This window comes from Papio anubis, chromosome 12 (genome assembly GCF_008728515.1).
Source record: "Papio anubis isolate 15944 chromosome 12, Panubis1.0, whole genome shotgun sequence".
NCBI lineage: Eukaryota > Metazoa > Chordata > Mammalia > Primates > Cercopithecidae > Papio > Papio anubis.
The window spans coordinates 118,804,275-118,873,407 of record NC_044987.1 but is presented as its reverse complement, the minus strand read 5'-3'; the positions used below and the strand labels follow the sequence as shown (position 1 = coordinate 118,873,407).

Genomic DNA, 69,133 nt, shown 5'->3' with positions numbered 1-69,133 from the left:
TTTTTTTTTTTGAGACAGGGTCTTGCTCTGTAACCTAGACTAGAGTGCAGGGGCGTGATCATTGCTCACTGCAGCCTTGACCCCCCAGCCTCAACCCATCCTCCCACCTCTAAGCCTCCCGAGTAGCTGGGCCTATAGGCGCCCACCTCCATGCCCTGCTAATTTTTGTACTTTTTGTAGAGATGGAATTTTACCATGTTGCCCAGGCTGGTCTCAAACTCCTGGATTCAAGTGATCCACCTGCTCTGGGTCTCCCAAAGTGCTGGGACTACAGGTGTAAGCTACTGTGCCTGGCCTTAAAGTACATTATATATTATATATGCTTATATATATAAAGGTATATTTTATATATACTTACATATACAGTGTGTACATCAGGAAGTATGTATAAAACATGCAAGAGATGCTCATGGGGAAGGTCACTGCTGGTGGCCACCAGGGACAGTCTGTAGCACAAATGTCCATGTGTACCCGTGTTCCCCGTCCACTGTGGATTGCTCAGAGCTGCCCGTTTTCTCTGCAGCTTCAGTACTCAGAGGAAGACTGTGCTTTCGAGGAGGAGATCCGCCCTGATGGCTACAATGTATACCGATCCCAGAAGCACCGCCTCCCGGTCTCCCTGAGCAGTGCCAAACAGCGGCAGCTGTACAAGAACAGAGGCTTTCTTCCGCTGTCTCATTTCCTGCCCATGCTGCCCATGGCCCCAGAGGAGCCTGAGGACCTCAGGGGCCCCTTGGAATCTGACATGTTCTCTTCGCCCCTGGAGACTGACAGCATGGACCCATTTGGGCTTGTCACCGGACTGGAGGCGGTGAGGAGTCCCAGCTTTGAGAAATAACTGAGGCCATGCCCGGGCCTCTTCACTGCTGCCAGGGGCTGTGGTACCTGCAGAGTGGAGGCCGTGCTTCTACAAGAGCAGTCCCGAGTCCACGTTCTGTTTAGCTTTAGGAAGAAACATCTAGAAGTTGTACATATTCAGAGTTTTCCATTGGCCGTGCCAGTTTCTAGCCAATAGACTTGTCTGATCATAACATTGTAAGCCTGTAGCTTGCCCAGCTGCTGCCCGGGCCCCCATTCTGCTCCCTCGAGGTTGCTGGACAAGCTGCTGTGCTGTCTCAGTCCGGCTTGAATACCTCCACTGATGGGGAACTCACTTCCTTTGGAAAAATTCTTATGTCAAGCTGAAATTCTCTAATTTTTTTCTCATCACTTCCCCAGGAGCAGCCGGAAGACAGGCAGTGGTTTAAATTTCAGGAACAGGTGATCCACTCTGTAAAACAGCACGTAAATTTCACTCAACCCCATGTGGGAATTGATCTATATCTCTATTTCCAGAGACCGTTTGCCCTTCCCAAATCCCTCCAGGCCACAACTGACTGAAGCAGGCATGGCCCACCAGGCTTCAGGAGTAGGGGAAGCCCAGAGCCCCATTCCAGCCCTGGGACATCTTGAGTATTCCCCCTGAGGCCAGTTCTGTCATGGATGCTGTCCTGAGAATAACTTGCTGTCTCTGGTGTCACCTGCTTCCATCCCCCAGCCCACCAGCCCTCTGCCCACCTCACATGTCTCCCCATGGATTGGGGCTTCCCAGGCCCCCCACCTTATGTCAACCTGCACTTCTCGTTCAAAAATCAGGAAAAGAAAAGATTTGAAGACCCCAAGTCTTGTCAATAACCTGCGGTGTGGAAGCAGCGGGGGAAGACTTAGAACCCTTTCCCCAGCACTTAGTTTTCCAACATGATATTTATGAGTAATTTATTTTGATATGTACATCTCTTATTTTCTTACATTATTTATGCCCCCAAATTATATTTATGTATGTAAGTGAGGTTTGTTTTGTACATTAAAATGGAGTTTGTTTGTATCAAAAGTTGCATTCTGTTATCCGCCTGGAATGTTAGGGAAAGTGGGGAAGGGGCTGGTGGGGAGCAGCGCCGCCCACGGGAGGAAACCCTCGGTGTGTTTGCCCTTGACACCAAAAGCTCGGGTGGGAAGTTCAACGGGTTTGGGCCAGCCAGCTCTAGCGGTGGAGGTTGGTTTGGGCCCTGCTGTCCTGCCCTTTCCTCATGTCTAGGGACTTGGCTTCCTCAGACCACCTTCTCTCTAGCAATCTCAGTGGTTAGGGTGGCCTCTCTGCCAGGAGTATTTTTGGTTGCAGGAAACAGAAACACCAAGGAACAGTGGCCTAAGTCAGGGCCCCTCACCCGCAGTACTCTTCACTGAGGGGAAGATGTTCCTGTGTTTCGCAGCCCCCACCCACTAGATGCCCATAGCAACCCCCAAGTTATGACAACCAAAGTACCACCAGAAGTTGTTGCATGTCCTTGGGGGGCAAAATCACCCTTGACGGAGGACCACTGACCTGAGCGAATAGGATTTCTTTTTGCCCAGCCGCAAATCCAGAGGGGCCCAATGGCCCAGCGACACCTGAGCTCTGCCCTCTGTGACTCCCTTGGTGTCCCTGTCATGCTGGGACCTTGTCTCGGCAGGGCTGCTGTGGCTTCAGCTGAGCGCTCTGTACTCAGCAAGAGGGAATCATTTTGGGCTGGGCCTCTCTCATCAAGAAAGCCAACACTTTCTTAGAACCTTTCAGCAAATTCCGGTTACATCCTATGAACCAGGTTTGCATCGCAGGACCAGGCCAGCCCCAGCTGCAAGGCAGGCTGGGAAGGCAAGAATTAGCGGTCAGGGTGACCAGGTGTGGGTCCACATCCTGAGTGCAAGGAGGAGCAGGTGCAACCGGACACCAACGTGTGCATGAAACCCAACTCCAAGTGAGTGTTTGCCAGCGATTAGGGATGGTGGAAGGAGTCGGGGAGGAGGGTTGGGTCGCTCAGGGCAGTAGTTCCCAGGTACTTACGTTGGCAGTGAGGGCGGTAATGTCATTGTTGAAGACTACAAAGGCTATTTCAGGTGAAGCCTCCCCGCTCTTCAGTAAAGGGGACCTCCACTTGTCATTCTCACTGATGACATGCCCCAGGACACCGAGAGTTGACCCTTGGGCCATTCCATGTCTCCGTTTGCCAATCAAGATGCCCTTCTCACTCTTTGGTGTCCTCGTCATGTAACCGTGCTGATTAGAGAGCTGGCAGGCAGGGCTGAATGATGCTTGTGGACACAACCTTCTCTACCTGTGGCAGGGCAAGGCAGGAAAGGCACTCATCTGGAGCCACATGGCCTGGAGGCAGCTCAGGGGCTGTGAGCAGGGCCCTTTGATTGCTGTGTGACCTTGAGTAAGTCACATCACCTCTCTGAGCCTGCATCCTTCTTTGGACATGAGGTTAACAGGGTCTGCATGGTAGGGCTATACAGGAATCCAGTGAAATAATGTCTGCGGGATGCCTGACACAGAGTCAGCTGCCTATCCACAGCAACCCTCACCAAGGATCAAACGATCTGTCCTGAGCTATTATGTCCACTGGTTCTCAAATTTGGCTGCACACTGGAAAAAGATGATAGCTGGAACCCACTCATGGAGATTCTGGGGTTTTTTGTTTTGTTTTGTTTTGTTTTGTTTTTTGTCTTTCTTTCTCTCTCGCTCTCTCTTTCTTCCTTAAGACAGTCTCACTCTGTCATCCAGGCTGGAGTACAGTGTGTAATCACCGATCACTGCAGTCTTCACCTCCTGGGCTCAAAGGATCCTGTTGCCTCAGCCTCTCAAGTAGCTGGGACGACAGACCCAGGCCCAGCTCATTTTTTAAAAATTTGTAGCAATGGGGTGTTGCTATGTTGCACAGGCTGGTCACGATCTCTTGGGCTCAAGTGGTCCTCCTGCCTTGACCTCCCAAAGTGCTGGGATTACAGGTATGAGCCACTGTGCCCAGCTGAGATTGTGATTTAATGGGGATGGGTGTGGTCTGGGAACTGGGATTTTTTTCAAAAGCTCCCCTGTGGTTCTTATGTGCAGGGAACCACAGGGAACCAGTTCAGATTCCATCCTTTGTGCTCTGAAGACCAGCACTTCAGGGAGAAAATGAAGAAAGAGGCTTATCAGCACCTCCCTCTCTGGAGTCTTCTTCCTTCTGTACAGGGAAGGAATAACAGTATATGGATGACAAGTAAATGTATGTAAACTAATTCACACTAGACTGTTGATGGTTAATATGTTTGCTCTCCAGGCCACATTTTTACTCACCTGGCAGCTGCAAAGCCCTGATGACAAACTGTGGGTGATGTGGGCATTCCGGCAGGAGATGGGGAAGTTTATTTTTCTGAGGCTGCCTCTTAGCACCCACCCTACCCCGACTCTTCCCCTGGTCCTCATTAAGAGGTAGCCTTGCCCTCTTCCTGCATCCCCTGTCCCTGCTTTAGATAGCGTTGCCAAGTACATAAAAAGACAGCATCCAGAGCTACATTTGAATTTCAGATGAGCAATGCATTTCTTTAGTAGGAATGTGTCTCATGCAATATTTGGAACATATGTACACTAAAAAGTTATTCATTGTCGATCTCAAATTCAAATTGAACCGGGTGTCCTGTGTTTTGTCTGGCAAGCCTAGCTTTAGGCCCACACCACTGACATGGAGTTAAAAATGACAGAGGGCCGGGGCAAAAAAACTGTTTCTGTTGAACAAGACTCTCTGCTGGTGAGAGTCCAAAATGGAATTCAAAAGATCCCTTGGGCAGGGGAGGCCTTGAGTGAATCCCGGTCTTTCTTCGGGCCGTTTCTGCATCTGTAAAGTGAGATCCTTTTCATCGCCTCAAGGCCTGTTGACTCCTGGGGATTCTGGCAAAGTGCCCAGGGGCTGGGAAAGGCATCTCATCCAAGAAGGAGGCTAGAACCCAACACTCCAGCATTAGGACTCTCGTGGTTGCAGGTGACAGAAAACACAACTCAAACTGACTTGAGGTAGGAAAAACAAGGGAACTTATTGGCTCACCTTACTGAGAAGGCCAGGCGGTGCCGCGCTTCAGGCATGCAGGATCTGGGAACCGGCACCACACTAGGCATCGTCTGTCTGTCCGTTTTCAAGCATCTTTTCCCTTTGCAGTGACAAGATGGCCCCAGCAGCCTCAGCTAAGATGATGGGCAATTCTCTTCTCTTACCAACAACTCCAGTAAGAGCCCCGGATTGGGTCCGTCCCAGGGATCCTTCCTGTGTCCCTTGTTCATCCTAGCTGGGCACAGGAGGCTCTGACCAACTGGGCTGTGTCCTCTTCTATAGAATCAGCCCTCGTGGGATGCTAGGACTAAGAAGGGGAGAGACACTTCCCCAGAGGAAAACCCAGGGCACAGATATTCCCCCAAGTTCCTACAATTCACCATCCACTGGGCAAGCTTCCCTCTTCGGATTGGGAAATGACAGCCAAAAATGTTTTACAAGACCAAAGAGGAGAGGGAGTGGGTGGGGACAGGGCCACCCAGATGCAGAAATTGTCCACTCAGCCATGGAGGACGTGAGACAGCATCCTTCCTGCCCTAGTCTCAGACTCCCTTCCCCACTCTCAAGGTGAGCAAAAAGGAACCTCAATTAGGGGAGTGGGGAGAGAAGGTATACCTTTTGCCACTAGAGGCAAAGAAAGAGAGCGTGCGTGTGCGAGGGAGAGATAGACAGACACACAGACACTGGGTATTACAATAGAGCCGTGCACCCCATAGTGATGGTTCAGTTAATGTCGGACCACATATACAATGATGGTACCATAACGTTACAACCCCATATTTTTACTATGCCTTTTCTGTTTTTAGATATGTACAAGTGCTTACCGTTGTGCAACCTTTGCCTACAGTGTTCAGAGCAGTACCGTGCTGTGCAGGTGTGTAGCCTAGAAGCAATCAGCTGTACCACATAGCCCAGGTGTGCAGCAGGCGACACCATCTAGGGTTGTGTGAATATACTCTATAATGTTCACACAATGGCGAAATCGCCCAGTTGATGCGTTTCTGAGGACGTATCCCCATCGTTCACACTGCATGGTTGCATACTTACATGACTGCATCACGTACCATGGTCTGAGGCTATCAGCTCAGCATTTTGAGTGAAATGCAAGAACATTACCCACATGACCTTTACTTAGGTCTCTTTCTCTCCCCACTTTTAAATTTTCATTAGGTCTTTCCTCTACATATATTGAGCACCACATCAAATGCCATGATTTTTGGTGTCAGGCATCAAAGATGATTTTTAAAATGCATAAGAAGGATAATCTCATATTTTTACTCCTATTTTTAATCAGTCTGATATTCCTCTTTCCTTTCTGAACTTCAAAGCCTATTTAGAGAACTTCCTTTGACCATTTTCTTTTTTTTTTTTTTTTTTTTTGAGACGGAGTCTTGCTCTGTCGCCCAGGCTGGAGTGCAGTGGCCGGATCTCAGCTCACTGCAAGCTCCGCCTCCCGGGTTTACGCCATTCTCCTGCCTCAGCCTCCCGAGTAGCTGGGACTACAGGCGCCCGCCACGTCGCCCGGCTAGTTTTTTTGTATTTTTTAGTAGAGACGGGGTTTCACCATGTTAGCCAGGATGGTCTCGATCTCCCGACCTCGTGATCCGCCCGTCTCGGCCTCCCAAAGTGCTGGGATTACAGGCTTGAGCCACCGCGCCCGGCCGACCATTTTCTTTTCTTTCTTTTTTTTTTTTTTTAAAGACAGAGTCTCACTGTGTCACCCAGGCTGGAGTGTAGTGGCACAGTCTCAGCTCACTGCAGCCTCTGCATTCCTGGGCTAAAGACATCCTCCCACCTCAGCCTCCAGAGTAGCTGGGGCCACAAGCACACACTACCATGCCTGGCTAATTTTGTTCATTTTTTGTACAGATGAGGTCTCCCTATGTTTCCCAGGCTGGTCTTGAACTCCTGGAATCAAGCGATCCTTCCACCTTGACCTCCCAAAGTGCTGGGATTGCAGGCATGAGCCACCGTGCCCAAACCTTCAGGCTGGAGTGCAATGGTGTGATCTCATTTCACCGCAACCTCCACCCCCTGGGTTCAAGTGATTCTCCTGCCTCAGCCTCCCGAGTAGCTGGGATTACAGGCGCCTGCCACAGTGCCTGGCTAATTTTTGTATTTTTTAGTACAGACGAGGTTTCACTATATTGGCCAGGATGGTCTTGATCTCCTGACCTTGTGATCCACCCACCTCAGCCTCCCAAAGTGCTGGGATTACAGGCGTGAGCCACCACACCCGGCTGTATTTTTCAATCCCATATTCTCCATTTGGTTCTTTTCCATAACTTCCATTTCTTTGCTGTGTCAAAGTCCGGTAAAACATAGAGACAAATCTCTGAAATTAAAACATTTTATTTGGGAAGAAAGAATTGCAATTTAGGGCACACATACAGACTAGGGAGTCTTCAATATATCCAGAAAACAAAGGGAAGGTTAAAAGTTTTGTAAAAAGGAGAAATATTACCTATTGCTCTTCAAGAAAGTTCATCGGCATGAAGGAGGTTTTGGGGAGCTGGCAAGCTCTGATTGGTGAGTGAGGGCAGTGAGTAAACCTAGTCTTAGGGTTGCAGCAGGTTGTGTCAGCAGCTATTGCATAAAACTCATTTCAGGTTACAGCAGGCAGTTTCAGCAGCCAGGCTTGCAGAGAATTACATTTTTGGAGTACTGTTATGAATGGGGAGTACTTTTATCCCCCTGGCTTCTTGACTTTGTTTAGTCAGGTATGACAAGAATAATCCAATTTGTAAGATCAGTTTTCACAGCTAAGATTTTTTTATTTTTTTATTTTTAGTTTTTGAGACAGGGCCTAGCTCTGTCGCCCAGGCTGGAGTGCAGTGGCTGATCACAGCTCACTGCAACCTCTGCCTCCTGGGCTCAAGTTATCCTCACACCTCAGCCTCTCTAGTACAAGTAGCTGGAACTACAGGCACATGCCACTACACCTGGCTAATTTTTGTAGTTTTTGTAGAGACAGGGTCTCACTATTCTGCCCAGGCTGATCTCGGACTCCTGAGCTCAAGTGATCCAACTGCCTCAGCCCCACAAAGTGCTGGGATTACGGGTGTGAGCCACCGTGCCCGGCTGACAGCTGAGATTTTTAATGCATTCATTTGTTTCAAGGGAATTCATAATTGCTGTTGAAGCATTTTTATGATGGCTGCTTTAAAATCCTTGTCCAACAATGTATTAATCATTCTGTCATCTCATTCATCTCCGCATTTGTAGATTGTTTATTCATATTGAAGTTGGAATTTTCCTTGTTCTTGATATGATGTGTGAATTTTGATACCTGCCTTCTACCCCGTCCCGCCCACTCTCCCTCCCACCTTCCCTTCCTCCCTGGTCCTTCCTTTCTTTCTTCCATCTTCTTCTTCTTCACTTTCCTGCTAACGTCAAGGCTGCCTGCTTGCTCTCCCTTGCCTTTATTTACGGCTTAAGGCAAAGCATCACCCACTTTCATTCTTCCCTGTAAACCTCCTGCGGTTCAGGTTTCCCCTTCGTGTCCTCTCTGCGCCACTCTCCTCCTGTGCAGTCTCATCACTGAAGTCGAAAATAAAGAGACCCAGCAGACACAGCCAACAACTCAATGCATAGGCCTTGTTTGGTTTTCAGTTCAACAAAATAGGTGTAAAACCTTTTGTCTTAGTTGTAACCCTTTTCTTCAGTATGAGTTTCTTTTTTCAAAAACCATATATATGTGTCTGTGTGTGTGTATAGGTGTGTATACACACACATATATGACTGAATTGGGTCCCCAAAACTCATATGTTAAAAACTTAGCCAGGCGTGGTGGCTCACGCCTATAATCCCAGCACTTTGGGAGGCCAAGGTGGGTGGATCACCTGAGGTCAGGAGTTCGAGACCACCCTGACTAACATGGTGAAAGCCCGTCTCTACTAAATACAAAAAAATTAGCCCGGCGTAATGGCGCATGCCTGTAATCCCAGCTACTTGGGAGGCTGAGGCAGGAGAACCACTTGAACCAAGGAGGTGGAGGTTGCGGTGAGCTAAAATCCCGCCATTGCACTCCAGCCTGGGCAACAAGAGTGAAACTCCATCTCAAAAACAAAAACAAACAAACAAACAAAAAACAAAACTTAACCTCCAGTACACCTCAATGTTGACTGTACTTGGAGATATGACCTTTGAAGAGTTGATTAAGGTTAAATGAAGTCATATGAGTGAGGCTGTTAAAACTTTAAAAAGACAGTTTTTAACTATTGAAATAAATGGAAATGGTCTGGGTGCTGAATTATACTGTTAATTTGCTAGGGGGATCAAGCATTACAGTTATGTAAAAAATCTCTATCTGTTAGATACGCACTGCAGTATCTGCAGGTGAAATGATTCAGCAAGAAAAGGTGGGGGTGGGGAATGAGGTCATTGTTGGAACAAGAACAGTGAAATATTGATCCTTGCTGAGGCTGGGTATTGGTATATGGGGGTCTGTTCACACTACCTACACGTGGGTATGTTTGAAATGTCTATGTAAAAAGGAAACCAAAGACTAAATGTGAATTCTTCACACTCTCTCTTTCTCTACCAAGCCACTTAGAAGAGGTTGCAATGACTGTGTCACAACCTGGTGAATCTTCTAGGCCTGGATCCCTGTGTGACCATGTGGAGCAGAACCCCCAGTGACCTGTGCTGGACTTGGAGGAGAACAGTGGATAAATAAATCTTTGTTATATTGAGTCTTGGCAGTTTCACAGTTGGTTTGTTATTGAAGGTATATTGTGGAGTAGAAGAAGTAAATTCAGGACACTGTCTAGGGTATAATATAATTTGTCATTTAAAAGGGCATGTACCATTTGGGGAAGCTGAGGTGGGAGGATCACTTGAGGCCAGGAGTTTGAGACTAGCCTGGGCAATATAGCGAGATGTCATCCCTACAAAAAATGTAAACATCAGCCAGGTGTGGTGACACATGCCTGTAGTTCTAGCTTCTTGGGAATTGAAGTGGGAGGATTCTTTGAGTCCAGGAGTTCAAGCCTGCAGTAAGCTATGATTGTGCCACTGCATTCCAGTCTGGGTGACAGAGTGAGGCCCCGTCACAAAAAAAAAAAAGAAAAAATAAGGCATATATATATGTATGCTTATATGTGCAGAGAACCTCTCTGGAAGGAAGTATAGAAAATGATGAAACTATGGGTGCTTCTGGGGACAGGAATTAGAGGACTGGAGAGATGGTAGGAAGGAGAACTTTTACTATAACCTTCTTCTTCAGTTGAGTTTGTTTTTTCCAAAACCGTGTGTGTGTGTATACATGTATACGTGTGTGTATACACACACGTGACTGAATTGTGTCGCCAAAACTCACGTTAAAAACTTGACCTCTAGTACCCCTCAGAGTATGACTGTGCTTGAAGATATGACCTTTGAAAGGTGATTAAAGTTAAATGAAGTCATATGAGTGAGGCTGTTAAAAAAAAAAAAAACACTTTAAAAAGACAGTTTTTAACTGTTGAAATAAATGGAAATGGTCTGGAAACTGAATTATATTGTTAATTGACTAGGTGAGATCATGCATTACGCTTGCGTAAAACAACCTCTGTATCTGTTAGATATGCACTGAAGTATCTGCAGGTGAAATGATTCAGCAAGAAAAGGTGGGGGTGGGGAATGAGGTCATTGTTGGAACAAGAACAGTGAAATATTGCTCCTTGCTGAGGCTGGGTATTGGTATATTGGGGTCTGTTTACACTACCTACACTTGGGTATGTTTGAAATGTCTACGTAAAAAGGAAACCAAAAACCAAATGTGAATTCTTCACACTCTCTCTTTCTCTACCAAGTCACTTGGAAGAAGCTGCAATGACTATGTCACAACCTGGTGAACCTTCTAGGCCTGGATCCCTGTGTGACCATGTGGAGCAGAACCCCCAGTGACCTGTGCTGGACTTGGAGGAGAACAGTGGATAAATAAACCTTTGTTATATTGAGTCTTGGCAATTTCACACTTGGTTTGTTATTGAAGGTATATTGTGGAGTAGAAGTAAATTCAGGACCCTGTCTATAGTACAATATAATTTGTCATTTAAAAGAGCGTGTACCACTTTGGAAGGCCGAGGTGGGAGGATCACTTGAGGCCAGGAGTTTGAGACCAGCCTGGGCAATACAGCGAGATGTCATCCCTGCAAAAAATGTAAACATCAGCTAGGTGTGGTGATGCATGCCTGTAGTTCTAGCTTCTTGGGAAGTGAAGTGGGAGGATTCCTTGAGTCCAGGAGTTCAAGGCTGCAGTGAGCTATGATAGTGCCACTGCATTCCAGTCTGCGTGACAGAGTGAGGCCCTGTCTCAAAATAAAAAGAAAAGGCTTATATATGCAGAGAACTTCTCTGGGAAGAAGTATACGCAACAATAAAACTGTGGGTCGTTCTGGGGATAGGAATTAGAGGGCTGGGGACAGGATAGGAAGGAAAACTTTTACTATAACCCTTTTCTTCAGTTTGAGTTTCTTTTTTTCAAAAACTGTTTGTGTGTGTATATATATGTGTGTATATATAGATGTCTATATACACACTCATATGTGAATGAATTGTGCCCCTAAAATTTATATTATAAAAACTTAGGCCGGGCGCAGTGGCTCACGCCTGTAATCCCAGCACTTTGGGAGGCCGAGGCGGGCGAATCACGAGGTCAGGAGATCGAGACCATCCTGGCTAACACGGTGAAACCCTGTCTCTACTAAAACCAAAAAAAAAATTAACCGGGTGTGGTGGCAGGCGCCTGTAGTCCCAGCTACTCGGGATGCTGAGTCAGGAGAATGGCGTGAACCCGGGAGGCGGAGCTTGCAGTGAGCCGAGATTGCACCACTGCACTCCAGCCTGGGCAACAGAGCCAGACTCCGTCTCAAAAAAAAAAAAAAACTTAACCTCTAGTGCACCTCAAAGTATAACTATACTTAAAGATGACCTTTGAAGAGGTGATTAAGGTTAAATGAAGTCATGTGGGTGAGGCTGTTTAAAAAAATTTTTTTTAAGGGTTTTTTTTTTTTTTTTGAGACAAAGTCTCACTCTGTGGCCCAGGCTGGAGGGCAATGGTGCAATCTTGGCTCACTGCAACCTCTGCCCCCTGGGTTCAAGTGATTCTCCTGCCTCAGCCTCCCAAGTAGCTGGGATTACAGGCGTCCACCACCATGCCCTGCTAATTTTTGTATTTTTGCTAGAGATGGGTTTTTACCATGTTGATCAGGCTGGTCTCAAACTCCTGACCTCAAGTGATCTGCCCTCCTTAGCCTCCCAAAGTGCTGGTATTATAGGCACGAGCCACCGTGCCCAGCCGACAGTTTTTAACTGTTGAAATAAATGGAAATGATTCTGGGTATTGAATTTTATTGTTAATTTGCTAGTAGGATAATGTATCATGGTTATGTGAAGAAGCTGTATCTGTTAGCTATGTACTGAAGTATTTACAGGTGAAATGATTCAGCAAACAAAAAAAGGTGGGGGTACGGAATGAGGTCATTGTTGCAATGAGAACAGCAGAATCTTGATCACTGCTGAGGCTGGGTGTTGGTATAGGGAGGTCCGATTACAATACCTACACTTGGGTATGTTTGAAATGTCTGTAATAGAAACCAAAAAGGAAACCAAAAACCAAATGTAGATTCTTCACACTCCTCCTTTCTCTACCAAGCCACGTGGAAGAGGTTGCAATGACTGCGACACAGATTGATGGACCTTCCAGGCCTGGGTCCTTGCATGACCACGTGGAGCAGAACCCCCAGTGACCTGTGCTGGACTCGGAGGAGAACAGTGGAGAGATAAACTTTTGTTATTCTGAGTCTTGCCCAGTTCACAGTTGGTTTGTTATCCAAAGTATATTGTGTAGTAGAATTAAATTCAGGACACCATCTATAGTATGACATAATTTGTCATTTAAAAGGACATGTACCATTTTGGGAGGCTGAGGTGGGAGGATCACTTGAGGCCAGGAGTTTCAGACTAGCCTAGGCAATATAGTGAGATCCCATCTCAGCAAAAAATGTAAACATCAGCCAGGTGTGGTGGCACATGCCTGTTGTCCTAGCTTCTGGCCACAAATTGAAGGCTGCACTGTCGGCTTCCCTACTTTTGAGGTTTAGGGACTGGGACTGATCCACCACTGGCTTCCTTGCTCCTCAACTGGCAGACAGGCTATCATGGGACTTGACCTTGTGATTACGAGTCAATTCTCCTGAGTAAACTCCCTTTCATATGTACATCCTATTAGTTCTGTCCCTCTGGAGAACCCTGACGAATACACACATTCATCCCTATACACTCTGTTAAGAATGAAAAATAAACGAGAAAATGCAACCTGTGTTTATCCCATCTCTCCTAGAACGCTAGCTGCACAGGCAGCTTTTAACGCTCCATTTCCTGGTGGACTCCAGCCCACCCTCCTTCTGCTCCAGGCCCTCTGGGATCCTTGCTGTGCCTCCAACCTGACCACTCATTTTTAGGGTCTTTCATTGCCTCTGCCTAGAAAGTTCTTTCCCTAAATGTTGCGCAACTTTCTCTCTTTATTCCAGTCTTTCTTTCCTGATCACACCAACTAAAACATCCCCACCTTGGCCAGCACCGGTTCCAAGCCACAGATGGGCAAGCGGTGAGCACACGGGTCGCTGCCAACCACACTCTGGAAATGTCCTTGAGTATAACTTACTGTGCACATGGGCAAGGATTTTTCTAGGCTGCTGTGTGTATTTCCTTGGCTGCCATACAAATATCACAGACTGGGAGGCTGAGAGCAACAGGCATTGACACTCCCACAGTTCTGGAACCCAGAACTCCAAAACCAAGGGGTCAGCAGGCTCATGCTCCCTTGGAAAGGCCTGGGGTAGGGTCCTTCCTGCCTCTTCCAGCTTCTAGTAGCCCCAGGCATTCGTTGGCTGTGCCCACATCACCCCAGTTTCCTCTGCCTCCGTCATCACGTGGTCCTCTCTGCTCTGTCTCTCCTCTTCTTATAAACTTGTCATTGCATTCAGCGCCTACTGGAGCAATCCAGGATAGTCTCATCCCAAGATCCTTTCCTTAGTTACATCGGCAAAGACACTCTTTTCAAATAACGTTACATTCTCACGTTCCCAGGGTTAGGACTTGAACATGTCTTTTTGGGGGACACCATTCCACCACTGCAGTGGAAAGGCATAAGTGAATTGCACGCACCTCTAAAATATCCGCAGAGCCTGCCAAATTACACTCTCTATTTTTCCCCAGGGAAATTTTAATACACACTTGGGCCTGGAGTCTGGCTCATCGGCACCACGTATACTCACCTGACTTTTGGGAAAACTGAGAACGATGGTGACGGTGACAGGCCCTGAGTTTTCCCCGACATCGACACCTACCGGGGCTGGGATACCTGTCTCAGAGAGTCCTGCCCTCCCCAGACACTGGGGCTGGTGGGGTCCTCACCAGACATGGGAGGCTCAAAGCAGGCTCGGGGTGAAGTGGGGGCCCCCTTCCTTGTCAGCTGTTCTGCCCTGTGGCTCTTGGGGTCCCAGATGGAGTGACTGATGCCTGAGTGGCCAGTGGGGAGTCTAGACCTGGCTGAAGCCTGGGCCCCAATGCCAGCCCAGATAAGGAGCCTGAGACTCAGGGGACAGCCCAGACCCAAGCAGGCTGACGAACATAAGCACCCAGAACAGGCAGGGCTCCATGACCTCGTTTTTCCCATCAAAGCCGGGTAACCTGTCACTGGGCCCGTGTCTCCTTTTCCCCATGAGCTGTGTGGGGCCTGAGCAGGGACCCAGGCAGTGGGCCAGGGCCCCTCTGATCATCCTCAGCCTAATGGGGTGGAGGAAGCAGGGGCGGGTCTGGTGGGGACTGAAGTGGGAGGGGCAGCCTGGTGTGGCCCGGCCTTGACACCTGCCCCTAGGAGCTGTGTCTCCCAGAGCGCAGGGCCTTCCCCGGTGAGACCCATCACGACGTCCATCTCCAAAGCAAACCGTTAGGATCTTCAAGTGAGGATCTAAGAAAACAGCCCGGGCAGGGCGCGGTGGCTCATGCCTGTAATCCCAGCACTTTGGGAGGCCGAGAAGGGCGGATCACCTGAAGTTAGGAGTTCCAGACCAGATGGCCAACATCGTGAAACTCCATGTCTACTAAAAATACAAAATTAGCTGGGCGTGGTGGCGCATGCCTGTAATTCCAGCTACTCGGGAGGCTGAGGCAGGAGAATCGCTTGAACCCGGGAGGTGGAGGTTGCAGTGAGCCAAGATCGCGCCACTGCACTCCAGCCTGGGCGACAAGAGCAAAACTCCGTCTCGGAAAAAAAAAAAAAAAAGAAAGAAAGAAAAAAAGAAAAAGTAAACGGTCCGATCTCCCGTAGGTCTGATTATCAGGATGACATCTGGCCGGGGAAGTGGAGATTCAGAAGAGAGTTCTAGAGGCAGCAGGGACACTGTCCCAGAGCGGCGAAGCGCGGGCCCGGGAGGGAGCAGGTCTGCGGCTCCCCGGAGGAGCAGGGCCGTCCGCGGCGCAATGGCGGCCCCCGGTGGCGGTGGCTGCAATGGGACCTGCGCAAGGCCGAGGATCAGGGTGTGCAGGGTGCGGTCTGCAAATTGCCCTCGGTGCCCCTTTACCCGCGCGAGGCCGGGAACTCGGAAGCCGCGAGGTTGCCCCGAGCGCACCCAGCAGCTGCGCGCTCACGCTCGCCCCTCTCACAGTCTGATCTGGTGGTTGACCAGCTGCCCTCCACCCCGTCCCCTGCAACTTTTGCAGACAAGCCCCCAGGAAGCAAAAGAACATCGGATATACATAAGCATCGACAAAGCCCCTACTGTGTGTGCCTGGACCTCAGCAAAGGGCAAGAGAGAGGCAGGCTACATCACCTCCACAACTTCCTGTTCATGTATTAGGAATTTATTATGTTCACAATATTTATCTATCAATATATTTATTCTGTTTCCTACGTGCAAGTGTTCATCCTCATGTTGATTCTGAAAAGGAGGTGCCAGTATCACTCCCATTTTACGGATGAGCAAACTGAGGTGCAGGAACGTGAATTTCACTAACGTTGTCGAGAAACGTTTGGAATTTGGCAGGGCGCAGTGGCTCATGCCTGTAGCCCTAGCACTTTGGGAGGCCAAGGTGGGTGCATCACTTGAGCCCAGGAGTTTGAAACCCCATCTCTACCAAAAAATATATAAATTATCCAGGTGTGATGGCATGTACCTGTAGTCCAAGATACTTGGGAGGCTGAGGTGGGAGGATCGCTTGAGCCTAGGAGGCAGAGGTTGCAGTGAGCCGTGATCATGCCACTGCCCTCCAGCCTGGGCAACAGAACGTAACTCTGTCTCAAAACAAACCAGAAACCAAAAAAACATGTGGAGTGGGGGAGACTGCATCTCAGAAGCCAAAAATCCCTGGCTTCCTGGACCAGCACAGCCCACTGACCAGAGGAGGACATGGGAAGGCGGGTAATGAGAACAGCTTACCCTTTATTGCACCAGACTTCATGCTGGAGACTCCATACTGGGCATAGCTAGGGGCACCAAGGTTTAGAAGGAGTCACAGTCCTGCGTCTGGGATGCTGCTGTCCAGTTGGGAAGGGCGAACGGCCAGTGCAGAAGAAAGAAGATGGAAGCAGCAAGGCCACTCCTCACAGCCCTCCTGGTGTGGGGGAAGGAGCCCAGCAAGAATTTCTGCTCCACCAAAGGCGGAAAGGAAGAAGCTCCCCTAGGCTGCGGGGATGAGAGGGAACACGTGGAGGAGGAGGGGCTGCAGCCTTGGGAGGTGGAGGGCAGAGGAGAGGAGAAGCCAGCCCGAGGCCAGATGAAGGCCACAGCCCTTGGAAGATAGACACTGGAGCCCCAGGGCTAGGGCCTTCTTCTTTCTTCTTCTTTCTTCTTCTTTCTTCTTCTTTCTTCTTCTTTCTTCTTCTTTCTTCTTCTTTCTTCTTCTTTCTTCTCCTTTCTCCTTTCTCCTTTCTCCTTTCTCCTTTCTCCTTCTTCCTTCTTCCTTCTTCCTTCTTCCTTCTTCCTTCTTCCTTCTCCTTCTTCTTCTTCTTCTTCTTAGACTTTTGCTCTGTCACCCAGGCTGGAGTGCAATGGCGCAATCTTGGCTCACTGCAACCTCCGCCACCTGAGTTCAAGTGATTCTCCTGCCTCAACCTCCTGAGCAGCTGGGAACTACAAGTGCCCGCTACCACACCCAGCTAATTTTTGTATTTTTGGCAGAGACGGGGTTTCATCATGTTGGCCCCAGGCTGGTCTTGAACTCCTGACCTCAGGTGATCCACCTGCCTTGGCGTCCCAAAGTGCTGGGATTATAGGTGTGAGCCATCACGCCCAGCCAGGCTAGGGCCTTCTAAGAAATCAGGGGTATCGGTCAAATGGGGGACTCTCTTAGAGCCTCCCTGGGGGGTGCATGAGTCCTACACACTCCCACCTAGAAGGACAGTGAGTCAGGCCATGGCAGGGCTGGGTCCCCCACAGCCACTATGCGTCCTCAGCTGCCTCACTTCCCTCTCCAGGGTTTTGCCATGTTGGCCAGGCTGGTCTCAAACTCTTGACCTCAGGTGAGCCACCCGCCTCGGCCTCCCAAGGTGCTGGGATTACAGGCATGAGCCACCACATCCAGCAGGTGGCAGCCCCAAGCCCAGGTTGGATCCCTCATTTCCCCTTTCCTCGATACAAACAGGGAAATACAGCTAGCCCTAAAGGGCTGGGCCCAGTTTTGGTAAACGGTCTTTGAGCTCTGGAAAGAGTCGTTTATCCAGGCACCCTCTCTACTGAGATGACCTGAAAGCCATGGGCAAACATCACGGCAAACACGGCCTGTCCCCCTCCCATGGCTCAGAAGGGCCTTCTCTGCCAGCTGCCACACCCTGCATTCTCACATATTCACTCAACAACCATTTACTGAGCACCCGTTATGTGCTAAACCCTGTGCAAAGTAAGATCTACATGTTTGGTATCTGCTAAGATTCAAACTTGCATCATTTATTTTAAGTCTGTTTACTTCAGGAACCACAGTTTTGGAGACATTGCTATTATTTTCAGTAAAATGTGGATATGACATATCTCTTTGACAGCATCTATTGTGTTTTGCATTTTGTTCAATTGGGTGAGGAGAGGTGATTGATATATTCCACCTGTTACATACATAGAATATATAACATAATATATAATATGCCCATTAGATAACAACTCTCCCTTTTCGCTTTTCTTTCTTTTTACGTTGGAGAAGCCATATATTTACAGGGTTCAAAACAAATCCTAACAGCACTAAAGCACTGTGGCAGAGACAGAGTTGACCAAACGTCCGTGGGCTCTTCTCCGTTTCCCAGGCTCCCCTGCAGTTTGGTCAGGGCTTTGGGATTGGTTCTGGCCAATGGAATGGAAATAAAATGTTCTCCTGGGACAAGGCAGCTAGGAGCTAGTCTGCTTCCTCTGTCTCTCTCTTCCTCTACTGGGGCAATCAGGGGGCCTTGGTTCCTGCAAGTTGGAGAAGAGCTGCCCCACCCGTAGTGGACTTAGTGGAAATGGGAAATAGCCCTTCCTAGTTAAGCCACTGAGGTGTCAGGGCTTATTTCTTATTGCAGCACAGCCTGGCCTAACCTGACTAATGCAAGTTAGACAGTGAAAAGTAGACCCCCCTCTCAGACTTTCAGTCCACTCCCAGTAGAGGTACTGTTGCCAGATCTTTGTGTCACATTCCCAAAATGTTATCTCTTCTCTAGAAGCCTGAATAATGTGTGTGGCGAGCCACCCAGGTGCCGAGGCAAGAGATCAAGGGCATGAGCTGTTCCAGTATAATAAAATATATAAAATAAGAATAGTTATACTAGATATAGATCATAGATACGATTATATATGAATATCATTAATCTTTAGTTTGTAGCAATTACTCTTTACTCCAATATTATAATAATCCTTGCTGTACAATCATACCCTAGGAAAAACCAGGCCATACAGAGATAGGAGCTGAGGGGACATAGTGAGAAGTGACCAGAAGACAAGTGTGAGCCTTCTGCTATGCCTGGGAAGGGCCACCAGAGGGCGCCTTGGTCTAGCAGTAACGCCAGTGTCTGGGAAGACGCCCGTTGCCAAGTGGACCGCGGTCTAGCAGTAGCGTCAGTGTCAAGGAAAAGCACCTGCTACTTAGCAGACGGGGAAAGGGAGTTCAGAGGAGTTCAGAGAAGACTCTACTCCTCCACCTCTTGTGGAGGGCCTGACATCAGTCAGGCCTGCCCGCAGTTATCCGGAGGCCTGACCGTCTCCCTGCGATGCTGTGCTTCAGCGGTCACGCTCTTAGTCCGCCTTCATGTTCCATCCTGTACACCTGGCTCTGCCTTCTAGATAGCAGTAGCAAATTAGTGAAAGTACTAACAGCCTCTGATATGAAGAAATAATGGCGTAGGCTGTGTCCTCTCTCTCTCTCTCTGTCTCTCCACCTCGGCTGCCAAACAGGGAAGGGTCCCCTGTCCAGTGGACACGTGACTCACATGACCTTGTCAATCACTGGAGATGACTCACACTCCTTACCCTGCCCCTTTGTCTTGTATCCAATAAATATCAGCGCAGCCTGGCATTTGGGGCCACTACCAGTCTCCGCCTCTCGGTGGTAGTGGTCCCCCGGGCCTGGCTGTCTTTTATTTTATCTCTTTGTCTTGTGTCTTTATTTCGACAATCTCTCCGCACATGGGGAGAAAAACCACCGACCCAGTGGGGCTGGGCCTTTCAGAAGAAGGCTCCCCTGGGAGCCTTAAGGATGGGCAGAGGCTGAACCCTGCTGGCCGGAGACCTTCAGCAGCCAGGTGGGTGCCCAGAGGAGCCCTGTTCTCAGTTACTGTTCACAGCCCCAGACCCCTACCCCAACCCAGGTCTCCTGCACTATGACCACCAGGGAAGCAGGTAGAAAATGGCATTTGACAGGCTCCCAAACCCAAGCACACCTATTAGGGAAGGAACAGAGAGGAGGCTCGGCTGGAAAGATTCAGTGTGGCTCAGGGCTCAGATTCTCCTCCCCCTGCCCCATGGGGTCAAACTTGGATTTGAGGCCTGCCTGCAACTTGCCTCCTTTTCCAAATGCGTTATTTATTTATGATGAATAGAGCATGAGATGAAACTTTATTCCTTGAACTGTCATTTAATGACTTCCTTTTCAGAATTTAAAACCGCTTCTTTTACTTCCAGATTGTGAAAGCCGCACTTGCTTCATTTTTTTTTTTTTTTTTTTTTTTTAACAGGGTCTCGCTCTGTCACCCAGGCTGGAGTGCAGTGGTGCGATCATGACTCACTGCAGCCTGGACCTCCTGGGCACAAGTGATCCTCCCATGTCAGCCTCCTGAGTAGCTGGGACTACAGGCACCCGCCACCATGCCTGGCTAAGTTTTGTATTGTTTGTAGAGATGGGGTTTCACCATGTTGGCCAGGCTGGTCTCAAACTCTTGACCTCAGGTGATCCACTCGCCTCGGCCTTCCAAGGTGCTGGGATTACAGGCATGAGCCACCGCATCCAGCAGCTTCGTGCTGTAAAAAAAATAATAAACCTGAATCACAAAATACAGAAACAAAGGAATATAATTAAGAAGACACATAATCCATCACCCAAACATGACCACTGCAACCTCAGGGGTGCGGTCCTTGCACATTATTATATACATAGATAAAAACCTGTTGCTATGCTCAAGGACTTTTTTCTTGAGCCAAAATAAGAACAAATGATAATTTGCCCTTAACTTGTTTGTTTTTTCTTCTCTAATAAAATGAGTATGTTTCCAGGTTAACAACTGTAGATCTACATTGTCAGGTTTGGTTTGGTTTGGTTTGAAAACTACCTAGTATTTTGCTGCTAGAAGAAAGTCTACCAAAATGTTAATGGACACTATCTCTAGATTTTGGAATTGCCATAATTTTTTTAATGTCCTCTTTTTTTTTTCTTTTTGAGCATGGGACTACAGGTTAAAAATGTAAATATAAAATTTTAAAAAATGTATTCTTGTAAGTAAATACAGTTTAATATTAAACTTCGATGAATTTGTTTTTCACTTTAGTTATGTTGACCTGGTTTTTCTTTGAACTCTCACAAGAATGTAAGCAATATTTCTATTTATTTACTTATTTATTTATGTATTTATTTATTTGAGATACAGTTTTGCTCTTGTTACCCAGGCTAAAGTGCAATGGCAAAGTCTTGGCTCACTGCAACCTCTACCTCCTGGGTTCAAGTGATCCTCCTGCTTTAGCCTCCCAAATTGCTGGGATTACAGGCGCCCACCACCACGCCTGGGTAATTTTTGTATTTTTAGTAGAGACGGAGTTTCACCATGTTGGCCAGGCTGGTCTCGAACTCGTGACCTCAAGTAATCTGCCTGCCTTGGCCTCCCAAAGTGCTGGGATTACAGGCGTGAGCCACCGTGCCCCGCCAACATTTCTATTTTAAAAATGTTTTTTTTCTTAATGTGGTAGATTCCTGGCAGGTTATTATATTATCTTCTTTATACCTTTTGTTATAAGTTAAATATTTACTAATAGTGTTTCTAAACCACTGAAATAAATACAATTAGTGAACCACCACACCCAGTCAAGGGAAGATATTAATTTAGATTCTTCCTACCCTTTTTATGTGCTCAGTTGCTAAAGCATAAAATTTGCAACTTATTTAAGGATGTTGATGTAAATATTTGGACTTTAAAACTGCCTTTTTCTACTTTCAAAGGCATGTGTGTATGCGCGTGCGTGTGTGTGCATGTGTGTGTGTTGGTGTGTGTCTGTGTGTGCGTGTGTGTGTGTGCATATGTGTATGTGTCAGTGTGTGTATGTCTGTGTGTGTGTCTGTGTGTGTGCATGTGTTTTTAAGCAGACAGCATCTCCCCTTTGTTGCTCGGGCTAGAGTGCAGTGGCACAATCACAGCTCAATGCAACCTCAGCCTCCCAAGTAGCTAAGACTGCAGGTGTGAGCCACTATACCCAGCTAATTTTTAAATGTTTTGCAGAGATGGGGGTCTCACTATGTTGCCCAGGCTGTTCTCAAATTCCTAGCCTCAAGCAATCCTCCTGCCTCGGCTTCCCAAAGTGCCGGAATTACAAAAGTGTGCCACTGCATGCAGCCCCAAAGGCCCTATTCTAACCATTTGGTCCTTATTTGAAAATAAAGCAATTTGTAAATAGACTATTGAAAATCCAGGATAATGGAATCAGGCTCTTTGCCTTTATTTTTTATTTTATTTATTTTTTATTTGAGATGGAGTTTCACTCTTGTTGCCCAGGCTAGAGTGTAATGGCACGATCTTGGCTCACTACAACCTCCACCTCCCAGGTTTAAGCGATTTTCCTGCCTCAGCCTCCTAACTAGCTGGGATTACAGGCATGAGCCACCAAGCCCGGCTAATTTTGTGTTTTTAGTAGAGACAGGGTTTCACCATGTTGGCCAGGCTGGTTTCAAAATCCTGACCTCAGATGATCCACCCACCTCGGCCTCCCAAAGTGCTGGGATTACAGGTGTGAGCCACCGCACCTGGCCCTTCTTTGTCTTTAATGCTAAGATAGTCTGACTTCAAAATAAATATTTTAGGAACAAAACCGATGAACAAATTGATGATTGGGGACGGAAAATCTCTCCAAAGCTTTATTTCAGATCAATAGTTTGAATCAATAGTGTTGATTTTTGTAGCACATATAATTGTTTGATGCTTTGCAAATTTTTTTAAAGTTAGAAATTAAAACCTACGCTCTTCTGTATGAGCCTCCATGTCCACGGGCTTTATTCTGTAAGTGGTCCTTTATTTTCCTCACCACGTTATCTATTTTCCTATGCCAAAAGATATATTTATTTTATTTTATTTCAGCTAACGAAATGGATGCTCAAAAAGGTGTTTTTTTCTTTTCTTTTTTTTTTTTTTTGAGACGGAGTCTCGCTCTGTTGCCCAGGCTGGAGTGCAGTGGCTGGATCTCAGCTCACTGCAAGCTCTGCCTCCCGGGTTCACGCCATTCTCCTGCCTCAGCCTCCCGAGTAGCCTGGACTACAGGTGCCGCCACCGCGCCCGGCTAGTTTTTTGTATTTTTTAGTAGAGACGGGGTTTCACCGTGTTAGCCAGGATGGTCTCGATCTCCTGACCTCGTGATCCGCCCGTCTCGGCCTCCCAAAGTGCTGGGATTACAGGCTTGAGCCACCGCGCCCGGCCAAAAAGGTGTTTTAAATACGTACTGATAAGAGAACAGTTCCCTTATTCGGGAGATGTTTGTAATCTCATGCTAAGTGGGCAGGGAGAAGGATATTACATTGTTTATATATTAAATTATGTTCATATGAAAATTCAAGGGAAAAATAACAAAATTAGCAAAAATCAGTTGGTGGACAGGGCGAACTTTTTTTTTTTTGCTTGCTGTCTTTCCCTTTTTCCTACATTCCGAGTGTTTTGTGATTTCATTTGCTTATTTAAAAAACCTAAAAATTAAAGACATCTTCAGAACAAAATAATACAAAGTGCATTTAATTTCATCCACCAAAAACATTTTTGTTTATTTATGTTTATAACATAATTTATGTTCATTGTGCAAACAAACATGAGATGTTCCAAAAAATATAAATGAGGACATTAAAAATTACTGTAATTCTAAAATCTAGCTATATTCTCTATTAACATTTTGGTGTACTTGCTTTCACTCTTTTTTCTCTTTTCCTTTTTTCTTCTGTCTTTTTGTTTGTTCTTTTGTTTCGTTTGAGATACGGTCTCGTTCTGTCGCCCAGGCTGGAGTGCAGTGGCACTCCAGCACGATTACGGTTCACGGCAGGCTCAACTTCCTGAGAACAAGCAATCATCTTGCCTCAGCCTCCCGAGTAGCTGGGGCGACAGGTGCGCACTCCCGCACCTGGCTATTTTTTTTTTTTCTATTTTTTGGAGAGATGGGGTCTCACTGTTACCTAGCTTGGTCTTGAGCTCTGGGCTCAAGCAGTCCTTCCACCTTGGCCTCCCAAAGTGTTGGATTATACGTGTGAGTCACCTCACCTGGCTACTTTCATTCTTTTAAAGTGGTGTTTCGTGTGATTGGAATTCTAGTATACGTAGAGTTATTTTTTTTTTCTTTTTCTTTCTTGTTATGTTTTTGAGATGAGATTTCACTCTGTTGCCCTGGCCTAGCCGCCGTGAAGTGGCATGATCATATGAGCCTCAGATAGAGGGCTTCTTTTTTCTTTTTCTTGAAATATCATGAGCGTTTTACATGATGTGACGTTTGTTGAAATATTATTTGTAATGGTTGCTTAGGAGTCTTCAACATAAATATCCTACAATACATGTCATAATTCTACCATTTTGTCAATGTAAGCTGCTTTCCTTGCCTTGACTTTTACAAATCGTGTTGCACTGAACACCACTGTACATAATATTTTTACTTGTCTTTGATTATTTCCTAGAGATGAAGTCTTAGAAGTGAAATGACTCGGTCAAGGGGCAAAAAACTTTTATTTTATTTTATTTTTGAGACAGAGTCTCGTTCTGTCGCCCAGTGTGGAGTGCAGTGGCACGATCTCGGCTCACTGCAACCTCCACCTCCCAGGTTCAAGCAATTCTCCTGCCTCAGCCTCCAAAATAGCTGGGATTACAGGTGCGTACCACTACACCCGGCTAATTTTTGTTTTTTGAAGTTTCACTGTTTGGCCAGGCCGATCTGCAACTCGTGACCACAGGTGATCCATCTGCTTTGACTTCCCAAAGTGCTGGGATTACAGGAGTGACCCACCACGCCCAGCTAGTAAAAACAAACAACAACAACAACAAAAAACCTATATATATATCTATAGAAATGCCCTTCCTGTGTTTTGAACTGCCTGACCAAGAGGTGTCTTAAATTTATGCACCTATGCTCAATAAAAGTATCTTTTAATTCTAAAAAAAGGGGAAAAAGAACTTAAACTATTTTAAAAGGTAAGAAATGCATCTCATTATTCTTTCTGAGCATTGTTTTGGTTACTAGTAAGGCTGCATCTGCTTTTCCTGATAAGCCAGCCATTGTTCTTTCTGTGAATAATGTTTCAAGTATTTTTTTTTCCCCATTAGGATGTATTTATTTCTTATCCATCTAAATAAACTCTTTACCGGAAATATTATTTCTTTAGTTACAATATTTATGACAAATATTTCCCCATATTGTTCTTTAACTTTAAATTGTGTTTATTATCACTTTTGGTACACACAAGTTTGCATTTTCACATAGTAAAATGTTGGTTTTGCTTGCTGAGAATTCCTTCATGACTTTTATGTGTTAAAAGAGCATCTTCATACTTGTCTGAATGTTCCACCTAGATTTTTTTAATGTATTTTATTTTATTATTTATTTATTTATTTATTTAGAGATGGAGTCTCGCTCTGTCGCCCAGGCTGGAGTGCAGTAGTGCAATCTCAGCTCACTGTAAGCCCCACCTCCCGGGTTCACGCCATTCTCCTGCCCCAGCCTCCCCAGTAACTGGGACTACAGGCGTGCATCACCACGGATGGCTAATTTTTTTTTTTTTTTGTATTTTTTAGTAGAGATGGGGTTTCAACATGTCAGCCAGGGATAGTCTCAATCTCATGACCTCGTGATCCGCCCACCTCGGCTTCCCAAAGTGCTGGGATTACAGGCACAATGTGCTTTATTTATTTATTTATTTATTTAGAGACAGTGTTTCGCTCTTGTTCCCTAGGCTGGGGTGCACTGGAGCGATCTCTGCTCACTGCAACCTCTGTCTCCCGGGTTCTCCTGCCTCAGCCTCCCAAGTAGCTGGGACTACAGTCATGTGCCACCACACCCAGCTAATTTGTATTTTTAGTAGAGACGGGGTTTCTCCATGTTGGTCATGCTGGACTCCAACTCCCGACCTCTGGTGATCCGCCTGCCTCGGCCTCACAAAGTGCTGGGATTACAGGCGTGCGCCACCATGCCCGGCCAATGTGCTTCATTTTTTTAAGTTAACTCTTTAACTCATCTGGAATTATTTTGATGAATGATGTGAGGCATACATGGAACCAAGGTTTTCCCAAACAACCAATTTTCCATTATAGTTATTACTTAATACTCCCTTTCCCCGATTCATTTGTGATTCTTCTTTTTATCACATGAGAAGGCTTTACATCTATGAGAGTCCATTGTCTGGGCCATTCACTTTATTTCACTGGTCTGTCTCTTCTTGAAGCAACATACCACAATATTTATATTGTCACTTTATCTTTTCATATCTCATGTGAAAATCATTCTTTTTCTTCAAAAACATCTCAGTTGTTTTTATTAGTTTATTCATACAGATGAAAAAGTTTAGGATTTTGACACATTTTACCAAATCTCATGGAATTTTCTTTGGTACTGCACTTGTCCAGTTTTCCAATCCTCAGTCAAGGTAAAGCTGTAGTTTTCTTTATATGGGTCCTGCTCAAATTGTTAGAAATTCCGATTTCTAAGAAATATATTATGACTATCATAAGGCGATTTTCCCATCATCATCCCTGCTCAGGTTACTACCAATTTTTGTTGGAATAACAGAAACTGATTTTTTCCCTATTCATCATACACATAGCTACTTGCTGCGATTATGGATTCTAAGAATGTCTTAGGTAACTATTTGGGTTTTCTAGGTGGGCCATGACATCTGCAAACAGTAGTATTTCTGCCTTTTTTTTTTTTTTTGGTATTTGCACTTCTTGCTTCATGTTTTACTGCATTGGCCACGGCTGGTAGAAAGATGTTCAGTGGTCACGTGAGGTTTTACTACTTACTTTATTAGGAATGCTTTTGGTGTTTCTCATCTGAATTCCGTGATTGCTTAGAGTTTGAAATCGCTTTTTAAAAATCGTGTTCAGAAAGTACATCTCATGGAAATGACAAATATGAGAACTAAAACCGACAAATTTCCCCCCAAAATCCCACATGCAAAGCCTCCTGGCCCGGAGCCTCTTGAGGCGTCGGTTGTTTGATGACTTCCTATTTCTTTTCCTTTTTTTCTTTTTTTTTTTTTTTTTGACGTTGTCTCTCTCTGTCGCCAGGCTGCAGTGCAGTGGCGCGATCTCGGCTCACTGCAACCTTCGCCTCCCGGGTTCAAGCGATTCTCCTGCCTCAGCCTCCCGAGTAGCTGGAATTACAGGCGCCGCCCACCATGCACAGCTAATTTTTGTATATTTAGTAAAGACGAGGTTTCACCATGTTGGCCAGGCTGGTCTGGAACTCCCGACCTCAGGTGATCCGCCCGCCTCGGCCTCCCAAAGTTCTGGGATTACAGGCGTGAGCCACCGCGCCCAGCTGATGACTCTCCATTTCTTCCTTGGTTCTTTCGGAGTCACTTTGGGAAATTCGGTTCCATCTGCGGTGGTAAAATACAGGCTCTCCCCGCACGCGGCCAATGGACGCTCCCAGCGCGGACAGACAGGCCCATTGCGGGAGCGGGGCAGGGCGGAGGGACCCCAGGGCGGGGCTTCATTCGAGCCCAGCCCCGCCCACCGCCGCAGCCGCGCATGCGCCGTGTGCGGGCCGCTTTGGACCCTCCCGCGTGCCGTTCTTACCCGGCCTGCCCCGCGCTGCCGCTTCCGGAAGTGGATTTTGTCTCCTCCCAAGCGGAGCGTTTGTGCCTGAACCTGCCGGGACTGCGACGGCATCGCAGTGCTGCAGAATCCCGGGGGCCAAGGGCGGGCTGCTTGCCGCTATGGCTGGCAGTCAGGATATATTCGATTCCATCGTGATGGCGGATGAGAGGTGGGTGGCGAGGCCAGGCCCGTACCCCGCCCTGTCTGGTCCTCTCCCAGCGGATTCGCCGCCGGCTGAGGCCCAGGGCGGCTGCTGGAGCCTGGCGTCCCTTGGGCGTGCGCATTGGGGAGCGCCTGGTGGTCGTGGACGCAGGACAAGTGTGGGCCTGAGGCTCTGGTCCTTCTCTCCTCGCCCTCTCCGGCGAGGCACGTGCCCAGCTGCTCTTCCAGACCCGCCTTCCCTGTCAGGGCTGCCCCAAGCATCTGCTCAGCCTGGTGGTTCCCCTCCTCCGAGGCCGCCCCGTCCTCTGGGAGGACAGACTTTGCCATCTGGGAGCTGCCTCTTTTTCTGGTTCCTTAACCATAGGACATACGGCAGTATTCATGGATGTGCTGATAGATGTGCCCGACCACACCCCTTTCCCTCCAGCGCCCCTGGGGAGCCCCTCGTGTTGCGACAGTGGGGGAACTGTGAGTTGCCTCCTGGCTGACTTCCAGTGCCCGGCCCACAGGACACGTCCATAGATGTTAGTTAAGAAAGCGACCGAACATTTAGCAGTCAGTTGCTGACGTTTGTTTAGCTCTCGCTGTGAGTCAGACGCTGAGCTAAACGTTCCACCCTGGTTATCTACTTCAGCCCTACTTAGTAAGTGGATCCAATTATTCTTCGGAATTTACAGACTAGGAGGCACAGTCACTTTCCAGGGTCACATAACTGATAAGTGGGGAGCTGTGCAGTCTGCTTCATGGAGTGCTGCAGCCCACTCCTTGCGTCTTTGGTGACTGCAGGTTAAGATAGTGCCAGTTCCACTGTTGGGCCTCACGGTCAGTGCTACTCCAGGTACCAGTGGGAGTACATTTTGTGGTGATCTGATGCCATTTCTCTCTGTTGTCCTACCAATGTGATGTCAAACCCTGTGTATGTTGCAGTTTTTTGGAAGCAGTTGACTTGGGCTAGTGCTACTTGAACACTCACAGAACTTTGGCCCCCTAACTCTGGCTGCAAACCAGACTTACCTAGGAGACTTCGAAAAGTAGACTCCGGGCCAGGTGCGGTGGCTCACACCTGTAATCCCAGCACTTTGGGATGCTGAGGCGGGCAGATCACCCGAGGTCAGGAGTTTGAGACTAGCCTGACCAACATGGAGAAACCCGCCTCTACTAAAAATACAAAATTAGCCGGGCGTGGTGGCGCATGCCTGCACTGTAATCCCAGCTACTCGAAAGGCTGAGGCAGGAGAATTGTTTGAACCTGGGAGGTGAAGGTTGCCATGAGCTGAGATCATACCATTGCACTCCAGCCTGGGCAGCAAGAGTGAAACGCCATCTCAAAAAAAAAAAAAGGCCGGGCGCGGTGGCTCATACCTGTAATCCCAGCACTTTGGGAGGCTGAGGCAGGCGGATCACGAGGTCAGGAGATCGAGACCATCCTGGCTAACATGGTGAAACCCCGTCCCTACTAAAAATACAAAAAATTAGGCGGGCGTGGTGGCAGGCGCCTGTAGTCCCAGTTACTTGGGAGGCTGAGGCAGGAGAGCCTGAACCTGGGAGGCGGAGCTTGCAGTGAGCCTAGATTGCACCACTGCACTACAGCCTGGGCCACAGAGCAAGACTCCATCTCAAAAAAAAAAAAAAAAGTAGATTCTGGGCCAGGTGTGGTGGCTCACACTTGCAATCCCAAGACTTTGAGAGGCCAAAGCTGGAGAATCGCTTGAGCCCAGGAGTTTGAGGCTATAGTGAGCTGTGATTGTACCACTGTACTCCAGGCAGGGCAACAGAGACCCTGTCTCAAAATTAAAAAAAAAAAAAAAAACGAAGGAAGAAAGAAAAGTAGATTCCAGGGCCTTGCTCCAGACTTACCGAATCTCTGGGGGTGAGGCTTTTGAGTTAATATCTTTGAATTTTCGTTGTGTGTCTCTAGTACTCTTATCAGGTTTGGGAATCACTGATTTAGCCCTTTGTTGTAGATGAAGAAACTGGGCTACAAGAGGTACAGTGACTTCCAGAGGAGACTAGGAAGTGGTATATCTGGGAGCGGAATCTGTGTCTTCTAACTTGAATTTTAGGCTTTTCCTTCTTACTCTGGCTTGTCTTACTGGGTCCGGGTAATATAAGAGAGAAAAATTTTTCTGGAAAAAGTATTCTTTCTTCTGTTGATTTGATGAAGCATGTTTCTTCTTCACAGGTTTCATGGGGAAGGGTATCGGGAAGGCTACGAAGAAGGCAGTAGTTTGGGTGTGATGGAAGGAAGGCAACATGGCACGCTGCATGGAGCCAAAATCGGGTCTGAGGTAAGTGGGAACCCCCATCTGGAGATGAAACCTTTTCATTTACAGTTTATAATTTATTTGGATATTCAGTGTGATGGAGTAAGAATGTCAGGCCTTTTAAAATCAACAGTGCCTTGGCGTGGCGGCAGGCGCCTGTAGACCCAACTACTCCGGATGCTGAGGCAGGAGAATGGCATGAACCCGAGAGGCGGAGCTTGCAGTGAGCCGAGATTGCACCACTGTAGTCCAGCCTGGGTGACAGAGCGAGACTTCGTCTCCAAAAAAAAAAAAAAAAAAAAAGTCACAGTGCTGGATGGGCACAGTGACTCACACCTGTAATCCCAGCACTTTGGGAGACTGAGGTGGGCGGATCACCTTGAGGTCAGGAGTTGGAGACCAGCCTGACCAACATGGTGAAACCCCGTCTCTACTAAAAATACAGAATTAGCTGGGCTTGGTGGCGCATGCCTGTAATCCCAGCCACTTGGGAGGCTGAGGTATGAGACTTGCTTGAACCCGGGAGGCGGAGGTTGCAGTGAGCCAGGATTCGTGCCATTGCACTGCAGCCTGGACAAGAAGAGTGAAACTCCGTGTCCAAAAAACAAACAAACAAAAATCACAGTGCCTTTGTGTGGGAGTTAATGGACTAGATGGACTGTTGCTAGAGAAATACTCTTAGTACAGAACCGAGAGCGCATTTTGCTGTGGGTAGGTATAATTAAGTTATGCAGGCTGGATAAGATAAAACAAGTCCCTGGTCTCCTCAGTTTATTTTGGAGTGTCGTGGTGCTGGCTCATGTACTAAGCCAGCTGAATCATTGTCCAAAGCATGGGTGCCCTCTGTCATGTGAAAATATTACATTTATGTTTACGTTGAAATTTCATTAACTTTATGGGTTTTTTTTCTCCTCTTGCCCTTTGTCCTAGATTGACCCTTACTTACAGATAAGTGGCCCTTAGTGGCAAAGTCTGAGTTGAGGCAGTTATGACTATATTGGATGTTTGATGCTTCGAAACAGATCACCACAAAATGCATGGGGATTAACACAGCAAATATTGATGGTCTCACATGTTTCTGAGGGTTGGGAACTCAGGAGCAGCTTTGCTGGGTGGTCCTGGCTCAGGGTGTCAGCCGGAGCCATGTCACCTGACGGCTTGACTGGGGTTGGAGGATCTGCCTCCAAGGTGGTGCTGTCACCTGACTGTGGGCATGGACGTCTCCATGAGGCTGCTTGTGTGTCCTTGTGACATTCAAGAGTGAGTGGTCCAAGAGAGCTGGTGAGGCAGGTGGCATTGGCGTTTATCCCTAGACTCAGGAGCTTTGTGCTGGTCCTCCACATTCTGTTGGTTACGAAAGCCACCCTGATGGAGTGTCGAGGGACCTGCATAGGGCATGGGTACCAGGAGATGAGGACTGGGGCATCTGGGAGACTGGCTGCCCCACCGATGACCTAATCTCCTAATTTCCATTGCCTAATGCCCAATGGGTACTTCCAGAACAATAGTGTAAGAAGCACCGCTGCCCTTTGCCCCCACCTGTTGTTTTGAGAGATCTTGGTAATGAAAGTGTAGCTAGTTGGCTTATTAATTTCACTCTTACATATTTTTCACATTCACAGATCGGGTGCTACCAGGGTTTTGCTTTTGCATGGAAATGTCTACTGCACAGTTGCACCACTGAGAAGGACAGGTAAAGATGGAGGTGTCTTTCTTTCTTAGTGTAGGAACCAGGAGTTCTAGTTCCATGGGTTACCGACATGCCCTTGAGTAATCAGTCTGTCTGTTCCTCATCTGTAAAATGGAGAAAATAATCAGTGTCAAGCTTGAGCGTTGTTAGGAGATTTAACGAAAATACTAAACAGAAAGCGCCAGGCACGTTTTAGGTGTTTGATGAACACTGGCTGTTGTTGCTTCTCACGAGTTCTATGCTCCTGCCTTTTACCTGGAGTCATTAGGGAACCACGTGGCTTTTAGATACCCTACCAATAAAATAATGTTGACATTGATTGTATTTTCTCGTTCACCTTTCCCCTGAGCTTCTAATAAACAAATTATAACAGTTTTGTATGACTTGGGCCCAGAAATGAGGATGCCATTGTCATCAGTTTTTTAATGTAGCCAACTAAGTCTGTTAACAAGAAAATGCATTTATATGTGTTTAACTCCTTTCTGGAACTTGTCAACAGTCAATAAGTGTTAGCTGTCATTTGAATTGTTTTTAGCTGTTAAAAACTCTTCTCCGCTGGGTGCAGTGGCTTACGCTTATGGTCCCAGCACTTTGGGAGGCCAAGGTGGGCAGATCACCAGATCAGGAGTTCGAGACTGGCCTGGCCAGTATAGTGAAACCCTGTCTCTACTAAAAATACAAAAATTAGCCAGGTGTGGTACTGTGTGCCTGTAGTCCCAGCTACTCGCGAGGCTGAGGCTGAAGAATTGCTTGAACCCGGGAGGCGGAGGTTGCAGTGAGCCGAGATCACACCACTGCACTCCAGCCTGGGCGACAGAGCGAGACTCCTTCTCAAAAACAAACAAATAAAAACTCTTCTTCCGGCCGGGCGCGGTGGCTCAAGCCTGTAATCCCAGCACTTTGGGAGGCCGAGACGGGCAGATCACGAGGTGGCCGAGATCGAGACCATCTCATAACACGGTGAAACCCCATCTCTATTAAGAAATACAAAACTAGGCCGGGCGAGGTGGCGGGCGCCTGTAGTCCCAGCTACTCGAGGCTGAGGCCGGGAGAATGGCGCAACCCGGAGGCGTGAGCTTGCAGTAAGCTGAGATCCGCCACTGCCCTCCAGCCTGGCGACAGAGCCGAGACTCTGTCTCAAAAAAACAAAACCAAAAAAAACTCTTCTTCCTGCATTGTACTTACTGAGGCCCCACGTGGCCCTGCTTTATCTAGCTTCATTCTGGAGCTGGAAATGAACCCTCAAGTAAACGGCAGAGATGGTTTGGATACTCTGCCGTTCATGGGCGGCAGCAAGCGCGAGACCTTAGCTGGTGCTCTGGGTCGTTCTGACACCTCGCGGCCTCGCCTAGCATGGGGGGCACAGGGAGAGTGGATAACACTCGCCCTGACCACGTGCCTTGTGCTTTTATTTGAAATATCTGGAATTTCTAGAAATACCTTGAATATCTTGAATACTCAAATGTTTAAGAATGAGGATGCTTGCAGCTGATTCGGTGGTTCTTTCTGCTGCATTTGTAGCAGCGGCTGGGAGTTGATGGGATTCTGGGTTAGTAGAGAGGCACCTGAGGACATTTTCCTCTTGGTTCTCTGGCGGTGGCGGGCAGCTGGGGACCCCAGGGAAGTCGTTGTTGGCAGCCTGTGCCGCCACTGGGTGGCAGTCAAAGCTGAGCTTGGCTCTCGACTCCAGGCCACAAAAGGATGTGTGTGCTTGGCGTTCTCCACCCGTCTCCTGTCTCCCACCGCGGCAGAATCTGCCGGCTCCCGGAGAAGTGCTCCGCTGTGTGTCCATGGTCCCATCCCAGGAGGCTGCCAGCCCTTACCCCAGAGCAGGGGTTTGCTGACGTCTTAACGCAGCACACCCAGTCTAACTAACAGAGAAGAACCGCTTTGGTTGACGAGGGGCTGGTGGAAGCCCGGCCAGACCCCCCTCGCAGCCACCCTCGCCCCGTCCAGTAGTACCCAGAGGTCTCTTTGGAACCTAAGGCTTTATTGTAGAGCAGTGGGTCACGGATGTTTGGATCTTATATGTCAGGTTTTGTTTATTTTTTTTAAATGAAGAAGGGCTGATGTTGCATGTTTTACCTGTAAATGTTGCCAAATAAGGATGTCAAGAGAAAAACACCTGCCACTTGCATTGTCATTCAGCAAAATGCTGGGCATGGTAACACCAAAGAAACCATGGAGAGCGGCATCTCGGGCCAAAAGATGGTGCTTTCTGTTGAGTAACTAGCTTTCCAGTAAACTGCGTGGCGCTTCTGTCCCCGGCTTTAGCAGTCTGGTGAAACCCTTCTGCAGAGCAGCGCGTGCCGGGGCTGAGCGTGGGGGCTCTGGTGCCATCACTTTTGTTTCGTTAGCCCTGAGCTGCTCACACCTGCCTGATGTGTGCTGCCTCTGACGGTGCGCCCGGCTGGGTGTGTCTGAGCAGCATCGCTGAGCACCGAGGGTGGTCCTCTCCACTGGGTAGCATACAGCCACCTCCCACGTTTTGGCGTCTCCCTTTGGTTTCCCTGGAAACCAGGTGCTTTGTTGCTAAAACTGACTTGCTTTGACCTTTCTCAGTTTTGTATTTTCTCAGAGAGGTAGCCGTCGTTAGCTCTTGTAAACTGGATGCAGCTGGCGAACTTGCTCGTCTGTGTGTCCAGGAGCACCAGCTGTTTGCACACACACAGGAGTCTTGGTTGCTTTGAATTGCTGTTGATCCATCCTCACCGTCAGTTCTTTAAAATTCCCGGTAATCGAGAATCTTGCCTACTCTGGCCACTCACATGGTCCGTCAGTTCTTTAAAATTCCCGGTAATCGAGAATCTTGCCTACTCTGGCCACTCACATGGCCCAGTGTGGCACAGGGGCCGCGTGCTTCTGTGGTTCATTGGAAGGACCTGGCCCCACCAGATGTACACATGTGTGGATTATTTTTAAACCCCTGCAGGTGAGAGCCCTGGTCTCTAGGATCCAGAGGAAACCAAGAGACTGACATTTATTGAGCACCTACTCTGTGCTGGAGTCCAAGCTTCATGTCTTTTTTTTTTTTTTTTTTTTTTTGAGATGGAGTCTCGCTCTGTCCCCTAGGCTGGAGTACAGTGGTGTAATCTCAGCTCACTGCAACCTCCACCTCCTGGGTTCCAGAAATTCTCCTGTCTCAGCTTCCCGAGTAGCTGGGACTACAGGCGCACACCATCACACCCAGCTAATTTTTGTATTTTTAGTGGAGATGGGGTTTCACCATATTGGTCAGGCTGGTCTTGAACTCCTGACCTCAGGTGATCCACCCGCCTTGGCCTCCCAAAGTGCTGGGATTCCAGGCATGAGCCACCAGGCCCAGCCCATGTCAGTTATTTAATACTCTTGGAAGTCTATGAGGTTGCTGTTACTCTCCCCATTTTAAAAAAGATAAACAACAGAAATGAATTTCTTACCATCTGGAGACTGGGATGCCCCCCATTTTACAGACGAGGCCAGCAGGGCTGAGAGCGGGTAGGTCGGTGTTGGGGAGCAGTCATGCCCAGGGCTGCTGTCTCCTGAGTGCACACCCTTTCTGCAGAACCTCCTTGCCTCCCTAGCAAAGCTCTGTCCTTCCTGGGGAGGGGACAGTACTGATTTCTGCTCTTTTGAGAGAGGGGTTTGCTGGTTTACTTGCAGCTGAACTCCGGAAGGCTTTGAGCACAAAGATTCCAAATCCAGGAAAATCCCCAGACCCAGAGCAGGCTGCTTGTGCCCAGCCCCAGTCCCTCTTGTCCAGTTCTGTCTGTTTTTGCGTGTGCGACCTCGAGAGTCAGTGGGGCTTCAGGCTGCCTCAGCCACTCAGCCCCATGGTCCGGATGGAGGCATGTCTAAGCTAGGCACACACTTGCTGTTGAGGTGCTGGGTGTGGGCCTAAGCACGTTGCTAGGTAAATAAATATGATTTCGTATAATGAGAAAATGATCATCCAGCTTTTGAACGAAGGCATTCTTAGCGCACCTGCTGGGTTTCAGTAAGCAAGTAGCATAGCTGTTGCGTAAGTTGAACCTGGTGTGTGCACATGACTGAGAGTCTGTATTTCTGTGCTTTACAGCCGAAAGATGAAGGTCTTAGAATCATTGATTGGAATGATCCAGAAATTCCCTTACGATGACCCTACTTATGATAAACTCCATGAAGACTTAGACAAAATCAGGGGAAAATTTAAACAGGTGCGTGCACTGTGTGTTTCCTCCTGCTGGGAGCGCCTGACTGTGCCTTTCCCAGGCGGGGCGGCGCACTCCAGGGCCACTGCGGCGATGGCTTGGGGCTGCGTGCGCCGTGGAACTGTCCGTAGAGGCGCCTCGTCCTTGAGTCGCACTGCGGGAAAACCGAAGATGGTCCAGAAAATAGGAGTTAGAACTCACTTATGGGCTGGCCACGTAGACAGGAAAAGCTATAGGTAGAGTTATCTTCTCGTTTTTCAGTAAAAATACACAAATTAAAAATACCATCCCTTTTCTTTTGTGTTTTCAGTTTTGTTCATTACTCAACATTCAGCCAGACTTTAAAATTAGTGCAGAAGGTTCCGGACTTTCATTTTGAGAACGATGGATGAACAGAGACCGAACATCGAGGAACAGATGTGTGTGTGACATGTTTAGAAATGCGGCAAAGGGCCAGACGGTGCTGGGAAGGCCGTCGTTCAGTGGGAGGGTGAGGCTTCCGGTTCGGCCGCGGGAGGGCCTCCTTCCCCGGGGTTTTTTGCCTGTGTCATCTCGGTGCCCGCCGTGGGGCCTCTTCACACATGCCCTTTGTTGGGCTGAAGCCATCCCTAGCAGAGCCCTCGCGCGGCTGCTCCCTGCTGGGCCCACGTGCATTGGCCTGACGACCTCTTCGGCAGCACAGGCCTGGCTGGCTCTGGCCTGGGGTTGGCTCTGGATAGGGTCAGTCCCCAGGCCTGGACTCAAGGCAGGTTTTTAAATTTTTTTTTGCAATGAGAGAGACAGTTGGCCCTCAACGAGGCTCATGGGAGGTCTGGACGGGTGCTGTGCCGCATGTCGAAGCCGATTGTGCGCCAGGCCCTGCAGGACGTACGTCTCGTGTTTTATTTAATCCCTTCAGGAGCCCACGGGGTGGGTGTTACTCCCATTTTACAGAGGAAGAAGGTGAGACAAGAAGGGGTTGCCTGGTCTGAGGGCAGCCAGCAGCAGAGCTAGGACTTCCGCCCCCAGGCCGTGCCTCACCGCCACCAGGCACAGCCGCCTCTGGAATGCACAGGCCAGCACCTCAGCCCTGGGAGTCCCTGCCCTCCCTCCCAGGCCGCATGGGTCCTGCTGAGCCTCGCGGAGCACGGGGGAGTCCGTGGTGGCCAGTTTGCCTGGCCATCTGGCTGAGAGGAAGAAAGGCCAGCCCGATCCTGAGGGGACCCGGACATATCCTTCACACTGTCCCCAGAGGGTACATTAAAAAATGGTGAAGGGGGGAAATATTTTGAACCAAAGACCAAATGTTAGGCGGCCGTTATATTTGCAGAAACTGAGAACCGTGTGTACAGGCTCCTGCATTCTCCCCTCTCCTAGGCGCTCTTTTGTCTCTGTCGGTCCTTACAGAGACAGTGGACTGGGCACAGATGAGCGGAGTGGATGGTTCGGTGGGTCCCCACGAGGTGAGTGGTCATATGCGATGACATGTGTTTGCGCACCCTCCTGTGTGCACCTCAGGGTCACCGAAGTCTCCACACGCTGGCTCTCCCCACCCCTCCTGTTCCAGAAAGCATGTCTGAAAGCAGTCCACGGGATTATTAAGGAGTCACCATGAATCCACTTCGGTTTTAAAACCATTCCCGAATGTCCTAGTGGATTGTGCTGTGCTGCCTAAGCTGCTGGCTGCAAGAGCCAGAGCAGGGACTCCCTCAGGAGCAGCGGCAGGCGGGCCTCTACGGCGGCAGGGGGACCTCCACGGCGGGCCTCCACGGCGGCGGGGGGACCTCCACGGCGGCGGGCGGACCTCCACGGCGGCTCGGGAGGAGAGAGAGCGCTGCTTTGTTTTTGTTTCAGTTTTTCGTTTGAGACAGAGTCTCACTCTTTCACCCAGGCTGGGATGTAGTGGCGCGATCTGGGCTCACTGTAACCTCCACCTCCTGAATTCAGGCGATTCTCCTGCCTCAGCCTCCCTGGTAGCTGGGATTACAGGTGCCCGCCACCACGCCCAAGTAACTTTTATATTTTTAGTAGAGATGGGGTTTTGCCATGTTGGCTAGGCTGGTCTTGAACTCCTAGCCTGAAATGATCCACCCACCTCCACCTATCAAAGTGCTGGAATTGCAGGCATGAGCCTCCACTCCCAGCCTGCTTTTTCTTTTTGAAGACAAGACTTAGGTCTCCTCCTCCTAAACTGTAAACCTGTGTGTGTGGCTGTGTACCCCTCCTTTGTGGCCTCACCTCAGGTCTGGGGAAGTCTGCGTTGGGCATCGCCCTGTTGTTTCTTCATCAGAGCTGCTGCCTCCGGGCAGAAAGATTTCCATTCTTTCTAGATGGCAGGATCAGGGGCCTTTGTTGTGTTTCCCTTGGTGGATTTTTGTGTTTTGTAAGTTGTCTATTTTGATAATGTATTATTTTTATAATTGGAAAAAAGTAAATAGCATATTTTAAAGTGAAAGTTTGTCTGGGCCCGTTTATAACAGCATCGTTCATAACACAGCATCGTGTATAACAGCATCGTTTATAACACAGCGTCACCTGTAACAGTGTCATTTATAACACAGTGTCACGTATGACACAGCATCATTTATAGCACAACATCCAGCCAGTTTGTTTCTTCCTCCAGGGCAGTTCGGATCTGGATATGAAGGAAGACATGTGCCCTAGATTTCTGCCAGCTCGTCTCCTTAACCCAGCGTAGACACAGCCGCTGCGAGAGTGGTTCCGTTGTGTTGGGGACTGGTCAGCTCCTGCTCACCTGGCCCAGCTCTTACTCATCTCCCCTCTCCGAGACACCTCTATCCCCGCTGTCCCCGACCTTCTCTCCCCTCTTTTTTTTTTTTCTTCTCCCATCTCTGTCTCCTGTTCTCTCTCCCTACTCCCTGTCTGCCTCTTTGGTACAGCTGGCTGAGCAGCAGACTGCCACTTCCTCCTCTGGTTTGCCTCACAGGGAGCCAGGATTGCCTCATCTTCAAGATTCTCACACACTGTGCTGACCTGTGCCTGCCTGGCCCCTTTCTAGAGGACGAGACCCAGTTTCCAGGATCCCTTGGTCACCCCCGACATTGTGGTACAGACAGAGCCCACTGTAACAGGTGCTTCCATCCTATCCAGGCAACGCCATCCTCAGCCTCTACCCTGGGAATGAGCATGTCTGTGTCTTCTCTTCTGCTAATGAGGTGTTAGTAGAGGGTCCGACCAGTCCCCAGCACAGTGGGCCCACTCTTAGAATGACTGTGTGTCTGTGCTGGGTTAAGGAGATGAGTTGGCAGAAGGTCCTGCGGGGGCTTCTGGGAAAGGTTACGTCATTCCAAAGAAAAGGTGCTGGTGCTATTTTGAACATCATCCTGTTGGGATGTGACAGCTAGAACTGCTTCAGTCATCTTGCAAGCTGGCTACAGCTGAAGCCACCCCGAGCCTGGCAGAGCGAAGAGCTAGGAAGAACCTGCGTTCCTCGATACCACCGTGTGCTGTTCCCAGCAGCCCTGAGCCACCTTGCTCGCACCTGTAAGCACTACCCATCCCAGTCATGGAAGGCTGTGGCCCTGGGTTTCCGTTGTTTGCGGACAAAGTCTGCTTGTTGCCTTCCCCATCCCCGTCAGGCCCATCCCGTCCCGCTAATTCTGGATGTCAGCCTTTGTCCAGAGTGGCCTTGAGTTTGGAAGCTCCTGGGGTTGGATTGCATCCCTTGTGGTTGGTTTCCCAAGGCTTTGGCCTGCCCCTTCCTTCCTGTCAGAAGCCCCCAGCATGTTGGCTGCCGCTGTCTCAGCTCGGGCTGCCACCACAGCACCACCGATGGGTGACTTCAACAGCGGTCCACCTTCCCTTCGTTCTGGAGGCTGGAGTCCGAGATCAAGGCGTCACAGGGCTGCTCCCTCCTGAGGCCTCTCTCCTTGCCTTGCAGACAACTGCCTTCCCTTCCCACCATGTCCTCACGTGGTCGTTCCTCTGTGTGTGTCCTCATCTCTTATAAGGACCCCAGTCAGATTGCATTCGGGCCCACCCTTCCAGCCTCATCTGAACTTAGTTACGTGTTAAAGACCTCACTCTTCAAACAGTCACATTCTGAGGCACTGGGGGTTAAGGCTTCCATGTGAGTTTTGTGGGGACACAGTTTAGTCCCTAACAGGACCCGGCTGTGGCTGCTGGATAGACTGTTGAATTGGGACTCGGGAGGAAATAAAGCCATTTCATGTAAAAGTTGAAGTTACTTCAGTTAGTTTTTCTAGAATGTTAGCTAGGCACAAGCAAGAGTAGTCAGTCCTCCACTGAACTCTGCACTTTGGAATCACCTGTCAGAGTCACTGGATGGCCAAAGGGAACTGCCCAAGGGCCACTCAGCGGTCCTAAAACACGACCACCTTTCACTTTATTTTACATTCACCCCTTGACATTTTTTCTCTAACCAGTGGCAAGAAAAGAATGAGGAGATACGGAAGAAGGGACGAGAGGCCTATTTGCCCGGTGGCTGCTGCTGGCCCGCCCTTTACCGGGATTATCCACCAGTGCTGGAGGCAGGGCTACCACCCTCGCTTTGCAGAGATACTGAGGACAAGTCCAGTGGTCACAGTAAGTGACCAACTTCAGGCTTGACGGGGCACAGCAGGGCTTGAGCAGGTTGCTTGAATGATTCGCTTCCTGAGGCCATTGCTTTTTGAGAATTTGCAGCCTGTCTTCAGGACCAGTCTTGCATCTGGCACAGCAGTCCCCAGCCTTTTTGACACCAGGGACTGGTTTTGTGGAAGACAGTTTTTCCATGGCCAGGGCTTGGGGGTGGGGATGGCTTGGGGATGAAACTGTTCCACCTCAGATCATCAGGCATTAGATTCTCATAAGGAGCAGGCCCCTTAGGTCCCTCACGTGCACAGTTCACAATAGGGTTCCCGTTCCTATGAGAATCTAACGCCTCTGCTGATCTAACGGGAGGCGGAGCTCAGGCGGTAATGTTCTCTTATCTGCTGCTCACCTCCTGCTGTGCGGCCCGGTACCTAACGGGTCATGGACTGGTGCCGGTCCACGGCCTGAGGATAGGGGACCCCGATCTAGCAGATTGAGGCCAGATTGAGGCAAAAGCAGCTGGATTTATGGAAAACGACCCATGCCGGCTGCCTGTAGGAGAGGCAGTGCCTGGATGGGTCCTTAGCTGCCCCAGACCCTGTGAGCAGGTCTCACCTAGGGATGCCCCTGGCACTTTGGGAGCCCAGGGGAGAGGAGGGAATGAGAGGGTGGGCACAGGAGGAGATGACCTTCATACTGAGCTTTGCGGGCATTCATCTGGCCTCACAACGCCACAGGGAGGTCTCTCCCACTCCACCTGAAAACACCAGTGTAATCTGGAGATACCAAAAAGGGTAATTAACATGCAAGTTTATCCTAATTCCCACAGTTATCCTGATCCTTAATGAATCAAATGAGGAACTGGTTTGTGACTCAGTAAACTGAAGTCACAGAGTTCTTATGATCTGAGAAAAATGGGTCACTGTGTTTGGTGCTTCACAGGACACGGGGCCTGCAGGCGAGGAGCCAGGCCTCAAGGGTTCAGCGAGTTGTCCAAGCCAGCGTGACTAAGGGGTTCAGCTGGGATCTCTCAGATTAACTTCCAAGAAGGAAAGTAGCTCCTTGCTCATACACTTTTTCATAACTCTCCCTGGCTGGTAAACTCAGGTGGCATCGAGGCCTTGGCGTCTGCCCCTTGGTGACCCCCATCAGGATAGCGCCTTGGCTGTGTCTCCTCCCTGGCACCCTTTACCAGAGCAGCTGGGCCTTGGATTGTAGGGATGGAAGCCTCTATCTCGGGCGACACCTGAACGTGTAGAGTATGTGGTGCTTGCTGAGCTAGAGGCTCATGGATTGGTGTCCCTCTGCTGGTTCCAGTGAGTATGTGCCTCTGAAATTCGAGGGGACTGTGGAGCCTGCTTCCAGGCTTTGAGAGCCCAAGTCTGTTGCAAATTGAATGTATTCACAAAAAGGAACGTTGAAGTCCTAGCCTCTGGTACCTGCAGCTTCATTTGGAAATACGAAATGGGGTCTTTGTAGATTTTTTTAAGATATAAATGAGGCCAGGCACAGTGACTCACACCTGTAATCCCAGCACTTTGGGAGGCTGAGGTGGGTGGATCACGAGGTCAGGAGTGGCCAACAGAGTGAAATCTGTTGAGGTCAGGAGTGGCCAACACGAGACCAGCCTGGCCAACAGAGTGAAATCCTGTCTCTACTAAAAATAAAAATAACAAATTAGCCAGGCATGATGGCGGTGCCTATATTTCTTTTTTTCCTTTTTTTTTTTTATTGTACTTTAAGTTCTAGGGTACATGTGCACAGCGTGCAGGTTTGTTACATACGTATACGTGTGCCATGTTGGTGTGCTGCACCCATCAACTCGTCATTTACATTAGGTACATCTCGTAATGCTATCCCTTCCATCGGCAGTGCCTGTATTTCTGAGCTACTCGGGAGGCTGAGTGAGGCTAAATCACTGGAACCCGGGAGGCACGGCTTGCAGTGAGCCGAGATTGCGTCACTGCACTCCAGCTGGGGCAACAGAGTGAGACTTTGTCTCCAAAAAAAAAAAAAAAAAAAAAAATGTAAGTTAAGAGTAGGGTGGCCCCTTTGTCCAATATGACTGGTGTCCTTTGAAGGAGAGGGGAGCCGGCAGCACAGAGAGACTGCCATGTGAAGACACGGAGCTGATGGCCCTGTGAGGACGGAGGCCGAGTTTGGAGCTGCGTGTGGACCAGCTTACAAGAGCTGAAGGTCGTCCGAGGCGACCAGAAGCTGGGGGAGAGCGGGTACGGCAGACACTGCTGGCCTCTGGAACTGTGAGAGAAATGTTGGTTGTTGTTTTGTGAAAATGCACTGTAGCAGCCACAGAAAACGACAAGGCCCCTCTCCCGGCCTGGGCTTTCGTTTGCTGGTCTGGAGGGTAAGGGTGCCGGCCGCGCCATCCAGACACTTCCCGCCTTGCACGCGGGGCCTCCTCAGGGGTTTGCCTTGACTCCCCCGGTCTCAGCCGTCACTGAGGGCAAGTGGCGGGAGCCCCTGAAAAGTGCTGTCGCTGCAAGGCTCCCTCCCTGAGAGGCCTCTGCCTTCTGGGAGGTGCAACTGCCCTGCACAGAGGACTGAGGCAGGGTCCACCAGAGAAGGCTGGCTCGATCCTCTTCCCTGGTCTCAGCCCCTGCGGGCACTATCCGGCCTCGGAACTGGGGAGGTGGATGTGGTCAGGCCCTTCCTCCAAGTCAGTTTGGTCACCCGTGTGCTCTGTTACACACAGAGTGTTACACACAGAGGGGTCTGTCCCTTCAGACAGCAGTTCTAGTCATACCTCTGGGCACTGGTGGCCCCAAGAGGAGTCATTCCCTGACCCTGTGGAACTCCCAGCTAAGCAAGACAGGCATGTTGAAATTCTAAGATCACATGGTAACTCTGTCAGTCGCTCCTGTTGTTTATGTCAGTCATACACGTTAGATCTAGAAGAGGTAGAAAACACAAGCGGCTGGGTGCAGTGGCTCACACCTGTAATCCCAGCACTTTGGGAGGCCGAGGTGGGCGAATCACAAGGTCAGGAGATCGAGACCATCCTGGCTAACACGGTGAAACCCCGTCTCTACTAAAATACAAAAAATTAGCCAGGCGTGGTGGTGGGCACCTGTAGTGCCAGCTACTCAGGAGGCTGAGGCAGGAGAATGGCGTGAACCCAGGAGGCGGAGCTTCCAGTGAGCCGAGATTGCGCCACTGTACTCCAGCCTGGGCGAGAGCAAGACTCTGTCTCAAAAAAAAAAAAAAGAAAAGAAAACACCAGGTGTAGTAGTTAAGGGTCTTTGAAAACCAAATGACACAGTGCCCATATCCAACTGACTTAATAAAGGACAATGATTGGCTCCTGGAACAAAAGGGGGATGGATGGCTTCAGGAGGGGCTTGATCCAGCAGTTTGTCTGGAGACCCGTTACCCATTATCTGCTTTCCCTCAGGCTGGCCTTGTGCTCAGGCTCCCCTGTGAGGCTCTGGGAGCAGCTCAGTCTTGGGGCTGCAGAGGGGCAGTGCCACCCCTGGGCTCGTGTTCCCCTGCTGGGAATCCTAAGGAAGAGGGGGAAGCATTCTCTTTTTCAGAAGCCCCAGAAAATGTCTCCTCAAGACTCAGTGGCTCTATTTGATTTCTCCCCCATCCATTAACTTGCTGCTCTTCTGGTGGGCATGGATGTGCGGTTGGATTTCAGCCTATCAGGGCCTGACCTGGAGCTGGGGATGGGGTCAGTCCCATTCAAGTCACAGATCTGGAAATGGTGGTTCTTCTGGAGCAACATCTGGGTGCTGTCAACACCAGGAGGAGCCATCCATGGTGGCAAGAAAACCCAGAACTGTCCACTGAATGGGCCAAAGGAGGGAATTAAGATCAGCCTTGGTGCCGCCACCCGTGGCCACCGTGGCACGGGGGCCTGTGCTTCCAGACCTGGGTGATGCGTGGAATGGTGATGGTGACTATGCGGATGCTCCGAGGGGATGACGGCGTTCCCTGAGTGATCACTGCGCCCCAAGCTCGGTGCTCAGCACTGCTCAATACACATTGAGCCATTGAATCCTCAGCACCCCAGACAGAGTTCAGTTATTGGACAGAGATTTACGGAGCCCCTGTTCTGTGCTGGTCATTGGCATGGGTAGGAGATGGAGACGACTCCCCATCATGGGCTGTGTTCTTGCAGGCTTTCCCCATGTTACGGGTGTGAACACTGAGGCCCAGAGAAATGAGGCCACACAGCTGGAATGTTGCAGATCTGAGATCCAACCCCAGGGCCTTTTACTCCAAAACGTGTGTGCTGAATGTGTGTCTATACATGCTGGCGAGTTTTCTTTTTAAACAGCTGATCGCCCTCAGATGTCCACTGCTGGCCTGTTTGGCTGCCCTTCTCCAGGCCAGCAGCCAAGACACAGTGCTGCCCACAGGGGCGACCGACTGGGAGCCTTGAAACAAGTGGAGCTGGCGAAGCAGGGCCCTGAGCTGTGTGCATGGGGCCTGGCTGCAAATGGCCCAATGAAGGCTCCATGCATTTCCATTTTTGAAGCTTGAGCCCTTTCTTCTCCATGAGGCTGACCCACTAGGCTGGCTTGGTCACATACTAGCTGTGCAGTCCTAGCTTAGTTACTTTACCTCTCTGGGCCTCAGTTTACTCATCTGCAACGGGTCGGCAAACTACTACCCTCGCCCGAATCCAGTCTGTTGCCTATTTTTGTAAATAAAGCTTTATTGGCACACAACCATGCTCACTCATTCACAGAGCGGCTGCAGCTGCTTTTGCACAGGGCAAGAGACCCTGTGGCCCGCAAAGCCTGAAGCCCCTCGATGTGGCCCTTTCTGGAAAACCTGCCAATCCCTGACCTAGCAGATGGGATGATTGTGTGCGGGAGAGTGTAGGCTCTGAGAGGGCAGGGCTATTTCTGTGGCTCTCACCAGAGTGTCCCCTCCCTGTCACCAACCCATGGGGTCGTTGCAAGACTCGGAGAGAAACTGTGTTCAGTGTCAAGCACAAGGCACACAGTACATGCTCAGTAACCTCTAGCTTTGGTTCCTCCCGTGATTAAACAAAGGCAAGGAGGACTGCCCCGACAGGCTCAGAGGGCCCAGGGTCTGGAATAGGAGCTGATCCTCGGGTTAGACCACTCGGCTCTTAAAGTGGCTGCCGGTTGAGAGGCTTGTCTCAGCTGCCGCTAGGTGCAAATTAAAAGGATTAATGGACACCGCCGTCTTTGAAAGGCTCAAGGCCCACCGAAGCCCCTTCAGCAGAGGGCTCTGCATTCTCTCTTCCCCAGTCCTCCTTGTGTGCCCCCGTGAGTGGCGGTGACAATGCTCCCGGATGTGGGCCCCAAGGCCAGCGGCCCCGGAGCTGCCCGCCCACCCGTCCGCCAGCTATTGTCTGCTCCGGCCTGGCGGTGTGGCGCTGGGCTTGTGGGGCCCCAGCGGGCAGGGGACTGTGGGAACGGATTAGAGGTCCTGGGCTTGCTTTCCTCGTCTTGCATAAACTCTTGATCAAAGACATTCCTGGGATGACAGAGCCCTGTGAGCTGCGAGGCTGGCCCAGCGTGCGGGACGCACACCCCATGCTGCAGCCCCTGCACAGGCCTGCCCTTGCTGGCCCTCGCTGGCCCTGGCTGCAGTGCTGACTCTGGGGACTAGCCTTATGGTGGGACTGGTGATGGAGCGGGTGCCAGGAGGCAACACAGCCTTCCCCACCAGATTCAGAGGCCAGGCCCTCGATGCTGGGCAGAGCCAGGCTGTGACTCTGCTTCCTGGGGTGCTTCAAGGAGGGTCACGCTGCATGCAGGGTGGCTGGAGGGAGTGTCAGCTGCATGCCACTGCCGCTGGGCCTGGCTTCTCTGGACTCCCACGGGCACTGCCCCATCCTCTGCAACAGCCCTGCCCACTGTTATCCCACAAGCACGGTCGGAAGTCTGCATGCCCGCTCTGTCCAGCCTCCTTCCTCTGTCCCCTCGGGGACTTTCACTCCTCATGACAACTCTAGGTGTTGTCTGGGCCCCCGGGGAATCCCCGGCCCTTCCAGCCATGGAGTCAGCTCCTGGCACGCGGATCAGGCTGGACCTATGGATCTGCAACTCAGCCTGGCAGCTTGGGGCTGCCCTGTGGGAGCCAACACGACCTCCCTTCCATTTGGCCCCCTTCCTAGGACCCACTGTTTGCCAGGGTGGGGAGAAGGGAGGCAGAGAGGAATCAGGGAGATTTCCATCCTGGAGGGACTCAGCCGGAGCAGGAAGGTGCCCAGGTATGACAATCCCAGACTGCCAGAGCCACCTGCCTGGTGTGGGGTGGGGAAGCCTCTAGAGAGCCCGTCCTCACAGTGAGTGCAGAGATGAAGGGTCCTGTGGACCAAGGCGGTTGGCCAAGCACAGAACAGGAAGCTTGATTCTGTCTGGTGTGTCAGGAGCTCCTGGGCAAAGACATCGAGCTTATTGGGGCTCAAGGCTGGGTAGAGATGGGGCTGAGTCCCAAGGACCTTGGACGGAGCTGAAGGGAGATAGGAAGGCCGGGGGTTGGGGGCAGAAGATGAAGAATGGATGAGGACCGTCTGCCTGCAGGGACAGGGGCCAGGAGGCAGGGCAGGGCCCCTCGTGAGCGGGTAGGGGTGCTGGGGCACCTGAGAACAGGCTTCTGAGAAGGGGCTGCAGGGAGAGCTGACTGCGGAAGTCGTTGTCTCTGAACTTCCTCAAAGGTCAGTTTTTTACCGTCACCCTCTGGGCAGCGCAGATACTCCAACAATGGACGAGGTCTTCACTGCATCCCAGGAGGGATCACAGGCCCCAAAGTGATGTCAGTGGAGTTTGAGAGTTGGGAACAAGGGCCCAGAGTAGCCAGACCACACCTTTGATATGGTTTGGCTGTGTCCCCACCCAAATCTCATCTCGAATTATAGCTCCCATAATTCCCACATGTGTCAGAGGGACCCGGGGGAGATAACTGAATCATAGGGGCAGTTCCCCACATACTGTTCCCATGGCGGTGAGTAAGTCTCATGAGCGCTGATGGTTTTATAGGGGTTTCCCCTTTCACTTGGCTCTCATTCTCTCTTGCCTGCCTCCATGTAAGATGTGCCTTTCGCCTTCTGCCATGATTGTGAGGCCTCTCCAGCTACGTAGAACTGTGAGCCTATTAAACCTCTTTTTCTTTATAAATTACTCAGTCTTGGGTATGTCTTTGTTAGCAGCATGAAAACAGACTAATATAGCCTTGGAGCTCGTGGCATGACCACGATGTATAGACCCATCCTTCACTGGGGGCGTGTACAGACTCCCCCATCGTGGGACAGCCAGGGGTGGGGGGACCGGGGGATGTACAGACTCCCCCATTGTGGCACAGCCATGGGTGGAGGGTGTACAGAGCCCCCCATTGTGGCACAGCCAGGGGTGGAGGGTGTATAGACCCCCCCATTGTGGCACAGCCAGGGGTGGGGGGTGTACAGACCCCACCATCAAGGGGATGCCACAGATGCCGAGACAGAGAGACTGGGCTGTGGGGGAGCTCACAACCGCTTCACTCTGGGCCCGAGCCCTCTCTACACACTTGGCTGTGAACACACCTGACCCACTCAGGGCTCCTGCCCTGCCCTGCTAGCCTGGCTGAGCCCCGCGCTCGGCAAAGTGGCTCTCCAGCTTCTTCCCCACATCTTTGCTCAAACCTAACAGGGTCCGATGGCTACCTTGCCTGCTCCGTGAAACAACCAAAGGTGCGCAATGGTTGGAACTCTCTGCACAGGCCTTCTGCTACACCCATGTGCTCTCCGGGGATGAATGTAAACCCAGCTGCAGGCTGGGGGCGGGGACATGGCTTCCCTAGGACCCCAGCCCTGACACAGGACCTGGCTCTTGCCCAGAACTGAACAGCTACAATAGTGCAGACCTGGTCCCTGCCTTCAGAGTAATTTGCCCAAGGAGCAAGGAGCTGGGCCTTGTAAGCCACCTGAGTGGCCACCAGTGTCACCTCTGGCTCCGACGGTCCCTTGAGCTCTTGCTGAGGTGACCTGTCAGGGGCACCCTGCAGGCTCCCCCACCTACTCAATATGGGACTCCCTTGGGGAAGGCTCCCGGAGCCCCCACCCTCAGGGCAGAGGCTGGTGGAGACCTATAGGGGCTGAGTGTTTCCCTCCATACCCCACCTTCCTCCCAGGGCAGGTGCCTGTGGAGCCAACACACTGACCACCCTGGCTCCACTTTCCGCCCTGGGAGGAGTGCCCTACAAGGCAGGAAGGGTAGACAGCAGGTGCTTCATAAAGGCCAGAGATTCGACCTACAGCTGACAAGTAGTAACCATCAGTGACGTGGGACCTGAGCTTCCACTTGGCTTGGGGTAAGGACAGACCAACCTCACAGATGGGTCCAGGAGCAGTGACCGAGGTCCGCGGACACCTTCCCAGGGCACTCCCACTACCCACCCCCACCCCGGGGTTTCAAGTTAGGTTCAGTCACGTGCACCTGAAATCCAGAGGTGGATGTCACGGGCATCCTATAAGGCAGCCTCCAGGTCTCCACAATCCCAGTGAAGTGCCACCCTGGATCACAGCCCTGACACGGTGCTTTGCTCTCCTGGAGCCTGGCGTCGCCAAAGGGTCATGATTCATCCAGAGCAAACAGCAGTTTGTGCCAGAAGGGGGTTAACAAATGCCGGCTTTATTTATTTTCCTATCTGCAAATAACCTGAGAAGACAAACTGGTGGGGCAAGCAAGGGATGGAAGATGTTCCCAATCATCGTCACCCAGGCTGGAGCTGTTGTCTCGCGTGGTTGGAGGTGGGCTCACCCAGCCAGGCTGCCTGCAAATTATTCTTTGGAGCCTCCCCGGGACAGGAGTCCCCCTCCCACCTCACACCCCTGTGCTCAGGGCTTCCTCCCAGTTGGAAAGGGTGTGCCTGCTCCTGGCTGGATTCTGTCCCCACCCCCGGGGATGTGGCAGTGTCAGGAGACATTCTTGGTTGTCACAGCGGTGGCGTGACTGTCATCCTGTGGGTGGAGGTCAGGATGCGGCTGAACTTCCCGCAGTGCACAGGACAGGCTGTGGCCTCCCGCATCTGCCGAGCCTGCCACCCTGCCCTGGTTCTGGGGCACCGGGACACGCGCCCCTGGCTCCCAGCCAGCCCAGGAAGCAAACAGGCGGGCACCATGCTGGGGTTTTACCAGTTTTATTTCTAGACTTTCACGTTTGTCTTTTTGTCTTCTGCTGGAAACATGCCGGTTACATGTTGGTGCTGGGAAGCGCCGCGGTGCAACCAGAAACACACGGACCCAGCCGCCCGCCGCCCAGACCCTCAGACTTGCGCGTCACAGGACAGACTCCACTGTGCCCCGTGCACTTGCCACCAGCCTTTGGCCTCTCGATACACACAACATCCAGGACTTGTGCCCTTGCCCCATCACGACAGACAAAGCGTCCCTCAAGGCCCCCGCGTGGTTCAGACAGACGCCGCAGCCAGGATGGTTGAGGTAAGCGTGAGCCGTGTTCTGGAGGGGTGGGGCGGGACGGTCCTGTGCCCACGATGGCCTCTGAGCACAGGATGACCCTGCCAGGGCAGGGCCCCAGCCACGCGGGCCCGCAGTGGGGTGCAAATTCTTTTGGTTCGGCAGCTTGCTAGGTGACCCGGGCACATAGCACTGTGAGCTGGCTTCATTGAGATTTGGAGTCTCTTTAAATTAGCATTATGCTGTAATTAACAAAACAATAACAAACAGAACACTAGTACATAACAGATTAAACATACCCAAAACTTGAACAAATTCCAGAAGCTATTCCAATCATCCCGAATGAGAGTCCTACGGGCACAGCACCGTGGTGGCACGTAAGACACACTTGTTATAATAATAATAATAATAATTATGCAACTTCCATAGCTACACGCAAAGAATGACACAGCTGTAAAAACTACTATGATGATACGCCCCCGATCAGATGAAGAGCCCAGCGTCACAGGCGCAGGGAAGAGAAGATGGACACAGCCTGGTCTCCGGGGACACCGGCACGGTTCTCACGCACGCGGCTTCGGGGCCGGCCCCCACCAGCCTGTGTGGGATCGCGCCCGCGTGTCTGCCCGCCGAAGCAGACAGAACCTGCCCGCTGGGTCCACCATGGCTAAGTGAAGCATGAGGTATTGTGAAACAGGAACCTTTTTGGAATAGAGCAGTAATCACATTAAGTCAAAATTGATCACATAAAAAAAAAAAAAAAACTACAAAAAAGGCATCTGTAATACAATGTTCTAAGAGAAAATTAAAACTAGTACATGGCAGTATATGACATTGTAAAACAAAAAACTGATCCTCCAATAGCAGCAAACAATGTGAAAGAGATACAGAGAAGCGATGTGAATATTTCCAAACCGTGCCTGGAAGTCAACGGTAGCAGCGCAATAGGAAAACGGAGCTGCGGCCTGTCCCCGGTGTGGGCACCGCCCCGTCCCCTCGGGAGCCTCTTCCTCACACCTCCTCCCGCCTGTCCTCCCTCACACATCAGCCTCCACACTCTTGCCACCTCCCTTCAACACTTCCTAAATAAAAATTACAAGAATTACAGAGCCAAGATGTGCAAATTGTCTATTTTGTCACTAAGTTTTTTAAAGGAAGGGGCAGGGGATAAGAATATATCGGAACCGAACTTATGTCGAGTACCCTAATTTTCCTTGTGACACCCATGCCTTTCCAATCAGATGACTTTGGGAAATGCCAAACAGGCTGAATCAATGTCTTTGTGTGTTTTTTTTCCTCCAGATTGTTTTTTCCCACCTATAAAAGGTTCTATCTTTAAAAATAGACTGTATGAAACCTGCGACACCAGAGGCAGAAGGTTTGTGTCTGTCTGTCTGTCTGTGTGTTTACATCAAGGGGAGATTGCATTTATAAATCATACTGGCCTTATGAACATCCTCTGCAATAAATATACTTTTTAGCCTTAACTATAAATTATATATTTTAGTGTTTAAAAACCTTCCGGTGTGAAACATCTAAGATAACCCTTACACCACCTGTTCTCTAGGTAAACCTCTGAGATCCCTACTTTCAAACACCAGTTGGCACCAAAGGATTCCTAAACTTCAACTTCTTTAAAGAAAAGGAAAGGAACTTATCATCCTGGCAATGTGAGAATGCAAACCTTTTTCTTCTTAACTGGCACGCAGCCTCCCAAACACCCCACCTCCACTGCCACCACAGTGGCCCGCACTTGCCTCGAAGTCCTGCTTACACACAAGTACAAGGATATTCCCAAACCATTCCATTAGAAAACTGCCCTCCCTCCACACACAACAAAAACAGCGCTATTTCCTACACCTATTGGACTGAAAGTGCTTGGAAATGGAATGGTTTTAGAATATTGAGAAGAACACAAACCAAGTAGCTGTGGGTTGAACCTGGACGTGAGCTGGCTGTGGGGCCGTTGGGTAGAAAACCAGCGTCTCATAAACAGGTCACTACAAAAATAGGAAGAGTATAAAAATAGAATATATTATGTCACTATTTCGTCTTCTCTTTATAGTAGCGTATCGTAGGAGTGGGACAGGTGGCCTTTCCCGACCCTGCTACGCTGGCTGGTGCCCGACAAACCTCCACTGGGATGGTGGTCACAGGTGCAAAGGACATGCACACGGGCACGCTACACTACTGTAACCAAGAGGTGACTTCAGCCATGAATAAGGTGAAGAGGTTACACATCTACCTACGGAATATAATAACATACAATGACTTATAAAGTGACTACATGCATATGAGCAAGCAAAGTACAGAGATGCCTAGAACCACACTACAGCTGCGCTTTTCAGGAAAAGCACAAGAATACGTTTTTCTACCTAAAACCCTCTTCTACTTTAAAAATGGTTTGCTGAATTTTTCTATGTTTTTAAAATGTTTTTACGCTTTCTTTTTTAACACGTAAAGGATCGAACCTAATCCTCTCCCGAGACTCCTGCTTTGTGTTAATGCCTATTCTTACAACAGAGAAACAAGTACATTAATATAAAAACGAGTTGATTATTGGGGTATAAAATCCTCTATTGTCTGTAGCACAACCCTCCTCCCCCACTGCTCAGGGTTATGCAAATACTATTTTTTTTTTCTCTCTCTTTTAAAGACAGTTTTTGGGTAATCTTTTTCTTTTGCTTAAGTCAGAGATGGAAGGGAGAAAGAGCAAAGGAAAAAACAACCAACAACAAGGAGAATGAAACTTTCCCTTCTGGTATCGAAATGCTCTGGAGAGGAGGGACTGTCACGGGAGCACCTGGGGCCGGTTCCGCCCTCGCTGTGGGTGGCGGTGGCGCCTGCCTGCCTGGCGCCCTCAGATATCCACATCCCGCACGTCGGTGGGTGTGCAAGCCAGGTCCACCTCCTCCTCCTCCTCTTCTTCCTCCTCGGCGGCCTTGGGGTCCATGTTCTGCTGGGCCTGGCGCAGGCTTGACTCCAGCAGGGCTTCGATCTGCTCCTGGCAGGCCCGGAGGCAGTCCTGAGAGAGACGGGGTGGGGAGAGGTGGGAAGAGGGGGTCCTTAGAAGGGGCCTGCGGTGAGGGCCCCCTCCCAGGTGCCACGACCTGAAAGGCCTCTATAAGAGCAAGACTAAGTAAAAAACTGTCCCTTGACCCATACCGCCGCCTCTGAACCTGAGCGAGACGTGGGAGCTGCCATCACCTGTCAGTGAGACACTCAGGACCCAACGCTTCCACCTCCCACCTGGCCTCCGGAGCCACAAGACAGCAGATGCTTGCCCGCCCACCCTGCACCCGCTCTGCCCATCCCCATGCTCAACAGCGCCTTGACCTTCTGTTCCCACTGGCCCTGCCAGCTCCCTGGGGAATTCAGTGCCATCTGATCTGGACAGACAGGCCCTTTGAGTCCTGCCTTTTCAGACAGCCTCTCCGTGTGGCAGCCCTCCTGGTGAACCTGGCCTTCCATGATCAATGGCTGTCAAAGTCTCAGGCCGTGCATGACTGAGGATGAATGCTGGGTGGCCAGGGGGACCTGGACCCTTGATCCCTCCCCTCCATCCTCTCCCGCTCAGGCCTGTGCCCCGGGGCCACCCATCAGCCTGGCACAGCATGCATCCACCCGCTGTGGCCACAGAGGTGCTCGCCCTCGGGTGGAGTGCAACAGAAGCTCTTGGAAGTCCTGCACCTCCGCCCTCCGGGGCTCCAGACTCCCTTGGCGGCGGCCACACCACACTGTCAGTGGGAAAGAGCAGCCATGGAATCCGGAACGCCGCGCCCAGCCAGGGGCCTCTCCTCGGCTCCAGCACGGGCAAGTCCCAGGCAGCCCGAAGCGGCTGTCTCCTGTGCGGGGGCTTCTGGATAGAGAACTGGCTTCATGTGTTGGGGCTGTGTGTGTCCCAACTGCCAGGAAGCCACAGTAGGGCTTCAAGCCGAGTCTCTAGGCAGCCCAGGAAACAGACTTTCCACAAGGAGCAGGGCTGGGCCACAGCCCCAACAGGTGCCACTGAACTTCCAACCAGATGGGGGTGGACAAAGGCAGGGCATGACAGGCGATGACCTAGGCCAGAAGGACTTTTTGGTGGACCCCTGGGGTCGTAACATTTTAGCGTCCTGTGACTTTATAGGGAGGGCTTTCCTCTCCTGCCTTTCAGATAAATTCTCATCATGGCAAATGAAGCCGGCTGGGCTGGCAGCACCAACAGTCCCACTGTACAGATGGGGAAACTGAGGCCAGAGACCTGGGGTGGGATCCAAGACTCCTGATGTTCAACCTAAAACACCAGCCACCCTCACTTCCCAGCTCCAGGGGCCTGGCAGCTCCACCCACGGACTCTTCACCTGCCGCCCGCCCCCCTCACCATGACCTGCTCCAGGGTCACGCATGCAGCTGGACTCCATTTCCCTCATTCCTCTGGCCCCACAGCTGCCTGCAAGGCTACCCTGGTGGACAGAGCTGTTCTCCCACAGCCAGAAGCTCCAAGGAGGCAGCACGCTCCTCCACGAAAAGTCACTGGTGTGTGGCACTCTGCACCCGATTCACACAGATGGACATTCCACCCACCAAAGAAAATTCTAGAACACGCCCTAGAAAATGCAGGGGGCCTCTGCTGTGAACGGTTTTTCTGAGTCTGGGCTCAGCTAATCAGGCAGAGCGGACTCCGCCTCAGGTAACTTCACCCCGTGTGTCAGCTGTGAGCGTGGGCCTCCCATCTAGTTCAGATGGTCTCTACTCAAATAAGGGCCAGTGCCCAACTTCCCACAACTGCCCAAAGACAGCAACATCCCGGGGCAGACACCCCTGGCGGGGAAGCGGTTTCCACTCAGGGCGTGGAGTTCGAAATGAAAGTGCAGATGCGAGTTTCATTTTGACGGAGGGGCTTTCCCTTTGTTGGGCTTCTGGAGGCCTCGATGGCGTTTCTGAACCATTTTCCTGAGAGAACTGTGGGCTGCTGGCCTCCACCCTACAGCGGGTGAGGACCCCTTACCACCCCCACAGGATAACACGGGGCAGGGTGCAAGGGAGGCCACGGCCGAGAACACAGAAGGGAGGGGAGGGCACCCCTGCCACCTCCAGTATCCCATGGCAAAAATGCTTCTTCCTCTTCCGAGACACACATGGGCTGGGCAGCCGCTAGCTGCCTAGAGGCACCGCTAGGCAGGGGACAGGCAGGTGGACGCTAGATAGCATCTGCTGAGACCTGTGCGGAGCCCCCGGGAGGCTCGAGGGCAGACCCCCAAGAGGCGGCCCAGGCCAGAGCCACAACGGGCCTCGCAGGCCCAGCCAGCCCCAAGCTGGGGTCAGGCGGTCACTCCCTCACACACCGCAGGGCCGGCGGCTGACCCGGCCACCTCTCTGGTCTAATTTGGTAAATGCCACAAACCCTTTTGATTGTCATTTTAATTCTTTCTTTAAGAAAAGAATCGGGAATAAAACAATGGCATTTTGAAGAAGAAAGACACAGTCATCCCCGGGTTTAACGGCAGCAGCCTCTCAAAGAGCCGTAAACAAGGCCGTCTCTATCCGCCCGTTGTCCGGCGTCTCAGACCTCACAGGAGCCCTTTTCAAGCATCTATTTATTGGCCACGCACATTGTGGCCCAAACAAAGCTCGCCTGGGCCTAACCCCACACACTATCACCACACGGACCATTGGCTGGGGCCGCCTGGGGCCTTCGTCCTGGACGCTTCGCCCAGAAACACTCTACAGCTCCTGGAAGCCCCAGGGGACATGAGCAGCCTGTGAGGACCTCCCGACCGGTCAGTGAGTTCTAGGAGCAGTGGAAGAAGCTGGTGCCCCGTCAGTCTGTGGCTTGGGGTCCGAGGGGCCCAGCCCCAGCCCAAACCCCAACCTTGTCACCCTTGCACCAGCCTTGGCATTTCCGTGGCACTAGGCGTCTCCTGCCTGTGAGCCCCGGCGAGGCTCCCTGGGACATCGCCCTCACTCACCGGGTCACACTTGATCACTCTGGAGAGGAAGCGTGTGAGGCGATAGTAGGACAGGAAGTTGTTGGGGCTCCCCAGGTTCAGGCCTTGCACTGCGGCCACCACGCTCCCCGCTGCCACCATGGAGGGTGGATTGGAAATGAACTTCACATCTGCAGCAGGAGAGAGGGAAGGGGGCTGTGAGCAAGGGACCCGTGATCTGGGCATCCCCACGTGCTGGCTCTGAGCAGGCGGCCAGGCCTGGTGGGTACCACTCTCTAGGCCGTCTGTGGCTGCACATCCAGGCCCTCCCCAGCCTCTCGCCATCCCTGGGTACTAGGAGAGCAGGAGCCCGGCCCAAGGACCCTCCGGGAATGTCAGCCCCACCGTTGACTCAAACATAACCAAGCAAAGAGAAAGCCACGGGAAGACAGGACAGGTGACAGGGACATCACTACCCTCTCATCCTTTCAGCATCTTGAGCCTTGTGAATGTTATCACTTATTCACAAAAACAAAGTTAGATGACACAAATATGAGAACACAGAGATGTCGCCTCTATGACCCTAAACCTCAACCCCAAGTACCTGCCACCCCCCAGCAGCAGGGATTGGAGACAAGTCATATTCTGAAGGGACGTTGCACGGGGCCAGGCCATGGGGCTGCAGGGCATTGATGAAGCCATTCCCTGTGTCCATCGAGGGGCAAGCCCTGGCCGGCAGCCTTCAGGGTGGCCGTGATGGTGTGGCTCCGGCTCAGGCCCTGGCGTCAGGAGAGCCCGGCTTGGCTCACTCGGGAAGGAAGAACTGTTCCAGCAACCCATGGCCCTTACCGTGGGACCACGACTGTCACAGTGACCTTCAGAGCACGGACCAAGTACACCCCAACTCCACCCAGGGCCCTCTACTCACAACTCTACTTCTGGCCGATGACAAAAACGCTTCTCTGGGCCACTTGATGTAGCCCAGCAATTCCAGCGACTTCCCAAGTAAGGGAAGAGGTGTGGGGTTCCTAGCAGCAGGCACTATGGGACACCCTTGGCGGACTGGGCCAGGAGCCAGGTCCCAGGAGGGAGCAGCTTTCCCAAGAAGGCACCAATCCGCCTACTTGGGGCTTCCTGGGGACTGTCCCGCACATCTGGGCCTACTTCCAAGGGGGACACCAATCTAGGGCGGCCCATCAGCCTTTGTGGTCTGCACAAAACTCCCTCTGGTCACTGTCAGATACTGGGACTCATCTGCCTGCCAGGCTGCAGTAGTGGGCATCTCAGGGCCTCCATGACTGACCTAGACAAACAGCAGACCAGCTCTTTCCATAGAGAGCCTCGCCACCAATCGCGTCCCAGTGTGTGGCGGGGAACGCCGGCCTCCCTTCCTCAAGCAGTCATGCACCTACTGTGGACAGGTGGGCCAGTGTGGGATGTGCCTCTCGGCCTGGCCCCCACCCCAGCTCCGCTGGGGGTAGCCCTTTGTCACACCCACGAGGAATTCTGCATAGGAACCAGGGGCCCTGGGCTGGGAGCTGGACGTCAGCAGGGATGAGTGTGGCATCTTTGTCGGCCCCATCGCCTCATCTCGCGCCACTGAGCGCCCGGGAACAAGGGGGGTCGGGGGAGCTGAATGGGAGCCGACCCAGGCACAAAGGGAGAGGGGCCCCCACGGGCCGCCAGGGGTGCGGCGGCCCATCCGAGACTTCATCCCGAGAGAATAAACAACTTCGGCCTTGTTAGAGAGGGGCGCCGGCGAGGGGCTGGGAAGAAAGGCAGCCACCCTGAAGGGGAGACAAAGCCGGCTGCTGGGCGCCGTAACAACTTAAAAAAAGAAATCCTTAACGAGCCGAGCCACCTCTTTTCCCCTTTAAATGGGAGCAGTTCCACCCAGTCTGAGAGCCATGAATGAAAACCTTTTCATGGAGGCAAATCAGAACCGCACACAGAAACCGCTTCTACAGGGAGCGACAGGTTCTAGCTGGCCCCATACCTTGTGCCCCCCGTCTCCAGGGGCACACGCAGAGCGGAGTCACTGGGGCCACGTTGTTTCAGAAGCTCATTCCCCCACCCGAATGTGTGGCGCTGCCTGTGTTTAGATTGGGAGCCACCCAGAATTAGACACCAAAGCTCCAGGATTTGACCCTATCCGCTGCCCGGTTGTAAAGGGAAGTGACAGCCGTCCTGGAAGCTCCTAGGTACTGGATGTTCCTCATCTGGCCTCTCACAGAGCCAAGGGCACACCTGCCCTGAAACCCCCATGCGTGAGTGTATGCGGCATGTGCACACCTGCTGGGGACGTGGGGCCAGGGATGCCTGGCACAGGGAGAACCCCCAGCATCCCCTTTAAATGTAACCCTTGCCACGTGGACGGCAGAAACACCTTCTCAGACTCTTTTCCATGCCTCCACCTCCTTCAGCCATCTCTAACTCTAAGCAGCCCTAAGTCACTCTCATCTCCACAGATGTCCAGCAGGACCAAGGCACCGGCTGCTCAGTTACGTTCCATGGGTGGCCATGGGTCAGGACCTGGAGCACTTTGTAGGGGTGGGTCCCCTGGCCTCCTGCCCCTCCCTCGGGGCCCACCCTGGAGTGGACTCCACAGCCACTGAGTCCCCGAGTGTCCCTCCTCCACCCACCGCTGGGGGCGCCTTAGCAGACAAAGGGTGTACAGTAGCGGGAGGGCGAGACTCTGCACCTGCCCACTGCCTCCCACCAGCACTCAGGGGTCCTGGGAGGGGAGCTCGTCCGCAGGAACCACCCTGTAGGGAGGCTGTGCAAGAACCACGCCCCACGTTCTCTCCAGGAAACTTCGCATTTCTCTGAAGCCACTTTCAGCTCCATAAAAGGCTGGCTGGAGTCTCCAGAGGCCTCTCTCCTCTGAGGAGCACCAGCCAGAGAATGCCTCCCTGTCTGCCGCATGCCCCCAACCCCCACCGTCAGACCCATCCAGGCTGGACGACATCCTTGGCATCTTCATCTGCCCACCTTGGGGACTAGCTTGGAAACATGTTGGGGACGGGTTCATGCCCCAAGCAGGTGGAGGAGGTGGGGGAGGCCTCACGCCTAAACCAGAAACTATTCTGGAATACCAGATACTGGTGTCAGAAGGGAGCACTGAAGTAGGCTTGGGGGGCTCCGCCCTCTGGGGAGGGGAGAAGATGCTACTGCTTCCTTGAGACCCCCTGGGCCTTGTGGCCTAGGTCTTGGGCCTCACCCAGAGTGAGCCCCCAAACAGATGTGATGACTGAGGCTTGAGCAAAGGTGGGCCACAGCAGAGCTGGGTGGGATGGGGACATACCCCCCCCATCAGGGTAACCAGGCCTCCTGGGCCAGGAAAGGAGGCGGTCACACGGGGGTCAGAGGCAGGGCTGGGGACAGCAGGAGGCAGCACCCTGTGTATGTGCGTGTCTGTCCCCACTGGGTTCTGGGGCCAGGGCCATGTCAGGGAGGGGCCTCTGGGGCCATGCCAGGGGAAGTGAGGACTGGGTGCTTCTGCTGCCCACGGTGGCGGCCCAAGCTGAGACTGCTCTGAAGCACCCCCCAGGGCTCAGCTGAGCCCGGCTGGCTGGCAGCACCCCTGGCAGGGCCTCAGGCAGCAGAGCTCCTCTGCTGGACACCCCTGCACTCGGCTGCCCAGAGCACGTGGTGCAGGCGGGCCAACAGCTCTCCCCGCCCCTGGAGGCGTCTCTGGCAGGTGGCCCAGCCTGGGAGAGGCCAGGAGGGGGCCCTGCAGCTCAGGCTCCTTAAGGACACAAGAAGGGCTGGAGGTGGGTGGGGAAAGGAGGCGGCCCTGCAGCCAAGGTAAACCCCTTTGAGCATGGAGTGGCCACAGGCTGCCTGGCCTGGAGGATGAGGCCACAGCAGCTGGACACAGGCAGGCCGAGCTGTCCACACCGATGCCCAAGGTACTGCATGGTGGCTGTGAGGGAGCAAATCCCCTTCCATCCAGCACAACAAATAATCCAGGGCCTCTGCTCACCAGAGCTGGAAGAGAGCTTCCCAGCGCAGGAGGGAGCCTAGGGACATCTTCCCAGACATCACCCCGGTGGAGAGCGAGAAGCCGGCCAGGGTCACCTAAGGAGCTGGCTCTCAAGCGGAGGCCGGGGGCTGCTGGGCCTCCCCTACCTGTGGCACAGAGGGCAACGAAGGTCTGCGCGTGTTTGCGGATGATCTGTTTGTTCTCCTCCGCCTCTGGCATTTTGGAAAGGAAGTGTTCGATGAAATCGTGCGGGGTCATGGCGGCCAGGTTCCACTTGAGCTTGTTCACCAGGAGCAGCTCCATTTGCTGCGAACACAGGGTGAGCGGCCATCAGGGGAGGTGCGGGCCGGCCCGGGGGCGCGGGGAAGCCGGCAGCATGGGGGCCCGGGCCATGCAGCACCTCCGGCTCAGAGCACTGGCCCCTGCGTCTCGTGCGGTCCTGGAGGTGGGAGGGGAGGGCTGGCGAATGATGGGGGTGGTGTCGGGGAGCCGGGGCAACACGCGATCCCAGATCAAAACAGAAAAGGTGCCCGCTGCGTGAAAAGACTCTGCAAGTGGAAACAAAAAGACCTCCCACCACCTGAAACAGGAGGCTCAGTGCGGAGCGCGGCGCTCCTCGTGCAGCCGCTGGAGGGCGCGCGCCGCCCACTTTTCGGCCACACTGCCGGGCGCGAACGCGGTGGGAGTCGCAGGCAAGCGACTTGGGGGCGGCGGGACGGGGGCGGCTAGGATCCCGCCCGCTCCCGGGACAGGGACGCCCGGCGGCGGGGCCGCCCTCCCTGGGAGCAGATATGTCAGAGGCGGGCCGGCCGCCACTGCCTGCACCTTCCCCGGCCCCGTGATCCTGCGTGCGACTCTCGGGGGGGCAGGGGGCGGCGGGGTCCCGCGGTTACCAGCAGCTCCTCGGGCCGGATGGAGTTGTCGGTGTAGATGCACAGCTTCTCGGCCGTCAGGGGGATGGTCTCCTTCATCTTAGAGGCCACGAACATGCAGGTGGCCCCCAGCAGCTGCAGGCGGCTCTTTTTCACGGGCTCCAGCGACAGGAAGCGGTCCAGGTAGTTCATGGCCAGCGGGAAGACCTCCTCCTCGCACTTCTGCTCCTCGCAGACCTGCGGAGGCACGGGGCCCGTGACCGCCGCCGCCAGGTCGCGCCGCCCCACCCCCGCCCCCGCACCCCCCCATCGCGCTCGGCAGGATCGCCAGTTCTGAAGGGCGCCGAGGGGTCGGGGCCGGGGGCGGAAGGACCTTCCTGTGATGCGCCCCCTCCCCCGCGCGTCCCCAGTACCCACCCTCCCCGAAACTGAAAGGGAAAGTCCCCGCGAGGCTGGCACGGTGGGGGCGGGAGCGGGCACAGCTGGGCGGCGTGCGCGGCGGCGCGGGCTGCCGGCCCTGGGGACCCCGGCCCGCCCTGGAGCTCCGTGGTCCCTCTGACTGAGGGTCGACACCCACTGGGGTGCGGGGCCGCGGAACGGGCCGCGGGGTTGGGCGCCGCGCCTGCGAGACACAAAGGTGGCGTCCCAGGCCGCCGCGCCGCATTTCCCCAGACGTCATCTTTTCAAAAAATATTTAAAAATATTAAAAAAATAACTAAGTGCATAAAAAAACCCTGAAAATGACCCTCGGGCGACCCTTTACCCAGGCCGAGGGTCGGGAGTTCGTTACAGGCTCCGGGGGGAGCCCCAGGAATTCAAACTCCGGGGCCCCCCTTCCCCCTGGGCGCGGGCGGCGTTTCCCTCTCGCAAGGGCACCACGCCGCACTTTCAAAAATTATTTAAAAATACTTGCGGGCCCCTCAGGCGCCCACCGAAGGTCTGAAAATGTGCTCCCAGGCCCCCGGCTCCCTCAGAGAAGGTCCCCCAAGCCGAGATCCCTGCAGACGGGGATCAAGCCCTGGCGTCTTGGGGGCCACGCGACCTTGCAGCTCGGCGTGCTCTCCGGCCCAGGCTGCCCATTTGGGGCGCCCCGGGACTCGCTGCTTGAACAAAGGGCCCCCCTTCCCGAGCGGGGTCCCCCCAAAACTCCCCATGCCGCGTCCCTGCGCCCCTCCCGCGGGCTCCCGGCGGCCGCGCGGCCCCTAGCTGCGGCCCCAGCGCCCGGCAGCCGCTCCCCGCCCCCACCCTGCCCCCAATTATTAATAAACACTTTTGCTTTGCAATAAAAGAGCAAAGATGGCGCATAATACTGGCACGAGCGGCCCTTGCATACGTGTCCATGGATATTAATTTAAAAATCAAATCTATGCCCCCTCCCCCCGGAGTTGGCGGCTCTCGGCCGCAGCAGCCGCGAGAGGAGGCGCAGCCGGGCTGGGGCGCAGGCGGGGGGCACAAAGCGCACTCAGCCTGCCAGCCCGCACCCTCGGGCCCATTGGGGTGCCCCTGACACTGGCTTCTCCCGACGGCACCCCTCCCCAACCCCCTTCTCCCCTCCCACGAAACGCAACTTATAGCACCCCCACCCCCACCCCTTCCTGCTTCAGAAAATACCCACAATTTTTATTTTGAAAATGCGGATCCCTAGCAACACCACAGCAAACTTCAAAGTTCTAGCGGGAGAGAAGGGAGGGGGGTGAGGAGCAAAGAAACGTGGGTCTGGGCAACAAGTTGCAGGGAAGTCTTAAGAGAGCCGCCCAAAGCCCCGCACCTCCAGCATCCAGGTGGCGACGATCTTCCGCATGGACGGCAGGACCTCCTTCTGCACACATTTGAAGTAGGACACCGAGGGCGCGCAGGTCTCCTCCGCCTTCAGCATGGCCCGCAGCACCCGGTCGTTGAGGAGGTTGGCATCGGGGTACGCGCGGCGGATGGTTTCCACTTCGCAGCACAGGAGCTGGTGTTCCATGGCTGGGGCTCTGCCTGGGCAGCTAGGGAGGGCTGTGGGTCCGGGCTGGGTCCGCGCTCGGCTCTCGCTTCTGCTGCCCCGCGCTCCCTCGCGCTATTCTGCCCTTCGCCGGAGCGTGCGGACTCTGCTGCTCGCTGCTACTGCGCCGACAGCCCTCTGGAGGCTCCAGGACTTTGCAACTTCAACAAAACTCCCCTGTAGTCCGTGTGACGTTACTGTTGTTAAGCAGAGATCAAAGCCGGGCAGAGAATGGGAGCGGGAGGGGGGCGGGGGCGGGCGCAGGGGGAGGGGGCGCGGGCGCCAAACGCCGGGAGCAGCGAGGGGCAGAGCCCAAAAGCCATCCCCGAGGCGCCGCGCCTGCCCTGCGGCGGAGTTGCCCCCGTAGTCCGGTTTTCATAGAAATGCAAATCGCCCGGCTGCAGCCTTTCTCCCCGCCAGGGAAGAGGGGTGCAGGGGGCCCCGTCCGCCTCGAGTGGGTTCCCCGGGATTTAGGGGGTGAGGTGGAGGTGGCTCTGCAGTAGGGGACAACTAGGAAGGCCGGCAGGCCACACGCAGCCTGGGGAGACCACGAGAAGGGGGGACTCTAGGGCGCGGCGACACCCCATATCCAAGCCGGCAGAATGGGCGCATTTCCAAGAACGCCACGAGGGCACCCACGGGCGGACAGACGGCCAAAGAATCTCAGCGCCTGCATCTTCTTTCATTTTCATTAACACGTGTAAATTTCAAGAACTATTTAGCATACAGGGACGGGGAGGACCGGGCACACAACCCCTGTGCAAGTTTCATTCCGGCGCACAGGGGCGTCGTTGCAAATGCCCAAGGGGGTAACCCTAAAAGTTAAAGGAATTTCAGCTTAGCATGCGCTCGCTCAAAAAATAAAATAAAATAAATGCCCGAAAATTCCAGCAGCAGCCCAAGATGGTGGCCAGCATTTCCTTCATCTTGTCCTTCTAGCCTGGAGACTCTTCGGGCTGCCTTCCTACCTTGACCAGTCGTCGGTCCTTGCGGGGATCCCCAAATGCACCCCCTCCCTTCCCGTGCCGGCAATTTAACCGGGAGAAACACACCTCTGAATGGAAAGCTGAGAAACAGTGATCTCCGTTCTGACTCATTTTTTTAATTAAAAAAGAAATTAAATTGCTGGAAATATTAGTCGCCTCAGCCTGGGACAAGACCACTGGAAGGTTCCTAATTGGTTTTGTTGGGGGTGTAGACGTCCCTTCACCTTTAGAGTTTGCCCTGGGACTAAATTCGTGAGCGTGAGGGGGCTGGCAGGAGCGGGCATAATTCAGAACAATTATCAATTAAACAAATGAGTGTACTGATCTGATTTTTAGCAAAATCGATAGGTGTTCGTGGTTTCATGAGAGGGTCCCCACTACCGCAAACTTAAGCAGATGTAAATTAAAATACATAGTTTTTAAAATAACAGGTTCTGTCTTTTTGGTGCATTAAAAAATAAAAGGACATTTTACTGTCTTTTGTTTTTGTTATTTTTATAGTACCTGCCCCAAATTAAGAAAACTGTTCATTTACTTCCTTTTGAATATAGTTTAGTGTCATCAAACCACCGTATCCTCTTAACGGTAAAAGCTCAAAGAAAACGGATAGAAAAAGTCCCCTCCCCTTCGCCAGGGTGCTCACAGCAAGATGCGACCCCCCCCCCCCCCCCCCCCCTTTCAGGGTGAATTCCTCCCGTGCCCACTCCCCCGCCGGGAATTAGGATTCCTAATATTCCGGGTCCTGGGGGGTAATTACCCCCAGATTCCGCATGGGGAGCGATGGGTGGCCCCAGCAGGGAGCACCCACGGTCGTGTCCCCCCCACTCCCCGAGCACCCATAATCGCTTTGGCCCCAGCATAGCCAAGCCTCAGAGCATCAGCCCGCGCACGAGGGCGGCCCAGCTGCTTTTTCATTCATAAATCCCGACCCGGCGGCCGCCTGGATGATTTATGGGGCCCGGAGCCATCACCCGGCCTCTCCCATCCCGGGGGTCGAGGGGCCCCGAGCCCCGCGTGCGCCCTGGCCCAGCCCGAGGCGCGAAGCGGGCCGAAGTCGGCTAGGGGCAGCACGGCATAAAGAGGCTCGCCCACTCCGGCAAAACCGGCTCTGGGTCCAGGAGGGAGCTTCACCCCCCTATCCCGGGCGCAAGACGGAGGAAACTGGAATTAGCATGAGCCAATGGGGGCGCGGCGCTGTTACTAGGCGGACCGGGCAGATCTAGGCTAGGAACTTCGTTGATTTCCCGGCTCAGGGACGAGCGCAAAATTGCAAGCCCGGCTAGCGAGCGTAAAGAGCCGTCCAGGAACCCGCGGGGGAGGCGCTGGAATTTGGGGCCCGGCGGGGAGCGCCAGCTGTCCAGCCTCCACCTGGGGGAACCCTGCTTAGCGGCCCCCGGGTCCCCTGAGGGGGCCAATACCTCTGGGCTTTTGAGGGTCATTGCTTCAAGAAGCGCAGAGAAAGCATTTTGATTTTTTTCCAAAGGGAAAAGCAACTTTAAAAAACTTTTCTGTTGCAGTTTTACTTTACACTGTCTTCTTAAAACCCACCACGAAGCAGGAACTGCGGCTTCTGGGCTCATTTAAAGTGCTCTGTTCTTATTTCTTGGTGACCATTTGGAGACAAAGGGCAAGTGGCCCAGTCGGGAGGGTAACCACGTTGGTTTGAAAGAAAATCCAAAAGTAACTTAAATCACCTTCACGCTTTCCTCGCCCCTTGGCCCCTGCCCGGGTGACCGCGGCCTGGGCGGATGGTCGGCCCCGAGAGAGCGAATTCCGCTGCAGGCGCGTGTTAGCCACCGTCCCTGGCTGTGGGAACCTTCATTCAGGCGGGGGAAGGGAGCGCGTTCATTCAAGAACCGGCGCGACGCGGCGCAGACCCCGGGACTCAGCGCGGCTGCGCGCCGCGGGGCTGGGGGCTTGGGTTGGGGGCGAGTGGTGCAGGGACCAGTCCCGACCTTTCGCCAGCAACCTCCGGCACCCGCCTTACCACCAGGGCGGCTGGCGGGCGGGCGCACCCAGGTGGGGTCACCTGCAGCCGCATACCTGGCGGCGACTTGAAAGGACTTGGCTCAGGCTCCGCGAGTTTTCCATTGTTAAGCCCTTAAGTCGCCCGGGAAAACGCTTCCGAAAGCCGGCCCCTGGGTTCCGAAGACGCTCGAGCTCCCCTTCCCCCTACACTACTCGCTTTTGGGGTGCGCGTGGCGGCCCACGTGCTGCGGCAGCTCTGCTTCGGTTACGTAGCGCCGATTCCCGGCGCCCCAAAACTGCGAGGTGGGCCGGGGCGAACTCCGGCCCCAGTGCCCACCCGAGGCAGCCACACGCTCGGCACATGGACAGCCGCACCCCGCCCCCCATCGCCCCAACCGCAGACGTGCGTTTCCGCTGTAGATCAATTAGTTTCAGCCACACACAGACCACCCCGCCCCCCCCCGCCCCGCGCCCCAGTCGTCCGTCCGGCGGGCTGCGGGGAAACGGGACCCCTCCTCCAGCTCCGAAGGCTGCGGGCGAGATGTGCGCGGGAGTTAAAACGCAACCCAACAGGTAGGGGGGCGGCCCTGGCTCCAACGACGCATCTGGGATCCCGAGGCTGAAGGCGCAACTCTTGAGGGTTAAAGGCGATTCTAATTCCTCGACTCCCGCCCCTCAAAATGCATCGCCTGGTACCCTGAGCAATATGAACCCCCAAATCCACCAGGGATTTCCTGGCCTTCCGGCTGGCCCCAGCCCCTCTCAGACCAAGTCGTGGGGAGTAGGCGCCCAGATCGAGAAGAAAAGCACCTCGGGCCACAGGAGAGAAAGCGGGCTGGCTGTGACCTCGGAGGTCACGTCCGAGCCTCTCCCCCGCAGTCAGGCCTGGCCGCGGCCCACTCGAGGCTGAGCAGACCCCCGCGTCGGACCGAGACGCAGGGCGCCGCTGCCCGACTCGCGGGGCCTAGGAAACCTGCGGCGGCGGCTCGCAGGAGCCGGTTTTCCGGCGGAGGATCCGCGCTGAGGTCCTCGTGGGCTCCCACGGCATGCCCCACTCCGGAACTTGCCTCGCCCTCCCCCGCCCTTTCCGGAAGACTGCGGGGAGGACCCCGCATCCCCGCGCCTCTCCAGTTCGCTCCATAATGCTCTTGGAACGCTTGAAAGCGCTTCCATCCCTCGGCTTGGCACTTGGGGGTGGGTGGAGGGACAGCGAGGTCGTTATTAGGGGCCACGTTAGAGTTCTGTTATCGGGACACTCAACAAGCAGGGGAAGGGAGGGAAACGGAGTTTTTTTCCAGGTGCGGGGAAACGGGTTGCGTACCTAACGCCCCGCGCCCTTCCCCTGGGGTCCCTGGAGCCCGTGCCTTAAGGGCTGGGGGCAGGATTCGGTTTCCGACCCCTTAGGGAATTCTGGGTTCGCAGGGTCTGAGGGACTGATGGGCCGCGCTCGGTCCCCAAGTCCCTCCTGGGTGTTCACGCGGGGCACGATTTGCCCAGCGAGTTCTGGGTGGCAGGACCAGGGCCGGGGTGCGGCTGGAAGAGGTGACGGGCGAGGCGAGAGCGCGCGCCGCCGGACCCTGGGCAGTGGCCCGGGAGCCGCGCGAGGCCGCGCCGCGCATTCCGCGCATTCCCGCCCGGCCTCGGTTCCACCGCCACGTGGTTGCCTTGCGTTCGCGTTTACCGTAAGGCTTAGAAAAGACGCGCATCACGGTTCCCGAGCGCATGCGGACCTCCCAGGACGCTCAACTCCGGCGCCGGTCCCTCTGTGATGCCGAACATACTCCTTCCCTGCGGGTAGATAGGGGCTGCTTTTTTACGTAATAAGGCGGGTTGTACTGCTGGAGCGATAGCGTGTTCATCTGTAAAGACGGGCAGGAAGGAGGGTGCTCGGCCCTACTGAAATCTGTAATAGGGCGACTGTCCGGCCGAAGAAAGTGACGGAACGGGGCCGTGACCATTCCACCTTCTCAGCGCTGGTAAAGTACTAAAGAGCAGCTGCACCCTTCCCATGGCGTCCAGTGCGCTGTGGCTGGAAAGCTCGGAGCCAGAAGGTGCTTAACAAGTAGGAAAACGTCCAGAAACTGCCTATAGCTTTTTTTTTTTTTTTTTTTTTTGCCTAAGGGTCACTTTAAGATAAAGAATCTAGTGCATCCCTGGACCCTGAGCCCGACCTTAACCAACAGGATGCCTGCCTGGGCTCATGAGCTTCAGGGCATGATTGTGGCCCCCTGAGATCCAGGCTAGGTTGTGTTGCCTCCCGAGCCGAGGCTTGGATGAGTCAGAGGAATCCTTAGGCCCCTCCTGGACCATCTCACTGAATCCTGCCTTAGACAGAGAGCTGTCCCTGCTATCCTATGGGAGGGAGACAGGTTATATGCCCTAGGGTGGTGGGGGCTGCATTAGTCCCCATGGTTCTAGACACGCCTCTAGCCCTGAGCAGCACCAGTTCACCCAGTCTACGGGAAGCATGGCCATTTGCTTTGAGGTCCATCTCCTGTAGGGTTTGGAGAAAAAGTCTTCACCCACCACCCATCCTCATCTTCTCACTTCTATGAGGTGTTTCCTCCAGCCAACTTATAGTTTCACACACTTAATCTCAGGGAAATGCATTTAATGGTAAGGCAACCGAGGCACAGAGAAACTTGTCCAGGTGCCTTGTTCAGGTTCACAACATTGGCAACAGTGATGGTCTGTAGCCATGTCATGGACACTGTCAGAATAAATCCAGCTTGCTTAGAAGTTGATAAAGATAAAAATCTACTTTTTCAGGAATTCATGCAAAGCCAAACCACTTTTTTTTTTCTCAAAATTTCAGGCAGGTGGCAGCCACATTTATGAAACTGAACAAGAATGTCACACACAGACCTACATCTGCCACTAGTTGTGTGGCCTTGGACAAATCTCTGTCCCCATCTGTAAAACGGGCTATGATCATTTTCCTCACAAGGCCACGGTGAGGAGTAATTAAGGTAATATGTGGAAAGCATTTAGCGCAGGGCCTGGCGTGTGTCAAGGCCTGTTCCATTTATTCATTCATGTATTTGTTCTTATGCAGGATGAAGGCCATGTGCCACATGCAGTATGTGGAATTAATTACACATTTCAGTTTATATTCAGAAAGAGGATTTTACAAATGACTTTATAATCTGTCAGCTTGCTTCTCTATGCTGACTTCTGAGCTGTTTGTGGCCATGAGATTTAAATCATGGAACAAACTTTTACATGAAAAAAAAAAAAACCGCATTAATCCTTCCTTCTTTCTTCTCCCCTAACTTTTTTTTCTCTTACTCTGCAAAAAGAGTAGAAATGTTGATTTAAAAAAGAAGCACTTTAATTAAGGGCACAAGTGTCAATGCTAGGATGAGAGGCAAAGCCATAGGGAGGTTTCGGCTGGCCCAAGAGGGTCAGTAGCCCAGGGCTCTGCCCTGTCTCTGGATGGACTGGCCGGGTTCCTGGCACTCATTGCGTAATAGGAGCCATTCTGCTCAAGTGGGAGGGGGCAGTCACAAGGGACGCTGGCCAAAGGTGTGGGTCAGTGAGTGTCACTGCTGGAAACAAAAAGACACAACTGTCAAGAAGCTGCCGGCCGGGCGCGGCGGCTGAAGCCTGTAATCCCAGCACTTTGGGAGGCCGAGATGGGTGGATCACGAGGTCAGGAGATCGAGACCATCCTGGCTAACACGGTGAAACCCCATCTCTACTAAAAAATACAAAAAACTAGCCGGGCGAGGTGGCGGGCTCCTGTAGTCCCAGCTACTCGGGAGGCTGAGGCAGGAGAATGGCGCGAACCCGGGAGGCGGAGCTTGCAGTGAGCTGAGATCCGGCCACTGCACTCCAGCCTGGGC

General features: G+C 52.2%; 3 protein-coding genes, 1 long non-coding RNA gene and 1 pseudogene across 14 annotated transcripts in view; 4 read left to right on the top strand and 1 right to left on the bottom strand.

The window, feature by feature from the left end:
- The window catches only part of FGF19 (fibroblast growth factor 19), a 6,687-nt gene extending 4,823 nt beyond the window's left edge, over positions 1-1,864 (top strand). The window contains exon 3 of the mRNA XM_003909422.4: positions 524-1,864. Within this exon, the coding sequence (XP_003909471.1) occupies positions 524-838 (315 nt within the window). The 3' untranslated portion in view covers positions 839-1,864. The remainder of the gene's footprint in view (positions 1-523) is intronic.
- Positions 1,865-27,322: 25,458 nt separating this feature from the next.
- On the top strand, positions 27,323-38,237 carry LTO1 (LTO1 maturation factor of ABCE1). Of its 7 annotated transcripts, none has more exons than XR_004177600.1 (6): positions 27,323-27,538; positions 29,714-29,819; positions 31,418-31,488; positions 35,543-36,144; positions 37,011-37,096; positions 37,201-38,237. XR_004177600.1 is itself a non-coding variant. In XM_021925432.2 (6 exons), the coding sequence occupies exons 1-5, from the start codon at positions 27,489-27,491 to the stop codon at positions 36,031-36,033; spliced, it is 414 nt and encodes a 137-aa protein (XP_021781124.1). In that variant the 5' UTR covers positions 27,351-27,488; the 3' UTR covers positions 36,034-36,073; positions 37,152-38,237. The 7 variants fall into 7 exon arrangements, 3 of the variants coding, with proteins under 3 accessions (XP_021781124.1, XP_021781123.1, XP_003909473.1); XR_002516920.2 differs by having other exon boundaries at positions 27,351-27,538; positions 35,543-35,660; positions 35,965-37,096; XM_021925432.2 differs by lacking the exon at positions 37,011-37,096 and having other exon boundaries at positions 27,351-27,538; positions 35,543-35,660; positions 35,965-36,073; positions 37,152-38,237.
- Positions 38,238-42,178: 3,941 nt separating this feature from the next.
- On the top strand, positions 42,179-47,238 carry LOC101021804 (annotated as a pseudogene). The gene has a single exon (XR_002516921.2). The product of XR_002516921.2 is annotated as an uncharacterized LOC101021804 (transcript).
- LOC110741165 lies at positions 47,239-50,348 on the top strand. 4 transcript variants are annotated; one of them, XR_004177604.1, is made up of 3 exons: positions 47,239-47,276; positions 47,819-47,859; positions 48,305-50,348. It is a non-coding gene; the product is annotated as an uncharacterized LOC110741165 (long non-coding RNA). The 4 variants fall into 4 exon arrangements; XR_004177603.1 differs by having other exon boundaries at positions 48,300-50,348; XR_004177602.1 differs by lacking the exon at positions 47,239-47,276 and having other exon boundaries at positions 47,283-47,859.
- Positions 49,292-62,538, bottom strand: CCND1 (cyclin D1). Its single transcript, XM_003909423.4, has 5 exons — positions 62,119-62,538; positions 60,372-60,587; positions 59,625-59,784; positions 55,536-55,684; positions 49,292-52,609 (listed from the first exon to the last, which is right to left on the bottom strand). The coding sequence occupies exons 1-5, from the start codon at positions 62,314-62,316 to the stop codon at positions 52,445-52,447; spliced, it is 888 nt and encodes a 295-aa protein (XP_003909472.1). The 5' UTR covers positions 62,317-62,538; the 3' UTR covers positions 49,292-52,444.
- Between the last annotated feature and the right edge of the window lie 6,595 nt (positions 62,539-69,133).

What these genes read in the sequence shown, in the direction of transcription:
- CCND1 (XM_003909423.4), bottom strand. Translation starts at nt 62,316, where the DNA reads ATGGAACACCAGCTCCTGTGCTGCGAAGTGGAAACCATCCGCCGCGCG. An exon ending in CGTTGCCCTCTGTGCCACAG is followed by an intron (nt 55,685 to 59,624) that starts GTAGGGGAGGCC and finishes CTCCTGCTGCAG; the next exon opens with ATGTGAAGTTCATTTCCAAT. An exon ending in GAGTGATCAAGTGTGACCCG is followed by an intron (nt 52,610 to 55,535) that starts GTGAGTGAGGGC and finishes CGTCTCTCTCAG; the next exon opens with GACTGCCTCCGGGCCTGCCA.
- LTO1 (XM_021925432.2), top strand. Translation starts at nt 27,489, where the DNA reads ATGGCTGGCAGTCAGGATATATTCGATTCCATCGTGATGGCGGATGAG. An exon ending in TGCACCACTGAGAAGGACAG is followed by an intron (nt 31,489 to 35,542) that starts GTAAAGATGGAG and finishes TGTGCTTTACAG; the next exon opens with CCGAAAGATGAAGGTCTTAG. An exon ending in TCAGGGGAAAATTTAAACAG is followed by an intron (nt 35,661 to 35,964) that starts GTGCGTGCACTG and finishes TTGTGTTTTCAG; the next exon opens with TTTTGTTCATTACTCAACAT.